Below are 72,089 nucleotides of genomic sequence, written 5' to 3'. Positions count from 1 at the left end.
CTCCAGGTAAGGCATTAAAACTTATGTAACAATGGCTCGCTGTTGTCACTTCATGCGGCTGGAGTGTTCAGCTTTTGAATGCTCAAAGATACGCAATTTCAGTCATAATGAAGTTCAGAGCAAAAAACAGGCAACAGACGAGCGAGAGGACAAGGACTATATGTATGTATACAAATAATGATGCATCATTTTGCGTGCAGGCAACCCTTGCTCTGGCCTTCACCTTGTTCCACTCTTGTCGGGGTGGTTTCCACGGCGGCGGAGGTGGTAGCCTCATTATTCTGACCGCGGGAGGTGGCCATGGAGGCGGCTTTGGCGGTGGCTTCGGTGGTGGCTTTGGTGGAGGCTTCGGCGGTGGCTTCGGTGGTGGACACGGAGACACTTATGTCTCGGGTCCTTCCTACGTAGTCAATACTATTCATTGCGTGAGCAAGATTGGCCATGGTGGACATGTTCTGGGCCAAGTTGGACCCTGGAAACCCTGGTGGTAGCACTGATTTGACTTGCCGAACGCCCAAAGCAACCACAAGCATCAAACTTCGACCATGTGTGTTCCTGCAGGTGTTCGTGGTCTTTTTTTCGCCGTGTATGGGGAGTGAAAGAACACCTAAGACTCATGCACACTTGAAGTTATAGGAAGCAGAAACTTCGTGCCATAATCGCATCTGCTCCTCTTGAATGTCGTCTGTTGCGTGTTGTGTATCTTTTCTGTTCTACCCATTCAGGTACTGCACGACAAATTAAACCGGCCGGCTGCCTCACAAAGCTGAAAAACAATTTACGAAGATATGCCATTTCCGCGCATGTTCCTTTCAGTACTCCCTTTCCACCATGACTTCTTTATATGACCTACCAATATACTACTCATATCTGTCAATCGTAGCGTTTCGCTGTTTCTTACCGTCCCTACATTAATTCATTACAGATTAAAAACGCATTTTTTTTCATACTTTTCCCAATCACGCGGGTTATCCTTTTTCCACCAAACTTCAAACTGAGCAGGCTTCATGTGTTTTAATTATTTAAAAGTGAAAATAAATTAAAGTTGATAATTACTTTGGAATGTACCTGAGTACACCAATAAGCACTTGATAGCGTTTCCATATTTCGAAGCTGAAGATTTCGTTGTACATCTAAGCTCATGCACTTGAGACCGGTCACAGAAAGCCATGTAGCAAAATACGACGTTAAAGTACCCTCTGCAGCGAGATATTAGCGCTGAATAAAGGTAGTCGGCCACGACTCTCGCTGACTTAGCTGTTTGCATTTTCTGGCTGTACCTCTCTTCTCGTTGTTTCAGGAGAGTTCGGTCCAACCTAGATTATGACTGTCTACGCCTACACTCTAAGAAGGAAGAAAGGGTAATTTTACTCTTTGTGCCGAATCCTCAGTTGTCATATATATAACTCTATTTAAAGTTTGATACACGTTAACTCTCTTTGGAGATTATTGCACTCTCTTCGAAGTGTAGTGGGAGGCGCGACTCCTCAAAGAGAGTTAACGCGTATCTTTAAAGAGAATTATTTATATCACAAATAAGCCTCACCAGGAAGAGTACTCTTTCTTTTTTTCTGAGGACATACAAGAATTGGACAGGCGAAGAATGGTGCGGCGTCTTTGCTTTTCACATCTACAAGAGAGTCAGTGTGCATTGTTTTCACCGTTTCGTGTGATGTGAAGTAGAAAAAGAAGCGGCAACATTGGGGTGAAAGAAGAATATGCAGAATAAACAAACATGAATAGCTTGCCATAGTGATTTATCTCATTTTTATTACATGTGAAAATAAAAAGAAAACTCATGGTCGCGCTTTTGGGCGTCCCGGCACAAATATAAATGTAGGAGACTGAAACGGCATAAAACACCGTTCAAATTCTGAAATTGCTGTTGCAGTTTCAAATCTGCAAACACAAAAAAGTTGGAGCCATTTCACCACGTGAAAGTAAATGACCAGCGGAGCTGGCAGGCGCACTCCCGTCTCTATTCCGTCGCTCTTCATAAACGCGCTGCTCCTCGGTGTTCTCACAATGGGCGGTCGACCCATACTTGCCACGCACGACCACGCCAACCCCGTGCCTAGACTCGAATGACTTGGCAAAATACGCACAAAAGGCGTACCACTACGTTGACGCTTTCTGTAACTCACGTGGTGTTACACTACCTCCGGTATCGGCAAACCAACGACGTCACATGCTGGCGTCATTATGTGACGTCATCGTTAATGGTAATTGTTGGACTTTCACGTCCCAAAACAACGATGTGATTATGAGAGACGCCGTATTGGTGGGCTCTGGAAATTTCGACCACCTGTGGTTCTTTAACGTGCAGATAAATCTAAGCACACTGGCCTCTAGCATTTTGCCACCATCTAAATGCAGCCGTCGTAGCCAGGATTTGATCGCGCGACTTTTCGGGCAGCAGTAAAGCACCATATCTATATATACTGTACCACCGTGGTGGGTTACGTAATCATTCGCTAGTATAAGGTCACGTGGATTTTCCGACTATTTACCAGTCTACTTTTTTCTTTAGAAGCGATGTGTTGATGAAATTGCACCATTTCCCGCTAACGGGGACCATGAGGCGATGCGAAGCCGGAGCACTTGCACGATCGCGTTCCGTTGGCGTTCTTTGGGTATGCTACCGACCTCGCGTCTTGCAACGCGAAGAGGAACGCTACGCGCGTCTTGTCTTCTCTCTAGCCTGGCCGTTAATTCTCACAGGGCGAGCGGGGAACGCGGTCGACAGGCACGCGAGAGGGCGGCAGCGTAGGAGAGGAGTGAGAGGGGGAGGGTACGCACATGCCCTGGTGCTCATCGCGGCGTTGCGCAGGAGAGAATTTCGGCATGTCTAGCCTGCGTTTCAAAGATTGGAGAGGGGAGAGGGGAAGTGGAGAGGAGGTGGGGAGAGGAGGAGTGGAGAGGGAAAGTGGTGAGGGGGAAATGGGAGAGGAGGAGTGGAGAGGGTATGCGCATGCGCAGTAAGGGTGGTCGCACCGCACACCACCACCACCACCACCACCACCACCACCACCACCACCACCACCGGATTGAACTCCGCTATAAGATGCTTCACATCTAAAAAACATGGGGAGCGTTGAACTACGGGTGCTCTCCATGGTTTATCTTTAATATTTTTATTGCGATAGCAATTATATGGACACTCGATGGGTTTTTGCCGACGCCGTCAAGTTCCGTATAAAGTCCAAATCGATAACGTCCGCCCGCGCATCGTATGTTCCACCCGCAGGTAAAAGAGTGCGAGCGGGGGTGACGAACGCCGCTGAAGCAAAGATAAAACGAGCCGGCCCATCTCCCATATGAGCTGGAACCGCGAATTCATGCTTATTCGGCGATTACTTGTAATGTATGTAATGATACGAATGGGACGTAGCGAACTGCGAGAAATATAGCTTTCCGCTTGATGATTTAGTGTCATGAACACTCCTGCGCTTGCCAACTGCGTTTAGCCACTATGGTCCTCAAAATGTAACCTCTGCTTGCTCATGAGTACGGCTGTACATATCTAAAGTGTGGTCACATGTGAGCCAACACGTGCAGACACAACCGGCGTTCGTAAAATGTATACCATCTGCAGATGGTGTCAATGAATGGAAGCATAACTTGTGTTGCCTGCGGTGCGAGCGACGTGCACGCAGTCTAATCAATATATCTTATTTTAATAAATGCCGACATTACTCGCTCGCGTAATGTTTAATTCCCAGAGCCTTGGGCTTGTGCTCGTCAACAGCGTTGGTGGACGCACGTTGGTTCCAAATGAATCCGCGAATAGCAGTGACCGCTCGTGGAATTCGTCTAGGGAGCCGAGTTGTATATCCTTGTTTCAGTTATGCCGTAGGGCATACTGCCTCCCCCCCCCCCCCCCGAAAAAAAAACAACAGCAACAACGCTTCAAAAGCGCTGGGCATGGTCCTACAGAGGCACGCGGTAACACTATATAGAAATCGCAAAGAGGCCGTCTTTACTACACACAGAAGAAGTTCATGACTGAATTACGCAGTAATATGTTACACCTTGTCACATTCACTTGATCTGAGAAGTGGTGGCACGGTGCAGACTGAAAGCTAAAGCTTGAGGCCCGTGCGCTCGTCGTGGCGACAGCTGCGGCGTACACACTGTTCCCATCAGTGCTTTTGCCATCAGCTAGTAAAGCAATGAAAAAAAAAACATGGTTGATCCATCCGTCATAGGAATCGGAATAACACGAAAGTAAAACGTGCCCTTATAGAAGTAAGTGAATGTTTACTGTACATTGATATAAGAGAGTTCGCACAATGTATATTGATGTCTGGCAGTTATGGCACCGTTTAACGTGGATGTACCCACTTTGATGCTTGGCGGTACATCTCCATGCCGACGACTAACGTCCATGTTCAATGATTAAACAAGCCCTTGTAGTAGATGTAGCAGTTAACGGTGAAAGCGTAATCAGAGAACGAGTTGTGATGACCAGAAGAGCGTCGCATATTGGACGCAGAACTTGGTCGCCATCCTGCGGCATGTTAAAATGTGATTGAACACCACGGCTGCACTAGAGGGAAACGCATAGCGCGTCGTGCCGCCGCGGTAGCCTGGCCGCAATTTTTCTCAGGGGGAGCATAAGCGGGGAACGCCGCGTTACAGCCAGGTGACGCAGGCGCGCGTCGCAGAGCTATTTTTGGTTTTTTTTTAGCGTGATGGTATGAGCGAGGCCGACGCTTTTACGACGCTTGGGTTAAGGTCGCCACCTCGCGGTGTTAAGGCCTTGTAAAAATTGCACTTCTGTTGAAAACGCGCCGAAATGGAACGAACGTGTAACGCGTTGCAGGTACTAATCGCGGAGGCCACAGTAACGATGAATTACTTTACTTTGCCGCTCCCAGAGGGCAACACTATCCCGCCGACCGGGAGAGTGGGAGATATAAAAGGCGCGTTTGTAAAGCCTCCGGAGTCTGTGACCGTGGCGCAGTGGATAGCGCGCCCGGCATCTGTTGTTGCGGATCGAGAGGTTGTGGGTTCGATGCCCGTTGACGGAACTTTCTTTCTTTGCCATCTGATCGTGTACAGTTTTTTGACGTCATTTCCGTGACGGAAGTACGTCACTGAAGTCTTGGTGGACCCCGGCGTAAAACACTTTGGTGTTAAAATTTGAAAGCAAAAAAATATCTCATGCCAGCATATCATTTGCTAAAGAAAATTAAATGGGGGAGGGAGTAAGACACCGGTACCCTGTTCCTCTTGGATCCAACCCTGGAATTTTGGTGGTTGTTGCAATTTCATTCGGAGCTACGTCTTGAGAGTTTCGTGCATGCTCGCGTGCAACTGCCAATCTTTCTAGCCGCTCCAGTGCACCATGCCTAAAAAGAAAAAGATAACTTGTTCCACGACGTTATGCAAAAGAAGTCGTGCAAAGAAAAGTCATCGATTCTTATTCAAACCTTCTACGTATCCAGTACGCCTGCAAGAGTAGGCGTGAAACATCAAGGGAGGTCCCTCATGTGTACATAAATTTCATTTGACTATTCGCTGATTCTTACTTTTAATTAATTATTTTTCTTATTGATATGCACCTGTCTTTTCCTTTCACTGTTTACTCACATTCTGTGCCAAAATATCTGTCTTTGCGTCTCTTTCACTGTTTATTGTATTTTTGTTCTTGATGTAACCACTGCAATTGTCTATAAATATTTCAATCGTTGTACTCAAACATAACTGCATGAAAAAATGTTATTAAACTAGATCGCAAACCCCGAATCTCCTACACCTCTGTTCTCTACGCGCTATATATGACGCCCGCATGTGCCGTTCAGAAGAAGCTAACCTGCCCGCATAGCCTGCAGGCTTTTTTTTCTTCGTTTACAGCTTATCAGAGCCATGTGGGGCGCACACGACGACCTTATACCGAAACTACAAAGCTTGTTTTCAACGAGAAACTCCACAGGGCGCAGGCGAACGCAGCGCGTGTGAGCCCGCCAGCGAGCTGCCGCGCTCTCTGCAAGCTGTATCGCAAACTATTTCCGCCGGCCAGGCGGAAATAGTTTGCGATAGACACTAGGCAACAGTGTTGCGGAATGGGCGCCTCCATTCCATTCCAATTCCATTGCGGGGAATTAGAACTTGCCGCAGTTCCATTCCTTTCAACTCCTCGGAATGAAAAAAACTTAGCCCGTTCGCACTCTGGGAATGGCCGGGCAGTTCAATTCCAATCCTGTAATTCCTCAACGTAGGAGAGGCATCTTGACAGTTTTATCGAGTTAAGAATGAGCGCCTCATAAAGCTGATGTCATCAGATGCATTAAGAACAGCAAAAGCACGCAAAACACGTTACCAAGGTCGAGGCATAGTAGCTTGGTGGCATATCTCGTGCTGTACAACCACCCTACTAAATCCCGTTGAGGCAGTTCTCCCGCTACCTATAGTATTTGCATGGTCAGCATGTTTGAACGAATGGTGATGTTTTAATATTGTTGAGGCTTTAATGTGTCAATACTAAAATGACGACATAGCGGATTTTTATGCTGACAAAAGTAGTGTTGCCGCCGCCGTAGTTGCGCACGATGGATACCAACGGCATAGTGCCGCGGTTACGCGAAGGACAGATACACACTTCGGAGCAACACAGTCTATATAAGGACATAATTGTAGTATGCGCATTGCTTATAAATGTACCGTGCTTGTAATCACCCAAGCCATTTTAAAAATGCTGCTTTATTGCTTAATTCGAGGCTCTGACTTACTATTGTTTGAAGCTTGAAACACAGCGCGTGAACGAAAACGTGCTCTATTCTTCGAAAAAAACGTAATTCCATTCGATTCCATTCGCTGCAAAATGCGCTTAATTCCATTCCCATTCCATTCCTCCAAGCGTTGTCCCCATTCCATTCCTATTCCATTCTGGGGTCGCGAAAATGTGGAATGATTTCGGAGTCATTCCAACTCCGGAGTTGCAACTCCGCAACACTGCTAGGCAAACGTTTCTAGCCACAAAAGTTCTGCCTTCGTGTGTGTTTCGTCGCGTCAACTTTTGTTCAACCGCACTGCCTCGCATTGCGCGTTGTATGTTGTGGTTACTGACTCGGTATTATACGCGGTACTGGGCAAATAGTCACCAGATGGCGGCCGTGTGACTCCAATATCTGCGACTTCTTTGTTCAATGTGATCGACGGACGCGATGCATAGTTTTGAAGAACACCTTCAAGTGTTTCCGCACACCAGTGAGTAGCAGCGCCGCAATCCTTTCTCGACGACGCGCTCTGTGGCCCTGTAAAATGCCTTGACGCTCGGGGACGACCGGACGACGCGATGGAGGGGCTTTAGCTAGGCCATTCCTCGCTTGGCGCATCGCTTGAAAATCGGCGGTCAGCCTGCAGTGTACGCCGCCGACGTGCTTTCTTGCCAGAGGTAAGTGACATTGAACATTACGCTTCGTACATTGTGAGTGCTATTGCAGCACGCGTTGTCGCCGAAGAAAATCGCATAACGCGTTGGTACTGTATGCGGTTGTAGTCGTGTGGATTGTTCTCGCGCATGACGTTTGTCAAGAACGTAGTCGGCAGTTTTATAAAGTTTTGGTAATTACCTCGCTTGCACGCACTGCTCTACGTTAATATTTGCTGAAAGGAGCCAACATTTTCGTCATGCACACCATTGTCAAGGGGTTTATGAATGTAGTCAACTTACTTAGAGTAACGCCATGAAACTGAAGCTTCAACATTAATTTGTTTCGCACGAGCTCTGAAGGAATAATCTTCAGTCACTGTATTGTGCGGTGAATCGTGAATCGGTACTGTGAGAGAAGTAATGTGTATCTAGGGATATTTTCTTTAGGCGTGTATTTTATGTGTCATTAAGTAACGTGACCATCAAAAGTGTTAAGGTTAGCATTCTTGTACAGTGCTTATCGTGTTTCAAGCAACAGCTAACGTAGATTTGCAAAAAATGCAATTTCTGCAGCATGACACTGCATGTTCAGTTGGTTTGCCCCATTTTTAACCTTTATGCGCATTGACCTAATTTGACAAGCCGTACTTTTAGCTGAATTTTCAGCTGCATTCAGCACTAATATGTGCGTCCGTGTAGTGAAGTCCCAACTCTCATCGCATAATAATAGCTTGTGAAGAGCAACGCTTGTCTTTATTTAGCCATTTATGAGAGCTCTTCTCCTCTCCTCAAAGGGCAAGGTGCTGCTGGCACACCTGCTTCGGCTTTTCTTTTTTTTTCTTTTGAATGCTTAACTTTTTCGCAACGTACTGCAGGTAGCAAGCAGCAGTGCCACGACAAACAGTGAAGTGCTGACCATGCAGTCCAGAAGGTGGCCGAGGCAAGCATGCCATAAGAGGTGCTTATTCAGGCAGAAGAAATGAACATCTGTAGCCAACGTAAAGGTGATGTACAAAGTTCCATTTAATGAAGAAGAATCTTGTTTTGAGCTAGTCATGTCGAAGGGGAAGAATGAGTGCTAGATAAATGAGATGGAAATGCAGAGTAACAACATGATGTATGCCAGCAACTAGCCTAAGTTTATTCATGCAAAAGGATTATTTCCAACTGGTTTATTCGGGGGAAGAGCACAATAGTTTCCACAAATGGGCATAACTGGTAGTCGTTGCACGTCCTGTTACTGTGTTCGTGCACTCATTATTATGTGCCACTTACTCCTGTAACTTTCCACCAAGGTGAAATTACTTAACATAAACAGCAGCGAGAAGGCACTTGCTAGACAGTTGAATTAAGATAGCGTTACCATAGTTTTTAGTTCCAGTAAACCAGCTAAGCTATGGAAGAGCGTACTCCATGTGTTTGTCACCATGGACAGTGCATTTTGCCTGTGAACTTGGCTTAGTTTTGCAAAGATAAATGTTCCCTTTCTGTAAAACGTGGTACTGGTAAGTGGCATTGTGCCAAAAATATTAAGGTTTATGACTCTTGCAGCGCGCATTGTTGTACAGGGATGTTACCTTTTTCATAAATGCAATACATGGTGCCTGAAGAATATAGCCGCCCACTTTAAAATTTATGACTTCATGATTGCATTATCTGGGACAGACTTTTCTGTATACTGTTTATTTCTGCAAAGCTTCAACCTATCACCTGCAATTTTTCAAAGCAAATTAACTGAATTTGCTGTGTACATTTCACAGCACATTTTCATCACTTATGCTAAACAACAGGCTTGATCGATGTGCGGAATCCTTGTCAATGAATTTTATTGATTACCTCAGACCACCTAATCTGCATCCCACAATTATTGGCCACTTTCTGTGCACGTGCTATGCATGCTAGAAATGAAAACAGTGAGTGCAGCTGGCAGCATCAATGAGTACAATGTCCATAGGCTAGTATGAGGTGCCAATTGTTGCCATTGCTGGAATTTACGTTATGTGTGCATGGTGCAGCTGATTGCATAAGTTAGCACTTTTCAGCTGCTCACGCAGTTCGAGCAGATGTCAATCATGTTTACTGTGGTATGGCACAGCCGCCAAGTTCGTGCGTGCGCATTATGCCTACCAGGAAACGTTACCTGAAGCAACATTTTGCTGTGATTCCAGCTTAGTGAAAACAAATGGGTCTGTATTGTCTGTCCATCGGCCATTACCATTACACAGGCTTGTTAAGTGCATTCAAGTAGCTTTAGCAATGCACTTGCAGCTACAGAGCCAATAGAGGCAGCCAATTTCAACAGCAGAGTTCCCTCTGCATATCCCACTTTCCATTAAGGGCATTGTTTTGTGATACCTTAAAGTAAAAACTTGCTCAATTACATACTTCTTAGTGTTTGGCATTACATGAATTATGATAATTCTTTATATCTCATGTGAAATTATGCCATTGTCTTTTTTTGATATTGTTACTTTGCATGCATACTTTACGACTGCACCCTCCCCAACCGAAGCTTTACTACTACTACATTCTGTCATTGGTGAGAACAATTATTCAACTAAAAATAGCCCAGTGATAGCTGTATCATGCCCTGTAATGTAGGAGAATGCTGCTGTCGCATTGATTAGTCTAGAGCTGAATTTAATGAGAAAAGGCACCAATGTAGGTCATATGTGGATGTTTGCAGACCATAATTGTGTTGCGCTCATTTTGTTATCGCAGGAAGCATCTTCAAAGAGCAGTGCTACAAGGATGTGAGCAGAAGTTCCCCTTCAACGAACGGGTCAAATTGATGGAAGCCACGTGCCTGCTGCTTCTGGCCTACACAAACATGCAGCAACCATAGTAAAGTTCTTGCAAAGGTGGGAGACATCCCTATGCTGGATGGGTTGAGCATGTTAATTGCCTGTTTTAATAGCTTATAGTGATATGTCTACATGTCTACTTCCTTGCAATGTATGTTTACATTCTCTTAAAGGGCCAGTCAGCAAGCCCTGACCTCTTTTTTTTACACTTCCCAAACAAGCTCGCTAATTCGTACAGAGGGCCGCAGCAATCACATTGTGCAAATATCACAGACACTCCACTTCTAAAACGAATAACCTCGCCTCCTCATCAGTGCTTGACCTGTCCTCTTTGTTAGCAAAGTGGCGTAATGTTGCTTATGAGCAACGTTAGGTAACACTGACTGTCGAATAGTCCTCTGCAATATGAAACGGCATTTTGGCTCTGCGATGATGCAGTATAGGCTGTGTGGCTGTCACGAGTGTTGTGAATTTATCTTGCCAGTGCTTTGAGCTGTGCTTCCTCGCCACACCGCTCTGGCAGAGTGGCACATCGAGGAAGCCCCTCTTCACGATGGTGAGGATGAGCGAGAAACTGAAACCAGCTGGAATGTTTGTTTTATCCCCTGTGGCTTCATTATTACACCACTTAATTAAAAAATTCTTGTGGCAACATGTTCACATTGTACAAGCGTGCGGTTGTCACAAATTTTAGACTCCGGGGTTGTTTAGTGGCCATTGAGCTTTAATTTATGAATGGCAAATTCACACGTAATGTTGCTTTCTTCCTTTATTTTTTGCAATGCTCATTTCTAAAATAGCATGTCAGCTTCTGTGAGTGGTAATTCATACATTTAGCATGCGAAAATTCCTGGTATATGCAATAGGTGCCATTATGGATTTTTCATGGCACCAGAGCCACCTTTTTGCCCTCTGGCAGCCACATGGAAGTTCATTGCTATGCTGCTTTGATCTTTTCAATCAACGCATTTCACAGTCTAGGGTGTTTGGTGTATTTGCATCTTAAGGTGTTTAATATCATACAAGTAATCGAATCTTTTCTGTCTTCTAGTGTTCACTTTTCAGCTATTTAACTGTGGTTTTCAGAGCAATATGTGGACAAGAACTTCGATTCTGCTAAGCTTTGGTTCGAAAAGAGAAGATGAACAGGAGTGCCTTAGGTTTATGCCCTGAGCACGAGCCCTTTGGGTTACCGAAATATCTGAACTGCATAATGTCTGTAGCTACTTGTTTAATTGCATGTCTTTCTTCAACCTACAGCTCTTTCCATAATCCTTAACATTAACCTGTATTACCAAGTGAACATCCCGCGCTGTAATACAATGGTTATAATGCTGAGCTGCTCATCTGAACTGTGCAGGTTCGATCCTTGGTGCAGTGGTTGCACTTTCGATGAAGGTGAAAATCCTAGAGGCTGATGTGCTTTTAAATTGACGTTCACATTACAGATGCTCTTTAATATTATTACATCAGCAAGTGAACAGAGTGGTAATTCTAGATTGTATATGTATTTTAGAATTACAGAGAGCTGAGCTAGTTGGTAATTATCCATGTTAAAAATGCAGGGCACACAAACATGGACACAAGAGAGAAGTCAAGACACCACTAACGCCAAGTGAAAAGGTGTACAGTGGCACAAAATTAAGTAGACACAAAAACATTTTCGTGCATGCCCAGGCAAGAGGAGATACCTATCCGTCCGGCACGTGCGATAGTCTAGGTGAGAGATAACTGCTCAAGCACTTGATTTCTTCTTTATGCTAGTTAATCGACGGTTGGCTTCCGCGTGCACTGCCATTATCGATATGCCAGACCTCGACCACTGGATGCATTTCTTCATTCATGCGCTTGTACAAAACTGTGCATTCATTGAATTTTGGCATGTACTTACGCTCTCGACAATGCAAAGATAGATTAGGTGATGAGCCTCCGGTTAGCGATCTCAGCATTTGAGGTGTCTTGACTCTCTTGTATCCATGTTTGCATGCCCCATCTTTTTAACATGTATTCATACAGTGTGTAAGAGAAATAGGTTATCTAGTGAAGTATTTGGAAATTAAGTTTAGGGTGGACACCAAAATAGCAGTGTAAATCAAATTTAAGCAATGAATGCATCGAGCTGCATTAGAAAACGATGTAATGGAGAAATATAGCCGCTTGCTGTTTGCTTATACTCGTCTCAGTTTTTTTCTCTTACATGTCTGACAATGACCAGGTGTCATGTTGGATGCTACTAATTGGTTATGAGCTATACATAGACGAAGCAGCGGCTGTTTGGTAGCTTCCTAAACTGCTACCTCATGGGGCGATAAAGTTAATTTGGGTTACGTGAGGCATCCTAGAAAAAGGGAACTTGTTTCTGATGTTTTTACTTTTCCTGGCAGACATTCTACACGAACTTGCCCAAAGGCGGAAGGAACGCACACACAGATGGACACAGAAATCATAGGGCTGCCACAGAGGCTGTGGATGAGCATTAACCTGTAAGTATGTGTCCTAAACGTTTTGCTGAAGCCTTCAATTTTGGCTGAACATCCTTATCGATGCTTTCTTTTCCCTGATTTGTAGTGCAATACTGTTACACCTCGTTGCTTTCACAGCTGCGTTGCACAGCAGAGCACTTTAGTCTGGTACAAGGCTCAAAAACTTTCACCTAGAAGACCAAATGGCGGCAGCCAATTGCTTCCACAATCATTGCAGTAGTGCAAGAAAAGAGCGCAAAAGACGAAGCACAAAGAAAGGAAGAGAAACAGTGCTGTACTCGTGTGCTCAGTCTTCTGCACTGCTTTGTTTTCACTAAGTCATACGAACCAAGCATCCACTTTAGCTTATGTAGTAGTCCAGCTCATACACTTGGTAGTGTTTTCCAACGGCAGGATTACCGGCTACCTGGCTTGTGAAGTCAATATAAAGTGTATGCCTATTGGTGTAGACTTGTGTGAATCCACCATTGAGATGGAAATGCAGCTGCGTTTTAATATTTTAGCCAGTATAGCTCCTGAATGGAATTTGGAACTGTGACAGCAACACTTCTAGAGGGGGCGAGTTACTAAATTATTGTAGACTTGTGTGGATCCACCATTGAGATGGAAATGCAGCTGTGTTTTAATATTTTAGCCAGTATAGCTCGTGAATAGAACTTGGAACTGTGACAGCAACACTTTTAGAGGGGGCGAGTTACTAAATTATTGAAGACGTGTGTGCATCCACCATTGAGATGGAAATGCAGCTTTGTTTTATTATTTTAGCCAGTATAGCTTGTGAATGGAATTTGGAACTGTGACAGCAACACTTTTAGAGGGGGCGAGTTACTAAATTATTGTAGACTTGTGTGCATCCACCATTGAGGTGGAAATGCAGCTGTGTTTTAATATTTTAGCCAGTATAGCTCGTGAATAGAATTTGGAGCTGTGACGGCAACACTTGTAGAGGGGGCCAGTTATTAAATTATTGTGTATTTCTCTATATTTGCATGCTATAAAAACATAGCTGGTTAAAATTAGTCCAGAATTTACGCTAAATCTTAACATATGACCCTCCGTGCAGTTTGAAGGCATCGAACCATATGAAATGCATTGTACCTTTGTGTGTGTGCCAAAGGTTAGGAGTCATTATACTAGAGATAGATAAAAATAGGTCAGAGGTTAAAGTAATTTTTCCCAATGAACTTGTTGGCAGTTATTCAGAGCAGGGTTTTGAAATAATTTAGCAATACAAGCAGATTAGTGCTTCGTTTTAGTGTCTGACAGTGCACACTGTTTCATTTTAGTACCTATTGGGTCATTTCATGCCAGTGTGCCAGGTCGTTTCTTGACCATTTTCAATATTTTGAAAAACTGGCGCTTTTATGTTTCAGTGTGGGAAGTAGTCATTCAAGCGTTTTAGGGGCGAAGCTCCTTAAGGCGGCACCCGTTCGTCCCTCGTCGTGCTCGTAGTAGTGAGTAACAAGTCTTACCCTTTGACCTCCAAGGTGGTGCCGGTGGGAGATTTCTCCTGTGCGTTGTTGAACAATAAAAAATTCGCAGCGTGCGCGTTAGCTAAAAGCCGACTTCTTCTGTCTCTCATTCCCATTAGCAGCCATTCTTTACCTCCAAGGTAGTGCCTGGTGAGATTTCTCCTGTGCGTGATTAAACAATAAAAATTTTGTTCAAAACGCCGTTGATTGATGAAATAAACCAACGAAAGACGCCAGATGTTTTGTAAAAACAAAACGAAAGAACGCCAGATGTTTCTAAAGCAAAACGAAAAAGACGCCAGCTGCTTAACGAAAGACGCAAGGTGTTTTCTAAAGCAATGGTTTTCTAAACAATGAAAATTCACAGCGTACATGTAAAATTAAAGTGAGCTGCAAGTCGTCATAACTCATCGAACCTTTAGTATAAACGCGCCCGATCTCACGTCGGTGATGATGTACTGGGCAGAATTCACGGAAGATTCACGGTTTACCGATGAACCTCCGCAGCTTCGCCCACTCATCATCATTCACTCCGTGGATATGCTGTGATTTTTTGGGGGGAAAGAATTTCGTGATGCAGCAAAGACCTTTCAAACTTTGCATGCAGAAATGAAGCTGTGTCAGGCAAATTAATTGACACATGATTATTGCTTCGAGCTATTAGTACAAAACATTTGTTTCTTTAACATAGTGAACAATCTTTCATGGCTATGATAGTCGAATTTATTTTCATTTCAATTTATGCTGTTTGTAGTCGTGAGGAAACATTGCAAAATGCAGCATTTTTAAGGATATTGTAAAAAAGACTGAATGTTTCATGTGAAATTTGTTCATAGTATGAGTTAAGTGCATTTACCAAGGGTTGAAAATGCTGCTGGCAAAAAGAAGCAGAAATGTCTTCAAAATTGACATTTGGAAGAAATAGCGTTTGAACCCATATTGCGAATTCTCTTTCACAGTGTGGCATTCTAAGCAAAAATATCGCCTACACATCATAGTGTGGTTTCCTCTTGCGATAATTTAGACAATTTTTTTAAGGTTTGTGGCGCAGCAATGGTACTGTTTAACGGTTGCGCTCTCCAGCGGCTCCTAGTGGGTCGCCCTCTTCTAAACACCGCTCGCGCTCTCCCTTGCCTGACGACAATGCCCCCTGCTCAGTATCTCACATAGCTGTTGCTTCAATCGACGTTTACACCATCCCTACCGAACAGCTCAAGGATCAATGGATCACCTCGCTGATCGACTTGCTCACTGATCCGTTGGCAACACCATCCACTCGCGCGTTGCGTCGTCAAGCCCACCATTTCGCCGTTCGTGGCGACCTACTGCACCGACGCAATTACAACGCCGACGGCCGCCAGTGGCTACTAGTGATACCCCGCAGTCTGCGTTCTGAAATATGCGAGGCCTTCCACTCTGACCCGCAATGCGCGCACTCTGGGGTACACAAAACTTACCACCGCATTCGACAACGATACTTCTGGCGAGGGATGTACCGCTACGTGCAGAAGTTCGTTCGATCCTGCCTCGATTGCCAACGCCGAAAACCTGCAATGCACGTGTCGCCAGCAGGTCTACAACCATTACCTTGCCCTAACCGTCCGTTTGGGCGCGTGGACATCGATTTGTATGGACCACTTCCTCTGATTTCGGCTGAAAACCGCTCAGCCATCGTCGCTGTTGACCATCTAACGCGATACGCCGAAACCGCCGCCCTCCCAGCGGCTACAGCGCGCGATGTTGCCTCCTTCCTACTACATCGATTCATACTGCGTCACGGTCCACCCCAAAAGCTTCTCAGCGATCGAGGCCGTGTCTTCTTGTCGGAAGTCGTGGAAGACATTCTCAAAGAGTGCCATGCTGTTCACCGCAAAACTACTGCTTACCACCCGCAGACGAATGGCCTAACTAACCGAACGCTTTAACCGCACGCTCGGCGACATGCTCTCAATGTACGTCGCCGCCGATCACACCAATTGGGATGACATTCTGCCCTTCGTCACCTACGCCTGTAACACCGCCCCTCAGAGCACTACTGGTTTTTCACCCTTCTTCTTACTGTACGGAAGGCACCCGTCGCACACCATCGACACGATACTTCCATACAAGCCGGATCCATCTGAGTGTGCGCCTATTTCTGACACAGCCAGGCTTGCCGAAGAGTGTCGCGAGCTTGCCAAGACATTTACGACGCAGGAACAAGAGCTGCAGAAGAGCATTCGCGATGGCACCACCACTTCTGAGCCCACGTTTCTCCATGGAGCGCTCGTATGGCTCTCGGTCCCTACCACTGCAAGTGGCCTCTCTTCAAAACTGCCTACCGGGTCGTCGAGCGCACATCCCCGGTCAACTAGCTGATCGAACCCATCGAACCAGCTTCGGACATGCGCCGTCGAGGGCGCGACATAGTCAACGTGGAGCGCCTCAAGGCCTACTATGACCCACTCATAGTGACGAGCTGTTAGGTCGCCGGACGGCTCCCTTTTCGTACCCGGGGTAATTGTGGCGAAGCATTTGAGATGAGTAATGGGTTGCGTTCTCTATGGCCTTCTAGTGGGTCGTCGTCCTCTCATAAACGCCGCTAGCGCTCGGAGCTTGTACTTTGGGCTTGACAGTCTCCATAGCGCATTGTCGCCGAGTGCCGTCCAATACACAGCTTAACAGGTGTAATATTATCTTCAAGCGAAAAATAAATTTTTCAAATGAAAAATAACAAGGCTGAGTGAAGTTTCTTGGAGCTTTGCCTTCACTACACAGCACATCACTGTTCTTGCATGGTATTTCAGACAGAAGTATTGCTTAAATATGCAACATTTGGACTTGCACTATATGAGCACAGGGGCAGCCGCGTGAATCCTGGGCCAATGTGCTGTGCAGAGAAGGTCAAGTAACGAGACTCTGTGCAGGATAGGGATTATTCCCTTCAGTAAATCTTTTTCTTGCTTAAAACAAGCAGTATATTTTTTTAATGGAATATAAATTGCCAGCAATGTATACCACACAATAATGTCTTGGCGACATTTCTGCTTGGAATGCTACATAGCAAAAGCTAAGCTGCAATATCGGTCAAAAAACTATTTTTTCTGACTCTGTTAAGTTTGGGTGCAACGTTTCTGTTTATTTTGTTTTCACAGCAGTTTTATGACAAGGTGGATATGTATTTACTTATTTGTTTTATTAAATAATTAATTTCTCTACTTATTTACTTATTACTTGACAATACTGCTGACACCAGTAAGCAGTATTGCAAAGTGGGCTGCAATGATAAGTTACACATAAAATTACCTTGCTAAGCAAAATCAGGAGCATAACATATACAAAACAAAAGATAAAACAAGAACATCTATACAACTGTCTTAAGGAACATGATAAGGGAACAGCACAAAATACAAAGGCAATGCACTTTAAACAATCGACTGTGGGTGTTACATACGAAAGAATTGGTCTTTCTCCTGATAAATATTGACATTAGAACTTCAGCATTTTGCAATGTTTCCTCATGGCTGAAAAATGTAACTTGAAATGCAAATTAGTGAACTATTTTAGCCATGAAACACTGCCACCTTCAGAGTAAAGAAAGGAATATTTTGGATTACAACGGGAACAAACAGCGCTGGATGCGGGACGAAGAAAGAACAATAGGCGAGGGTGCTGTTGCCCTCGCCCAGTGTTTTTTTCCGTCCGTGTCCAGCGCTCTTTGTTCCCGTCGTAATCATGTACTAACCAGCCTAACCAGCCCAGTTACGTGCTCTCCTCAAATATTTTGCTGTAGTTGCTCAAAGCAATAACTTTGTATAAGTTATCTTGCATGACACAGTTTCACAGCTGTAGATGGATGGATGCTATAGGTATTTCTTTTGAAGCGAAGCAGTGGCATGCAAGTGACCAAGCTCAATTTTTGAATTGGCTTAATGCCTTTCCTACCTGAATTAAATTTCTTTCTTTAAAAAGAACTTATAAATTGGTAGCTTATCTTTAGGCATTGTACATAAGGACCCTTGTTTTTGTGCAAGTTTGTTTTTGGCTGTTCTCCTTGCTCTTCCACTACCAATCCTCCATCTGTCTTTTACTGATTTCTCTTGCGGAGATGTTCATATTTATCAAGCTTTCTCTACACCTAGGGCTTCATTAGAGCTAGTTCCCAACACGCACATGGGTGGACATTTTTACATTTATTTAAAAGGTGGTCCGTCATTTCCATATCTCTCTCACAACCAGTACATGTGACGCCTACTTACTGGATCTCACTTTATGACTGCATATTCTAAGGCAAGATGACCTCGCTTCAAACATAGCACCAAATTATCATAATATGCTTCCCTCTTTACTTCGTCCTTATCCTTCCGATAGTTACTCAGAGCTGTTCTTTTTCAGTATTTGCTATCCATTAAATCATCTACACCCCTCTGACATTGCGCCTAACGCTTATCGTGCCAAAAGTTTAATATACGCTCTAAGCATCACGAAATTTCGTCCCGGAAATTATTACTCGACTACAGGTATGATATTTTTAGCAGCATGATCTTTTTCAACAGCAAAGGAGTTAGTTGAAAAACCACCTTGTATACTTAAAATGGGGATGACTAATTCATACCTTGTTTACTAAAGTTAACCTCTTTCAATTTCCTTATGCTTGTTTTTTGTGTTGTGCTTGCCTCAAGGTTTGTAGTCTTCATGGATCTGGTATATTAAAAGGGTTGAATAGCCGGTCACCTGCTTATGGAGCTGTAGCTTAAGTATTGCACCCACTATCAATGCAATAGTACCATTTGGTAGAGTTGAGGTTTGTAATGAGTGTAACGAGATGTACAGCTCATGAAAAAATTGTTGAACAACGAATGTTGTTGGAGCTAGTGATTCGACAAGAAGACTCGTCTTTATAGGGGCAGCGAATCGCATCAAGGTTGCTGCCGCAACTTAGACACATCATTTTGTTGAAACATTGGCTCCAACAACACGCTTTGTTCAATGGCTTGACATTCATTCAAGCCGCCATCTTCAGCTCAACTTCTGTCGCGTTAAGATGCACAGGAGATAGATCTGTCATGTTGTGTTCTGATAGAATTCAAGAGCTATTGACAGCAAGCCTTGCTTCTCAATTTAATGCTCATCCTTTACGTTTACGCTTTAATCTTTGTCATCTTCAGCCTTATTATATGTCCACTGCAGCAGTAGGCCTTGGCAGTGGCGTACAATTTGCCTCGTCTTGTGCGAGCTAATTCCGTTTTATACATGCGCAATTCTTCATTTCTTCACCCACGTAACTTGTAACCCCGTAATTAAGTAGTTACAAAAAATGTAACTGTTAAGACTTTTGCTGCAACATCAGGACAATAATTGAATAGAATTGGTTATGCATGTACACAAATACTCTCGCAGTTAGAATGTAGTGTGTTTAACCCTGAATTCTTGTGTACTATAGCAATAAGTCTTCGTGAAATCATGCTGCTTGTTCTTCATATCATCAGAACGAGTCCAGAAATATCTGCAAAGTACCGTTTCTGTTTTTTTTATTTCTGAAACAGTGATGCTAACTGAGACCATGTACATATGCACCATGGCAATATTTAAATAAGCATAAATTCTGAACATTGCTCTTGCTCTAGGTGTTTTTTTTTTTCACTTCCTTTTCAGACGTACAGAAAGGAGCGAAGTGGAGCTGTCCATGGGCCGTGCCCACAGTTTCATAAGCAGGCTTGCAGCACCTTTGACAACTATGTTCTTGAATACATCTGCCAAAGTGGCATTTCAAGAAGCATGTAGTAGTGTACTTCATTGTTTATTTCGCATAAAGCAGCAGGTATGCTTCACTCATCTGCAAGTTCATCTACAGTGCATATGCACATGGCATACTACCCCCCCATCTACCAGCTCGGGATGTGTAGCTTGATTGTAAAATGTTTTCTTTGACTTAACACAACAATTATTAACAAAATGACATCAAAGTTTTTCCACCTATGCAGGCGACATACTCAGTATAAGGTGGCAAAAATAAGCGGAGTTTGACCGGTCCACTAGTCGCACATTTCCCTGTAAACATCTCGTAGGGGGCCGCTGTTGTTGCAAGCCAATGCGCCGCAACGAATGAACCATGATTCCTGAATTTTTCTTTTCCTCGCACCTTTGTACACGAGGCAGAGTCGTCAAATTGATTAGGTCGAAGTTATGCCTTGCCATTTAGCAGCGTTCAACAAGCCCACTCTTAGAACAGGTTGCATGGGTGGTTTTCGCAACATCCTCTTTTTGTTCTTTAACCTTCGATGACCTTCTTCCACCCGTTTCGCCTATGCAAGTCGTGTCGCAATCTCCACATTGTACTTTGTAGATGACCTCGCTCTAATCTTCGGCGGTTTTTGTGTATACCTTGTCCTTAGGACATGTGTTCACAAAGCCCAAAGACCGCACACCTGCGGATGATTAGAGCAGAGTCATCTACAGAGTACGATGCGGGGATCACGACACCACTTATATCAGGGAAACGGGCAGGAAAAGGCCAAAGGCGTTCAAAAAACACAAATGGGGGATGTTGCTAAAACCACCCATGCAGCGCATTTTAAGACAGCTTGTTGAACACTGCTAGACGACAAGTTATAGCTTCGACCTAAACAATGCGACGATGCTGGCTCAGGAACGAAGGTGGGGGAAAAGAAAACTATTGGAATTATGGTTCATACGTCACGAAGCATCTGCTTGAAACAACAACCACAGACCCATACCGAACGTGTACGAGGACGTATGTGGCCAGTGAATTGGTCGACCTCCGCTCACTTGTTGCCAGTGTATACTGGGACTGCCACCTGCATAGGTGGCAAATCTTCTATGTGATTTTGTTCATAAAAGAAAGCATTTTCATTATCTACAAACAGATTTTATGGTGCAGCTGTGGTATAAAACCATTATTTTGCAATAAGACAAGTGTGCCTTATTATATTCGACAACACGAGCAGACCGTTCTGCAGTATCTTAACGTAGGAAGTACGTAAGAAGACTTTCTTTGAAGGAAATTGTTGTATTCTGGTCACGGAATAGTGTTCGCCTTCAAACGAAGTGACTGAGTGCTTTGTCGTATTTGTGCTAACGAAAGCACTTCGTAAGAAGACTCTTTTTTAGAAAAATCGTTTAATTAGGATCACGGAAAAGTGCTCGGCAACGCTGTACGTTCAGCTTTGTCCGTGAACAGGGGCCAAATTTTTTGCAGTGTAGTGGGCACTTCGCAACTGTACTTGCAGTGGGCATGCTAGGAGAGTTTGAAACGGTTAATTTTACGCACACAGACGATCCTTTCCTTGCGGCACTGAGAAACGAAGCGAGGCTAGCGATTGAGAAGGCGATGTGCACGGCGCCCGACTGCGCTATCGCGTTCTACTCTTGAACGCGAAGCTCAAGCGCTCCCCAAGTTGTTTTATTATTTTCGAAGCATTTTTACTATAAAGTATGTGCCTACAACAATATAGCGTATTAAGAGCAGTAAGAAAATACGCGGCTCTTTTCACGGTAAAAATTAAAATTTTGGAAGAATTTTGTGAAAATTTCCGCCAGGTAAAATACGTTTACTCTCTGTGCTTCAACATAAAATGCACTGCATAATAAATATTTGTTATTAAACATTTCTACAAGTGATGTTTTGTTTTGCTCCGTCTAAAAAACTATACCATCTGACTCTTTTAGGGGAGTGTGGTTTCACATATGGATCAGTGAACATTGCAAATGCATCTCGTGGAAAAACTTACTTTTTTAGTAAAAATACTTTGAGAAAATAGTGTGCGCAAAACATAAAATATCCACAGTTTTTTTTAAATAAAACCTGAGATGGTGACCGTTACACCTGGGCATAGGCGTATCTACCGGGGAGAGGGGGGGGGGGGGGGGCAAAGGGCGCTAGCGTAATCGCTGAGAAAAGTTAAGGGCGCGGAGCCCCCCCACCCCCTCCCCCTTTTCAACAGTGGTCACTCTTGGCTACGCACTAGGAAACCAACAACTAAGGCGAAGTTTTCTTTCAACACATTAATAACGTAATTATATAATAAAATGTGTCCTACGCTTCTGCTTGAAGATTGTCCCCCGTGTCTCATGAAACGCACTGTAGGCTCTCATGGTACAGGCCGCTATGCGCCGCTTTCGCGCATTGCGCTCCAGCACTGCAGGGGAGGCTAACGCTGAGAAGGGGCTCTATAACGTTGGAGCCCTCCGTCATGTTTTTATTCTGCTCCGCCTGGCCTGCACCTTACATCCTCGACAATGCAAATACGGGCAGGAACCCGTAAACGTTTTGTGGACCGATCAAGTATTCTTAATGTTTCAGGGAATTCATTTTCTTTATTCGAAAAGGAATAGCCTGAGCTGCTTTGAGTCAACGAATGTGCAGAAGTGGTTAATGTTTTGGTTGAGCCGAACTTGAAGAGCTGAAAAAGATTTCCGCTTTAGTCTACGATTGACCTGCTTCGCTTTGCTTCTCATATGGTAGCTTGCAGCAGTCGCGGCGGCTTGCAACAAGGCGATAAATAAGGTAGGTGACTAGAGCACAATGGGATTCCATCTTTCAAGCTTGCCCCTCAACTTGATCTACCGGACCAGGGAGATGGTAAGTGTACAGGGTTTTCTAGACTAAGAAGGCTGAAATGACAATCAGGATGGTTGGTCTTGATTCATCTTGAACTGCCTTGTACAGCGCAAAATACAACTTGGACAGCAAAGAAGCGCATATGCACAGCTCTGTCTGTCTCTTTCTCTGAGCAAGAATGAGTTCACAAAGTTCTATACAGGCACAAACTGCTCAACATCGTTATACTGCAACTGAAAATATTTATGATACTCATATGAGTCCATTTCGCCAACTGCTATAAGTAGCCGCTGTCAATGTGACCATCGGGCAGTCTTCTTGAATTACGTTCAGAATGAGACATGTACTCTCCGGTTATTCCAAAAAAGTTTAGGTTTTGTTCAGCATAGTAATGCGCTGTTAGGTGCGCACACGTCATTTTAACTCCGCAAGATTTCAAAGATTTGTGACGTCGCGTAACACGCAGGTGATCTTATGACACATCAAAAATTCTTGACAAATGGCGGACGATACAATGGCCAAAACTATGCCGTATTGAAAATAGAGTATTCTCTTATTTTTTTACGTAGTCGTGAGTAAGTCGTCATTACGCCATTGATCATTTTTGACTCATTTGTAGCACCGTGTTATGAGCAGGTGCTGTGCGCGCAACCCACAAAATTTTGACCAGTCAGAAAAAGCTGAAAACCAATGCGGAAAGAAAGAATGCGTAGTATTTCAAAGTTATATTCACCCACATTTCCTCAAAGATGACTCGCGCTTACACCGTTTGCATAGGTGTATCTACTTGGAGGGGCCAAGCAATGTCAAATAGAAATACTACAAATACAAGGAGTTATAAAGTATGTACTACGCCTCCAATACCACACGTTCTTACTTTTTAAAAGAGAATTTGTGGTTCACAAGTTAACAATAACAGTAATATAATAATAGTCATAGTAATAACGCGTTAGAAACGCTATTCCGACTAGGGGAGCAAACAGGGCAAAATTTCATATGCCCGAACTTGTATAGGGGCAAGAAAGTATAGCTCTAATTACGGAAAAGTAAAGGTGCAGTCATTCTTACCTACATTAAAAAACGCAATTATTAGTGAGCAACTTTTAGACAGTAACAACATTTCATTTAATGATAAAAATCTATGCTGTTGAGAAGGCCGCCATCGACATAATTGTTCTCATGCATAAAGTTGTTTGGTTAATACATCATAAGTCTTGCTTGATGACGTGCATAACATGCGAATGTATGGTTGTTCCAGTGTATGCTACGTATACGGTATAACTATCTGTAGTTCTTGTATAATGTTATGAAACACTGATAAGCAAATTCTCTCTCTGTGTTTCAGAATCAGAACCAGAAATGTTTTTATTTTCAACAAAATTGTTGGTGGTACTTCAGGCGAAAAGCTGCATTATACAGCTTGAACGTGCCGGAAGGCTCTCACATGGCAGCCGTAACACTAAAACTAGCATACACAGAAATGTTTAACATATATCCATATATAATACACTATTTCAAAGCAACTGCAACAGTGCAACATGTTAAAGAATAAAGACGCCCGTTGAACCTTCCGAGAGAGAATTATTTAACAGAGTCAGTATAATTTACCTGAACCGAGGCTAGACTCGGTTCAGGTAGAATATAGGTAGACATTAAAAAGAGACTAGGCTTCGGGATTACTGGGATTATAACGCGCAGAAGACGCCTTTTGTTGTACCGGAGGAGGGGGAAACTTTTCGCTTTGCAAAAGCATTGCACGTCAGTGAGCTTTTCGCTTTCCAAGCGACAAGCTTACTTGCGTGCAATGCTTTTTACAACAGTTGCATACACGTCAAATGACAAACTTTTTATGTCATTACTATGAATCGGCGCTGCAGGAAAGCTGCGCCGTCTGCAGTGTTATCTTATGATGGCTCATTCGGATACTCTGTGGAGCCCCAGCCTTCGCTTACACCGCCTAGATAAGTCATTATAATTTTTGTTAGCCCCAAACCTTTCCAAACAGAATAAAATGAGTGCTGGTAGCCTTCGCTGGCTCTTAAGCGCACATAATCGACAGCGGGACAGAACTCCGCCTCCTTTTCAACGAGCTATTCGTCCGCCTGCGTGCTTTTCAAAATGCTGTATGCAGTTAGACTGCGGTTTTGGACTGCGGCATACTGTTAAGTTAATAATTGCGATGGCTTATGGCAAACTGTTTTTGCGAGCGAAATGCTTTGTGAAGGCGGCCCCTGTACAGCAAGCATTCAACCAGCCGAGTGTATGAATATATCTCACAGTGCGTGTGTGGTTCCGTTTTAATTTTCTTCGTGACGTATTTTTCGTTTACCTTTACCATGCACTGAGTAATAAACATCCCCGTGCTTCTGAAACCGCAAACCACACAACCTTTTACGTCAACAATAGGTTCTAGTGCACTAAGAAACCATTATGTGACTTGACGTGCCCGTGTGCGATGTTTACGGAGCGCTTACGACTCTTGCTTTGGTACAAGACGCGCTAAACAGCTACAGGCCTTTGGACGGCCTTAAAACTTATCCTCACGGGAATTTACACCGCGTTCGAGCGATGAAGCTCTGATAATATTAAGAAAGATAAGAAAGCTGACACCACACGCAAAGAACCACGAATTATGCTGAAGGAAAACATCCAAGTGGTATCGCGGCGACCTGCGGATGTTTCTTTGACACAAGACGTGCCTTTCTATACTGAGACACTTACGCAGGCAGCGGTTCACCCCGTCTTGTTTTGATGTAGGGGCACCGCAAAGGGGCACAGGAGCGCGGAAAACGGCAGAGTTAGGTGACCAGCCAAGCAGAACCATTTCACTTTCTGATTAACAAGTAGCGCCGAGTGCAACTGTCAGGAAGGGAACGTCGGGGCGTGCGATGTGCAAGTTACACTAAGTTGAAAGCGAATATCCCGCGTCTCTAGTTTATTTATTTATTTATTCATTCATTTATCATTATTTTTTTTTTGCTACTAGGGGTGTTTTTTCTAAGACTTATTGCCCTGTGGTTCAGGAAAGCGCCTTTCCCACAAGTTTCTTTTTTTTTCTGTTCTTCTTTCTCATCGTCAGGTAAAACCTATATAAAGCCGAGGTCTCGGGGACGTTTCACAGCTCACGCCCGCCCAGAAGCCTTCAGACGACGGTGCTCCTACGCAACTCGCTCTCAGGATCATGAACTCATTGGTGAGCGCGCGTTTAACGAGGCATGCAGTTATATAGCGCATGGGTGTATGAAATGGTTGTTAGGAGATAACTGATATTAATTCGCGCTGGTCCACTAAATTGCACCTGAAATGCTCTTCCTGGCTAAAGTTGTCATTCATTTCCTTGGTATTTTTTATTCGGAAATCAGATAATTAGCGTAATAGCGTCGAAAAACGACAAAAGACAAGAGGGGATAACAGCGTGTTTGGTCGTTTTTCCGCGCTATTACGCTAAAGGCAACGCAGTACCAACTAGCCCGAACCGCTACCCTTCTAAACAATGTCGTGATTGATGAATAATGTGAGAAGCGGTGTGCTACTGCCTCAATGGCATACGGCTTTTCGTGGTTTTTCACACGTTATTTGTGTTCCCATTAAACGCAGCAGGAAGCTGCAGATAAAATTTCTCGTTACTGCCCTGTCCGCGACTGCATTAGACAAGTGAGTATGGGATCGTTGGGTCAACAAATACCTTTATTTAAGTCCAGGTGGTCTCTGAAAAACACATTATAACGCTCCACAGCTGTTTTAAACAGATGTACAGTGAGCTCGTGAAAGTTTTGTATCACTTACAGAGTTTTTACGGCGGAGTAAGCATGTGGGTTACCCACAAGACTCATTCACTACAGCAGCATTCGTGTCTTCCGCCGCCTTATTGTACCGCACATCACAAAAACACTATGATATGCACAAAAGCACAACTTGTGTTAAATTTAGTCTTTCACTAGTTAATCCTTCTGGTACATATACACATGCAATATTTATTTCGCCGCCATCAAAAGTCTTGCACTGTGTTCTTTGTTGTATGAATGTCATCCGTCGCAGGTGGTTGCAGCGTTTGTAATGTGCGGCCTCGTGGCCACAGCTCACTGCGGCGGCTTCGGTGGGGGCCACAGCGTGATTGTTGTCAAGGGAATCCAGACCGGAGGTGGTGGTGGCGCAGGATTCGGCCATGGAAGCGCAGCGTCGGCCACTACCGCGGGATCCTCACAGCCCCAGGTTGTTCAAGGACCAACTTATGTCGTCAAGACGCTGCACCAGGTAAGCACGTGACGCGGTTTGACACGCGAAAATGGTTGACTGTAAGATTTTAGTATGTTACCATCGCATGTTCTGCCTGTCAGCATTGACGAATCAGGAAAGGTGCAACAGTGGCAGGCAGCCGCACCCTTACCATGTGCATAATGAGATCAGTTAACAGGTATAAACGTGGATGACCAGACAAATCAGCTATGTTCAGTTGTAAAGTACCTCGATATACATATCTATTGACAGAACCTAGTGCCTACAGATGCGACAAACACAGGCGGCTAAAGAGGACAAGGGCAGACCTTCGTGTGGGTATAGTCAGAACGTGACGTCCGGATATCTTTCAGGCCTTCAGTTAGGCCTATCCCGAAACTATTGCGGAAAATGAATGCGGCAGGGGACGCCAATCTCGCAAACAGCTGAAAAAAAAAAAAGAGTTCGCACACTATTGCGAAACAAGAAAGTTCTACGTCACCTGCATAAACGAATACTGCTCACCACACGAAGAACCGGGTCGCAGATTTAGCGTGGGAACTTTAGCCTCCGGGAATGACTCGCGTTGCCAGCAACCATGGGTGGATCATTTGATCACCTAGTGGAATTATTGATTCAAAAATGCGAAATATTTTTCAGGTTAAGAAGATTTCTCACGGGGGAGCTGTCGTCGGAGGTGGTTCGACCGGAGGTTATTCTGGCGGATACGGTGGCGGCTTCGGACATGGCGGTGGATACTCCCACGGCTTCAGTGGCGGCTTATCTGGCGGCTACGGCAGCTTCGGAAAGGGCTATGGTGGTCTTGGTCACGGCGGGTGGTGGTTCGTATGGTTATATTCAGTGCATGCCTTCCGGATCCACCTGGAAATTTGCACTTTGTACTGACATAGTATCGGAGCGAATGCCAACAAACACCCATCGAAGACATTATTTTGCTATACTTAGCTTTATTTCTCAGCTCTACGCGTATATTCTTTTGGGCCTCTTCTGATTCGCTTGCAGTGAAGTCAATAGTTCGCCTTGCATGGTCTGTTTTATTACTACTCATTCACACTAGAAGTAATCGATCGGGTGTTAACGTAATTCAGAATCAGAACGATTATTTCAGAAGTATTTTTGCAACTTCCGATCAGCTGTCATTTGCATTCGTGCTAAAACTTGGTTTCTCTCCACAAACAAACCGCAAGGAGTCGTGAATTCAGCTACGTTTACCATCTCAGTTCAGTTTTGTCTCACTGAAACAGTGTTGAGAGTGGCACGATGATCGTTGCGTAAGGCAGAGAGAGAACAACTTTATTAAAAATAAACGAACTCCAGTCCGGGTCCACTAATAAAAAAAAATCACAGTTTCGCCGCAAGGGCGAAGCAATGAATGCGATAGCGAGAAACTAATGCTATACGAAGTGAGGCTCGCCAATGGATACTCTCAGTTTGAACAGCGCTCCTGTTACAAAGGTGGCCGAAGCAGCGAAGGAAACTAGCATGCTTCAAGTGTCGAGCTGTGACACTTGATAGTTCGCGCTCATCTTCTGTTTGTTCGTTTAGCGGCGTCGTTTAGCGGCGCTCCGTAACATGAGCGCGGACACCACGGGTAAAGCTTGAAACATCCCTCTTGCCCTCACCACGAGAAAACCGCGCGAGCAGACAGCGGAAGGCCATGGTTCTCCTTGCGCAAATATAAGAAGAAGCGAGCGAGCTCGCCGACGACTTTTAAATGCGCTCGTCGCGCTCCTAGCGCCATCTCGCTGGTAATGTAGAAACGCTTATGAGGGCCGGCCATCTCTGAGTCCGTCTAGCGGCAAAGGGTGTGTATATAACGCTCGCGCGTTAGCTATGCGGAGAACCTGCGTTCCGTGGCGTAGTGGCTAGCGCCACTCGCTGCGGAGCAAGAGGTCCCTGGTTCGATCCCGCGCTTCGGAAGAATTTTTCTGAATTATTTTTCTTTGGGGCTTTTATATATATATACATACTTATACATATACGGTGCATGACGGCGACGGCGACGGCAAAATCCAGCCGAGACTGTCCATATAATTGCTATCGCAATAAAAGGTGTGGAATTATCCACAGGGTGTGTACAGAATTCCTGGATCCTATTTTATTTTTGAGAGCATGCAACTTCTTTTCTCTTTACATCTTTCCTAGGCATGAACATGGTGTATACCTTTCTTTACAGGTGATTACCAGTCAACCATGCCATGTAGAAGCTAATACAACATCATCGTCCACACAACAGCATCATAGCGATAGTGATCGACTGGGAATATGTATTCTGCGAACGATGTAAATAAACGTCAACACACCCTGCACATCCGGTTTCATTAATATTAATGAAGGAGGTTGCATATTCCAAAGGTATATAGGGGCTTTTTCCACTTTATGTGCTAAGAAAGAGTGCTGGGTTGTACATCTTATATAGGATCTCGTTTCACCACCTGCGCAACGAGCATGGATTCCTGAGCGTGAGCATGCTTCGTATGAAGATTGGTCAGTTTGAAAGCAACCGATAAGAGGCGCTATATTCGGCAAATTAAGAATGCGGCTTGTAATAATAATATCTGGGCTTTAACGTCCCAATACACGATATGATTATGAGAGACGCCCTAGTGGAGGGCTCCGGAAATTTCGACCCCCTGGGGTTCTTTAACGTGCGCTTAAATCTAAGTACACGGGCCTCAAACATTTTCGCCTCCATCGAAAATGCAGCCGCCGCAGCCGGGATTCGATCCCGCGACCTTCGGGTGAGCAGTCGAGCGCCATAACCACTAGACCACCGTGGCGGGGCGAATGCGGCTTGTGTGTACGTTTTAGCCGCGTACGAGAAACGATTTCACCTGAGATCACGTATATGAAGTGTATCAATTGTGATCCAGTAGATACCACATGGGGGGTATTCTGTAATACAAATAGCGACTATATACGTTCAAGCCTATACTTTTACTTTGACGGTCAATGCTTTATCCGCTCAGCGTTGATTTGCGAATCGATATACATAATTACGTATGCTTCACGAATTCTGATGTAAAATATAGTAGAAAATAATCACCTTTTCATCAAGTCAGTGAACGCCTGAAGTCACAAAGAGAGAGCCAAAAGGAGGCTATGCATGCGAGAGACAGAAATAAAAAAACATAGGAGTGAATTAGTTAAGCAAATTCGGTCAATCTGCTTTGTACAGCAAAAAGCGCTAGTTGTTAATTTGAATGAGACAAAACCACGGCTCACTGATAACAAACGCAGCTTCACAGACGTGAGTTAAGAAAGGCAACAGCGCGTGCGTCCCAGCGTTAAAACAAAAATACAATTAGTAGTTGAGATCTCTGACGTGTATTTTCTCGGTGCTGTGTGTAGAATGCTTAAGCAAATATATGAGCTTACCTTATAGAATTTACATAAATTATTAGACGCTAAAACATGCATAAAAAGCCCTATTGAATCCCTATTGAATCATCTTAATTGCATATGGGTAGTCAAGTCAAACTGCCCTAATCTTAACAAAGGGCGATGAAATAAAGCAGAAAGATAGGGCGGTTCACAAGAAGAAAGAGTATTCGACCACGATGATATACAATGCATGACCGGCGGGAGGAGACATAAAGATCACAAGAAGGTGGAAACAAGAAACGCTTGATTCGCAGGCGTGTACCGACAAACCAAGCGAAAACCATTCAGTCTAAGGCCGATGTATTTTTGTCATTGAGGCTCTCACGAGTCACCTAGCTCCTACACATTTTAACTCGATAACGCTAAAGAGCTCGTTTCGCAGAAATGCCGGCGTCGGCGTCATTGATTGTGAGCGAAAAATTATAATCTTGTCCATGACCGAAAAATCGAGAAAGATGCAAATAAAATAAATAATAAAAAAATCTTCGCTTCTAGTGAGAATCCATCCTAGGCCGTCTGCGTGGCAAGCAGGCGTTCTACCACAGAGTCACGATATTGCTTGAACATGCTTGGGGGGAAAAACACTATATGATTATCACGTAGTGGAAGAAGTCTCCTCAACGCATATAATATTGCGTGGTAGAAGCGTCAAAACAAGTGAATTGAGGAAAGATTGGGTGTTTTAAACGCCCACCCATTACAAAGCGCTCGAACATATTTATTCATTATCAGCTGCAAAAGCATCAACAAAGTGAGCAGCTGCGTAGGTTCGCGTGTTGCCTTACGGACGCGTAGTGGGGCCTTCGCTGATTCGCAAAAAGAAGAATTATGGCATAGTGGGCACTTAACAACTTTACTTGCAGTAGGCATTCTAGGATAGTTTTAAACAGCCAATGTTACGAGCACAGTCGTTCGTTTACTTACGGCACGGTTGAGGCATGCACCGCGAACCGAAGCTAGGCTGGCACTTGAGAAGGCGAAGCGCACGGGGCCCGCTTACTCTATCGCGTTCTACTCTGGAAGGCCAAGCTCAAGCGTCCTCCAAGATTTTAGTTTTCTAATATGCTGCGTGTGGTGGAATCAAATGAAAGGTTATGAGATAACGAGCGCTCCATGTAGAGGAATATGCAGGCAAATTCTATGCCAGCAAACCTCTGTAAGTTTTAATAAACAGCAGGCTCGTCTCCCTCCCCCCCTCCTTACCTCAAAAAGCCAGTAGCGCCGGCTACCAGCAGTTCGAGCAGCAAGATCTCTTACGGAGACACTTTCGAAAACCTTGATAACACAAACGGCAGGCCCCTGGCCAGGATTTTTTTTTTCGGGGGGGGGGGGGGGGGGGCAGTTGCTGAAGGCCTTGACTGCTTGAGAAAAACACCTATTTTCATAAGTTGTTTTCGGTAAAACACCCCATCCATGGAAATTCCGGGAGGGGGGAGCAGCCTCCCCGCCCCCGGGCTACGGGACTGACACAGGGCATTTGACTTTGTCAAACAATGCGCGGCTATTTTTACCATTCGACTTAGGCGAAAGAAGGCACTGACATACAAGACGGGTCACTGAAAACGCACAGCGGACTTAATCTATTGTCAGCTCCATTTTTCTGTCACTTTCACTCCCACGCCGAAGACGTGTACGGTTGTTTAATTTCGTGTATCAAGCTTGCTTTCACACTATCAATTTCGTGCATCATGCTTGCGCGATATTCTGCTTGGTCCTTTGGTTGATTGAATTCTAATGTTGTCTTAATTCTATTAGCTACTATCTTCGTAAACAGCTTGGTGACAACGGACAGGAAGCTGATCGGCCTGTAATTTTTCAAGTCCTTGACGTCCCCTTTCTTATGGATTAAGATGATATTAGCATTCTTCCAAGATTCTGGTACCCTCACCGTTAAGGGACATTCCGTATACAGGGTACGTGGCCACTTTTTCTAACACTATCTGTCCACCGTCTTTCAACAGATCTGATGTTACCTGATCCTCAACCGCGGCTTTGCCTCTTTGCATTCCCTCTAAGGCTTTCTTTACTTCCCATGTCGTTACTGGTGGGATGTCCACTTCCTCTGGCCTACTACTACTTCGTGCATTATCGTCCTGGTTGTCCCGGCTACTGTACAGATCTCTGTAAAACTCCTCAGCTACTTTAAGGATCCATATTGTTAGTGACTTTGCCTTCCTTGTGCCTTAGTGCATACATCTGGTTTTTGCCTGTGCCCAGTTTTCTCTTCACCACTTTGATGCTGCGCCGGTCCTTTAGTGCATGTAAATTCTCTCCATGTTGTATCTTCTTAGGTCGGCTACTTTACGCCTGTTGATTAACTTCGGAAGCTCTACCAGGGGTGCTCTGCAGGATGACCCGAGTTTGACGAAACTCGGAATCTTTCTGTGCTCTGGTGACACCCCCTTTTGAACGAGCTAACAGTACGAAAAGGTCAAATCCATACCTCAACGCGCGCTGCATTCCATTGCTTACGATGGAACGCGGCGTCGCGTCAAGGGCGGTCGACGAAGTTGGGTGGTATCTTCAAAGCAGAGGCATCTTCTTTCATTTGTTTGTCGTTCCACTGAGTGCAGAAGTGCACCCATGCAAGAGAAGTGTCAGAAACTTTTACTAACGATAATTTTTAGAGGCATGAGCTACTTAAATTCTTTTTCAAGCGTTTAATGTCTGCGCTTAGTATCCTTTAGAATAATCTGTACAATGATCTCTGAGATTAGCTTAGGCCGAGCGCCTTACAACAGCGTGACCGGAGCTAATCGCCGAGGCCACGTGCGTAATCATCGCAGTCGCCCTGTAAGTACATTCTATAGCGCATTGCTAGGCCGGCGCGCGCCCTCTTCGTCCTCTTATTAATCGTCTGCTCGCTACCCCTGAGCAGGTGCGGCCGGCTGATTAGCTAACTGGCTGGGCGGTATACCTGGCTACTTAAGTCAGCACATGCTATGACCAAGCTAATTAATACAAGTCATGCTAGGACCGAGCTAATTAAGCCACGTCTTATAAAAGTATGCTAATGAAAGCCGTGTAAGGCTAAGACCCAGCTAAAGAGCATGCTAATTAACACGACGCTACATAGGGGCGCGCTAATTACAATCAAGCTATGTAGGCCTTTCCTCACTAAGGTAATGCTAATTAGAATCGTGCTAACTAAGTTTATGCTAATTAGTCTCGTACTAATTAAGACTTTGTTAGTCAAACCTGAGCATTAATGTCGTGCAAATTAATGTCGTCCAATTACCACATAAGGCCGAACTAATCAACATCATGGTAATTAAGACCTAGCAAATATAAACCATCAAAATTGAGACCGAACTGACGCGGTCTTCACTCCGAAGCCGACCGAGCAGACTGAGTACACGAGCCACAAAAAGCTGGAAGAAGCTAGGTGATCACAAGCTCCTCCAATGGCTCCAGCCTTGCACAAGCAAACTGACCAAATTATTTTATATGCATAGAAGCTGCTGCTTAGCGTCCACTGTATGAAACGTTTGACAGGCACACCGGCACTATGCCAGTCCCGAGTTGAACTGGGGAGTTTTCAGGATCAACGAGTTTGTACCCCAATTCGCGCGTCAGTCTGTTTGATTGACAGATGTCAGCGGCGAAGATCGAGCCCGCTCACGGCGTTAGCTCGTGCCGAGGAGCAGTGCTCACGTCGCAACGCGAGCGAGCGGCACGATTCATCTTTGAGCTTAATCGCGCGGACTATGCAGACACGCACGAAGAATTCCATGTTATATAATCACGTGGCTACGAGGTCTCGCATTCAAATTCACCGCGCTCGTGACGTACCACTCACAGCCATGAAGCAAATGCCCCTGGTGGCATTTGCGGCGAGAAATGGTACCATTTATTTGTGTCTAGAGACACTGTTTCTACCGATTCGTTACTGCAGAAAAGAGAGAGAGAGAGAGAGAATAAGAATAAAAGAAAGGCGGGGAGGTTCACCAAGGCTGAGCCCGGTAGGCTACCCTGCACTGGGGAAGGGGGAAGGGGAAAGAAAGTTAGAGAGGAGGAGAGAAAAGTCACTCTTTCAGCCGACGTATCAGTTCCGCGTTTGACATCACAAACGGCGAATCAGTCCGGTATCCTTGAGAAAACGCAACAGCGCTTCCGTTGCCTTTCGGAACTGTGATGGGCAGCCCCATGGTCCTAATATTTTCGCGACAGTGAAAGCGCTTCCGTCCATTTGATTTAGTGCAGTGCTGAGGTGAAGCCTCTCGGTTGCGTATGTCGGGCAGTAACACAGAAGGTGCTCAATAGTTTCCTCAACGGCATAGTCGTTGCACTCGGCGTTGAAGTGATGTGTGTAAGTGTGGCTCTGTGGTCCCTACACCAGGGGTAGGTTGGTGCGCTCACTACAAATACTCACAACGTGGTCTTGGGAGGCACGGCTTTCCGAGCTGGCACTAGGGAGCCAACTGGTGACCCTAGACCAGGCCCGGCGAGCCGCCGTGGCCAGTGGGGCTCTACAAGAGGGCTCCACCCGGGATTAGCCACGTACTCTAATTCTTCAATAAAGTTTATTCTCTCTCTCTCGGCGTTGAAATCTTCAGACGTGTAATGTACGTAGCAGTAACCTGTCCATTTATTTATCTGTAATATTCGAGAGAAGCGAAACGAGCTGCACGAGAGTGCTGCGTGTGCGCCCTTGTTGCCTTCGAGAGTTGAAATTTCCATGCTGCCGGTGGAACGAAAGAACTTGCCCGAAAGAGGACAAACGCCCACGAACACGCCTGTGGGAGGCGCGATGTTAAGTTGGCAAAAAGATAGCGCGACAATCACGCTTACGTCGCTGCACTGTTGAAATGTTGACTGAGTAGCGGCGCTGACGCGTTCGCACGCGGTGTTCCTTCGAAAACCGTCGCAAATGCCGCACGTGTGTTTGTGACGCCATGATCGTTCTTGCAGCCGTTTTATCAACGCTGCTATCGCGCGCTCCGCACTGTCTTCCTGTCATGACCGCCGTAGTGCGAGCTCGGAGAAATCTCGTGTTCCCGATAAGCTCGGGCCATCCTGCATAGCACCCCAGTTCTATTTTGTCTGTCGTTTTTGAGGCTTTCGTGCTTTCACGTTTCTTAATGAGGTTTTTCGTCTCTTGGGAGAGCTTGCCAGCATCATGTTTCATCACTGCACCTCCGACTTCCACTGCACACTCCGTAACGATGCTCGTCATATTATCATTCATTGCGTCAACGCTAAGGTCTGTTTCCTCGGTTATAGCCTATTATCTGTTCTGAAGCGAGACCATGAATTCCTGTACTTTCCCTCTCAGCGCTAGCACGTTAATTGGCTTCTTGCGTATCAGTTTCTGCCGTTCCTTCGTCAAGTCTAGGCGAATTCGTGACCTTACCATTCTATGGTCACTGTATCGTATCTTCCCAAACACTTCCACATCCTGCACGATGCCAGGGTGTGCGCACAGTATGAAGTTTATTTCATTCTTAGTTTCGTCATTAGGGCACCTCCACGTCCGCTTACGGTTCACCCGTATTCGATGGAAAGTATTCAAGATTCGTAAGTTATTGTGTTCAGCGAACTGTACTAATAACTCCCCTCTCTCATTTCTAGATCCAATGCCATATTCCTCCACTGCCTGTTCTCCAGCCTGCTTCTTGCCTACCTTGGAATTAAATATATTATACGAAGCAAGGCTATGCTAAGCTCTGCTAGCGTGCTTGGATGGCTGAGTGGTTAGGACGCTCTCCTTCGGATCGAGGGTACGCGGGTTCGAATCCCGCCTCCTGAAGTATTTTTCTTTATATCCTTCTCTCCACCTCTCTGTTTGTTTCTCTCTTTCTTTCTTTTTCTCTCTCTCTCTCTGTACTCGTTCTCAGAGTTGTTCTGGCCGCGCCGTAGCGGTGAGTACTTGGATCTGCCCAAATTCTGTGGCACATACCCGTTCATGATGATGATAGTTTTTGACAGGCTGCACATTACGGCTAGCTTAAGCTTCGTTATTAAAATACGAACAAGAACGACATTCGGAAGAAAGAAAACTGATTCTGGAGGTATTTCTTTCAACAATCTGATCGTCCCCTTGTACAATCAATCGCTTTTCAAAACAATGTAGATGCATTGTTAGAGCGAGTGACCATGCTTTAGGTGAATATACACGAAGGCTATTCGCGGTATCACGCAGCTGGAACGTCAATAGTATACAATAAATATGGATTCTCGTCGATTCTGTATTCATTCATCCTTTCCTGTATACATTTTTAAACGCACGATGATAGTAATATATGTTCGCGTCAATTATATTTCAGAGCATGACCTATACACCAGTATTCCGCGGACGTGCCGGAAAAGAGACGTCGCCAACAGCGGTATAAAATGGCGTTCTGTAATATGCACTTAATGATACAGAGAGAGCGAGATACACACACAAATACCGCAAGTGAGAAATCCAGGTACAAGTACGTGCAATGGATTCTATCAGCTTCAAAAAAGCGTACAGTTCGTTCTTAATACGCGATGACTACGAATTCTTAAAAGCGCCCCGCCACGGTGGTCTAGTGGTTATGGCGCTCGACTGCTGACCCGAAGGTCGCGGGATCGAATCCCGGCCGCGGCGGCTGCATTTTCGATGGAGGCGAAAATGTTTGAGGCCCGTGTACTTAGATTTAGGTGCACGTTAAAGAACCCCAGGTGGTCGAAATTTCCGGAGCCCTCCACTACGGCGTCTCTCATAATCATATCGTGGTTTTGGGACGTTAAACCCCAGATATTATTATAATTCTTAAAAAGCGGGCAAACAACATTACCTCAGAAAAATTAGAGATAACTGCGTTCGAAACATTGCGAAGGAATCCCTGCGCGACCGCGATAGCACAAATCTTGGAGCATTGAATTTTTTTTTTTAACTTAAGCGCACGTGCCCAATTTACTTTCAACTGGTCGCCTCGAAATTACCAAGCTGTTCCACTTGACCGAGAAGTCTGGGACTGGACCAGATGTTCCAGATAAAACTGAAGATTACCGCCTCAGGTGCACAGTAAACGGAGCATGAAGCTGAAAGGCGTCATACAAGATGAGACCGGAAGTAGCAAGAAGCCTTACACGCGTTTTCGCTTCATTAATGCAGCCGTTACCGCAACTTACGAATGCACGCAACGAGGAAGTGAAACGCAGAACGTTCGGACACGTAACTGGAAAAATGGTTCACAAGGCGCGAAATCATTTTCTTTTTCAGCATAAGCGCACAGCCGTACGGAGATCCATACCTCACTCAAACGATCTCCGCAATGGGCGGAGAGTCCAAGGCGTCAAACACGATCAGCAAAAGAGACGTCCGTCAGCAAAAACAACACGACCCTCGACGGGCATTCGGGTTTGCCCTCCTACACACACGAGCGTGCCGCGCAACAATGCACGCTCTCAGCCTGTGAACCAAATCTGCGATTCTATCGGAGGTAACGCTGGGTGCACAAACAATAAAATAAGGAAATACTACGCAGCGGTGGTAAGCACAATGGAATGAACGGAAGAGAATGTGAGTGAAAGCTAAATGACCGGCCTCAAGGGGCTCGCACGGAAGTTCGCGCACATACGTCAGCTCCCACTTTCTTATTGCTTGCGGGTGCACTATATAACAGGGGCTTGGGAAACCAAGCGCGACAGTTGAAACTCAAGCAGCAGGCACTGCGCGAATCGACAACCCGTTGTCTGCAGCAGCAAGCATGAACGCCTGGGTGAGTTGAAATGGCTACAGTTGTCACAGTTAACGCGTGTGATAGGTGGCAGTAGGTTTATTTGCATCTGCCAGTTTGGCGATTACCAACGCCGCAGATTGCGCGCTCAAGACGACATTCATGGGACCATTTAGCCTTTATGCAAGTTACGGCAAGCATGATCTTTGAGGCGTTTTCCGCTAGGTTCTTTTTTTTTTTCTCTCGATCCACTTGTTTTTAGTAGTGTCACCATCTGCTACTTGAACAAGATAGAAATTCAGGGTTAGATGGAGGGTTGAGGCGATGAGAAACGCTTGCAGAGGTAATGTCGCTGGAGCCAATGTTTCGACAAGTGCGCTTCACAAAGACAAGCTTTGACAAAGACAAGCCCACTTGGCGAAATGTTCGCTGCAGCGGCATCCTCTGTTCAAAGGTTTCTCATCGCACCTGCTGTCTGGTGTTCTTAAAGAGCACGCATCCACTCCTACGCCACTGCTTTTGAGGCACCTTTTTTTTCCCTTCGGCCAGTCATTGCGAATGCCTCGCCTGCACATCCTCTGATCTGATGGGAGCATAATCTTTCCTCCATGGCGGCGTGCTCCGTTTATAGGAAAAGCCAAGCGACGTTTCTTTTTTCTTTTTCTTTTCACTTTGTGCTGAATTCATCCACCCTACGGAAGCGGTTTCCTTCCTACTGCACACGATTATTTGCAGCCCTGGCAATATGGTCAGCTGGGGTTGTTCATCGCTTTAAATGGTTAATAGAACAATGAAGGCAGACGTAAAGCAGTGGTTAAGGCCCTCGACTTGAACACGCAGGATCGCTGCTACGATTCCGCACTTTTATGATTCCGGCCTGTATTCCCGCGAAGTTTTTATTTCAGGACTGTTAATACCAGCTAATCGCCATTCTTGACATCTTCTTAAAAACGTCATTTATCAAGGGACACCAGCATTTGCGAGTGAGTAATTTTGCGAATTCGGCCCCACGATACGCATTCGCAAATACTTTCGCTCGTGATTTCTTCCATACATTGGTCTGTCGTGTTCACTCGTGATATGTCCAGCATCGTTATTTAGTAAAATATTGTCTTACAAAAAAAAAAAAAAACGCCAGGCCTGCGCTGAAACCGCAGCACAGTCACAGCGAAAGCTGAAAGAGTGGCGTTTCTAGAGGCTGTTGTAAGCTCTCTTGGGACTACAAGTACACTAGAAACGTACCCACTACGCCATAAATCACAATTTTTGTGAAGTTGGGAAGCACCTACTAAGCCATTATTCTTCATTCTGCGGAGAAGCGAGGCACCAGCTATACGTCTGTAAGGCATTATGTGCACTTTGTTGACTCGACGACTGATGACGATGAAGAATTATGGCTCAGCCCTTTGTAATGGGTTGGAAGCTTTAAACGGCCGACCAGTTATGTAATTTGCATTGGGTGACGCCCGGTCGCTATTTCCCTCTCCCGTCATGCTGTATAACATACGCTGACGAGGGAGAGAGACGGGGGGGGGGGGGCGAAGAACTTTACTGACACCCCGAAGAAATGGATCATGAGCTTATGGGCTTCCTTGGCAACCAGTACAAGTGCACTTGCGAGGAACCCACTACGCTATAAGTCATTGTAATTTTACTGAGACCCCGACGTGGGAGTCGCCCGCTGCGCGCTGACGCGCGCCTTGCAGGACCCAAATAAAGTTTTTCAACCTACCAACCAACCAACCCGAGGAAATGGATCATGCGCTTATGGGCTTCCTTGGCAACCAATACAAGTGCACTTGCGAGGAACCCACTACGCTATACATCATTGTAACTGAGGGATATAATGATGTAATGATGTAATGTTACATGATTGTAACATCATTGTAATTTTTGAGAACTAGGGCAGCAGGCACTGTGCCATTTTCGTCGTTTTGCGGAGAGCCGTGGTACCTGCTAAACGCATGTAAGGCATTATGCGCACTTTGTTGATGCTGTGCCTGATGACGACGAAGAATTATGGCAGAGCCCTTTGTAATGGGTTGGAAGCATTCAACAACGTACTCGTTGCGCAATTCGCATTGTGTGACGCCTGGTTACAGAATTCGCGTTGTGCGACGCTTGGTGCTTATTTTACTGTTCTACCACGCTATATTGCATATGCTAATGCGGTTCCTTCCCGACATGAAGCCTGTATAGGACCTTTTTGCAAAGCAGTTTCAAGCACCGGCATAGCTCAGAGGTTGAATACTGGGCTCCCACGCAGAGGACCCAGGTTCGAACCTCGTTCTATCCTGGAGTTTTTTTCTTATTTCGTTTTTTTTTCTTATTTCGAGCGATACTGGTTACGGACACCGGCGGCGGCGGCGGACAACTACGGCGCCAAAAACGGCCGGTGAAATGATCTCATAACAGCTTTCGCTGTAAAAAAATGAAAGCAAGAAAATGTAGTAGATGTTTGCGTATACGCACCAGGTCCTTTATAAGAGTGTATGTTGTTGGACAGTGTCTTTGGCCATTGGCTAGATTGGTACTAATATACAGAGCAGCAGGATTGAAGGGAATATGCTTTATTCAAGCCCGTATTCATCTGAGCCAATATTCTGCGCCATTATCTGAAAAAACAAGCATAAACAAGCACACACACTGAAAACCGACCTTGGACCAAGCAACCGTTATGACCGCCTTTCGTTACATCATTGATGACGTGAAATGAAACACGCGCCGAGAATACGTGTACCAGAAGCGACATCTCTGAACACAGTGTTCATTTACAAATAATTCTTTATGTTGCTGCATTGCATCATTCATTTTACACGAAAATATTACAAATACGCTATTAAGGTCCACCTACAGGAAGCATTCGCGACAGGAAATGAGTTCAACAATCTCGATCAAAGCAAGAATAGTCCTGAAAATGCTGTTTAAAGGTTCTTTCACCAGATGGCAAGTTCGAGGGGTGCTGCTTTGGTTACGTGTCTATGTAAGAAGCGACAGGCACAGACATGACCAATTTATAATGGTTTCGAATGCACAAGCCAGCACCTGCACATTCATCTTTAACGAAATTAGTTAAACAAACACAAAAATGCGGGAGTTTGCACTAAGTCGCGCAAAGCTTATCACATCGAAGTACGGGCCCGACTCCCCTCGTACTCCCCGTCGACCGACACGTCTAGCTTCGAGATGCGCGGCTTCCTCCTCGGGAGTACGCATTTTCTTAGGACGCCCCATGACTGTCTCGGCACCGTTGGACGTACCCAAGCTATACAATGTAGAGCGGAGATTGCGCGCGATGTCTCCGTCGGTGGGCGTGGCTTAGCTACTGCGCATGCGCGGTTTGGTCAGGTGGTCGCTAGACGACGCGATGCTTGTTTCTTCTTTCTTCCTATCTCACTTTCTCTCTGTCTATTTCTCTTTTTCTGCATTTCTTTCTCTTTATTTCTCTCTCATTCTTTCTGTACTACGCTTTACTCTCTCCCCTCCTCCTTCCCTCCTTCTCACCATCACATCTCTTCTCCTTACATTCACTTCCCTTTCCCACCCCCTTGCTACACTATACTATACAAGGCTATGCAACGCTCTGCTAGCGTGCCTGGATAGCCGAGGGATCGGAAAGCACGCATCAGTAACATCTTTCACCAACTCCTTTAGGCTTGCGCTAAATAAATATGTTGTTGAACATCTTGTTTGCAGAAACAGTATGGCATCAAGAATTTTTTGAAACTCATAGAGTAAATAATATTTCACAAATGATGACACAATGAGAGACAGTAAATGAAGTGACAGACGGCATTGAATCACCACATAAAAACGCATGTGTCACCTCGCGAAAGTAAATAAAACGTGCGACTAATTGCGCCAGTTCTCACTAATGCATCAATTCTCACTTGAGTTTAAAAAATGTGCGTGTCTCCGAGAACAAACAGTTTCTTTGTTAAGAAGCACAGAGGTACTCTTCCTGTGAAGACATGGCAAATGACCAAATGATTCTTTGTTCCCTAGGACGTGAATTGCAGATTGTGCAAAAAGCCTGAGACTATTGATAATTGTTTTATTGATTGTTGTGATTGAGTGTTCTTTTGAGATGTTCAGCAGCGAACTCTGAAAAAAGACTTCGAAATCAACCCTGTGAACATTAGGTACCTTGATGTGACAAAGAACAGGACCTTACCATATAACCTAATTGTCCTTATTCGTCTACATAGCCTTTAGAGAGCAAGATTGATTGACAGAAATGTTGAACCTCTGCGATCAACAAAAAACATCTTCCAGGAACAGGAACAAGTGATTCAAATACGCGGGATATATGAACGTTCTAGTGACGCTCTATACGGGTTTCCTCTGTATGATATGTGGTTAAATATGCCTGATTATTATTTCTAATGTAAATCTCAATGCAACAGCTTCTTTCCCTGTAATAAAGAAAAAAAAAGTGCCTGGATAGCCAAGTGGTTAGGACGCTCGCCTGCAGATCGTTGGTTCGAATCCCGCCTCGTGAATAACTTTTCTTTTGTGCAAGAATTTATCTCTTACTGTTTCTTTATGTCTTTCTCTCTTTCTGTCTCTCTCTTTCTTTCTCTCTCTCTGTACTCGTTCCCTCATCCATCAGAGTTATTACCGCTAGGCGACGCTGGAGTGGTGAGTAGTGGTATTTGCCCAAATTCTGGGGTACATACCCGTTCATGGATGTTTTCATGCCATGCTTAACAGCTTCGCTGTTAAAAAGTACATAATAATCAGTCGCGCCGTACTGTGCACATGACCTGAGTGCCCAAGAAAACACACTCACCACCGTAATTTCTATAGCTACCACTGTTTTCTTATTAGTAAACATGCATAATAATTTGTTTTATTTACCATATTGTTGATCTGGCCTTATGGTACTTGCCGTCACAAGGTCATCGTATTAGGACTCTGCGCCTTCGTATCGACGGCAACGGCAGGGGGCTATGGCGGTGGCCATGGAGCGATCATCTTGGCCGGGCACGGTGGTGGTTATGGAGGAGGCGGACATGGCGGTTACAGCAAAGTGGTGCCCGGACCCTCATTCCTAGTGAGCACTGTGCACCATGTGCACAAGATCAGCCACGGTGGGGCCATTATTGGCGGCTACGACTTGGTTCCCCACGGTGGAGGACATGGAGGAGGCTATGGAGGTGGCTACGGCGGATACGGTGGACATGGATGGTAATAATGGGCGGGAATTGGTGCACATTCTATAAGTGGCGTAGCGGTACAATGCTGCTCCAGAAGATCGTAAGTTAGCGTATGTAGCTGTCTGCGACAATCGCGAGCCCATTATCATAACTAATATTATTTAACGAACGTGGCCGACTGTTTGAAAGAGTTACTTTCCATTATGATATTGGGTTATTCGGTGCCATCTTCAAGACGCTGTCAAGTGTGATTCCGACAGCTCCTTCAATCATGAACGGCAAGGCTGCACTCTGTTTCTCGGTTTGTTGATGGTAGTTCAAAATAATACAGACAAAAAGCTCAATACCCCCGCTACTGTAATACACAAAGCCCATACATACAGAGACACCAAGCGCCCCTTAACGACGTAGAGACAACTGCTGCGGTACATGTGATCGCGTAGGCGACGGACAAGCGTCACCTCCGGCCGATTGTCAGAAATCGTCGAGCCTTTCACTTAAACTTTTCATTTTTTCTCCCGTGCGTGCACCTGTCGTGCGACACGCACACTATAGTAACGTGACGCCACGACCCAATAGAAGTTACGGCGCTTGGTATTTAAGCGCCGCGCCACGGTGGTCTAGTGGTTATGGCGCTCGAATGCTGACCCGAAGGTCGCGGGATCGAATCCCGGCCGCGGCGGCTACATTTTCGATGGAGGCGAAAATGTTTGAGGCCCGTGTACTTAGATTTAGCTGTACGTTAAAGAGCCCCAGGTGGTCGAAATTTCCGGAGCCCTCCACTACGGCGTCTCTCATAATCATATCATGGTTTTGGGACGTTAAACCCCAGATATTATTATTATTATTATTAGCATTTAAGTGAAGTGTACAAGAATGCTCACTGTAGTTTTAATGCTCAAACAAAGATGTTCACGAAAGGAATGATAAGGGCACAGTGGCATGCCGCTAAAAGGCGTCAGTTGTCTCGATATGGTAAAAGCACGAGCAGGTGGATGTTGAAGTACTTTGATAGTTTAAAAAAGTGCCAGCTCTGATACTTTCCCACAAAAAGTTGTCCCTAATGTTGGGTGCACTTCCTTTTGTTAACGTTGTTCTCTCAGTATTTTAAGGTCAAGTGGCTGCATGTATGAGCCACATGTAATTGGACGTAGTAAGAAAGTATCTTCAGAATAGCGCTTAAAAAGAACACGCGCCAATTATGAGAGATGACTCGTGCTTGCGAACGAGATAATTCACAAACGGAAAGAAATGTACCCGTACATCAGCGACAAGGTCTACCCTAAAGTAGCTGAATACTGTTCTACAACACTCGAGATACTATTCAAAAGCAAAGTCGACGAGTGGGCTAGTTGGTACGGCTCCATTTTAGAGTGAAATAGTGCAAACGACATAGACGAAGTTAGAAGGGCACAAGACGAGCTTACTCGCAACTAAAGGGTGTATTTGAAGAAAACATATAAGGACTACGCAGTCGCCACAACATCTCAATCTTGCCAACTTGAAAAAAGGCAAGAAAAAACAATAAGCTGACTAAAGAAACTTACAATCTCGCAACAGTTAAAAATTTTGCAATATCATCGCTAAGGAAAATTAGTTTCTTGGAGGCCGGGTAGTTGTATTTTTAGTTGTTGCGTCTTCGTAGGCATGTTCTGATCATGTGTTGTCATTCTTATGTACTGCCTTTTTGCACTTTTGCAATATATTAAATTTGTGTAGCCAACAATTTTGTTTTTTCTTGCCTTTCTGTAAGTGGGCAAGATTGCTGTGTTGTAACGACTGCGCAGTTGGTTTCAGTTCGCCTTCCTTTTAAAAAAGCGCTTGTTGTGCCCTAACTTCTTCTCTGTTGCTTAAGTCTAAAATATTGTTAAGAATGACGCCTTCGTTGTTTAGTACGTTGATAGTGAACATCTTGAAAAGGCGGCACATGCACCGACATATTCTTGCATCTATTGCTGGTGTGTATTAACACTTTATTGTTAAATCCGGCTTATCTGTTGAGAAAGCCTACTTGTCTGGCATTCTTCCTTCTTCATATTTAATTCAAAATTATTGGCACTGCCGAGTTAAGATACCTTTAATTTACAAATGTTTTTACACGAAACGTTCACTATTATCGGTTCTTGCTCTTTTTTATTTTTCAGGTGATACAGCTCGCCAGGATTATCTGTGCTGTCATTACACATTCGCCAACCATACACAAGATGATGCACAAATATCAGCGCACTTCAAAACATTTCCCTTGCTAAAACAAGGCTGTACATAGACAATAAATAAAGCTAAAGTTTTGTTGGTTATAAAACCTTTCATGGCAAAGTACAATCGCCAAAAGGTGGTCGTTTTCTTGAGGGTCTATGTGCAAATCGAAATGTCATAACATAAAAAGATGGCACTGTGCCTTCTATGCCAAAGATGGTCTTTGCCTTCTGGTCACTTAATCTCTCCAGCCAATGCTGGCTGGATTATGAAGCGTTCTGGTTCTGCCATCGATCCGCATCAGTAGTTTAAAATATAAAGCCCACTACGATTGACGCAATGAGTGCCAAATCCATCATCAAAAACTTCTGGCAACAAAAGAGTTCTGCCAATGAATTTCCTAATGAATTAATGAACTTGTGTGGCAGTGGATGTCATAGTAAATCGCTAGCCCAGCGAAATTTGTTGTGGACATGTGAATGCGCAAGATGATGGGCAAGACGATGCAGATACATACTTTACGGACACGGGCTTATACAGCGGAGAAGAGAAGGCTACTATACCACTTACGCGGCCTAGCGACAAACGAGGGGAGACCAATCGCAGCAGAATCCGTGCGCACAAGATCAAGCACCATGGAAAAAGCTGTGGCCATGTGTTGCCCTGGCTATCCCGGATGTTGAAGCCAGGAGCCAGTTGTCTGGCACAGACTTGCAAGCCACCTGTTGACTTCCTTCGGGAGTTCCAACGGCCGGGATGCTTTGCATACTGGGAACATGCCTCAAAATAGGCCACAGTATAACCTGTTGTCCGGCGCACATCGCAGTGGAAGGCAACGATCAGGCGGACCTCCTGGCTCGAGGCATGATAGGCCGAGCCACGATACATACCGCTCCGACGGGCGCCTCTTCGACACCCGGTGGCACACTGAAAGACATCTTATACAGGAGTATTACTTAACCAAGTCAAAGGAGTTGCACGACTTGCATTACTGCGAAAAGGCTACCACTGAAATGCTGCGCTGACAGTCCGTGCAGTGAAGGCGAGGCAAAGGGAAACAGCACACAACCTTGCGGTTATTCACTTCGAAAATTTATTGCGATAGCAATGATATGGACACTTTCAGTTGGATGTTGCCATTACCGTTGCCGTCGCCGTAATGTTCTGTATCAAGTCCAAATCGATAATAGCGCCTCGTCCATCGTATGTTCTACGCGCGAGTAAAAGCGCGGGAGCGCTGCGGACGAACGTGGCTGAAGCCGAGATGAAACGAGCCGGCCTTCTCCGTCGCACGAAGGGTGCATGCGATAACATTGCCCAGCGTGCGAGGCCTGTCGTCGATGGCTCCTCAAGCAGAGAGGACACACCTCGTCCGTCTATCGTCGGGTGAAGGAGCATGAATGAGTGCCGGTGGGGGAAGCCGGGTTGCGTTGCACGAGCAGCAACTGCTAGCTTTGATCATAAGGGTTCGGTCGCGAGTGCTGGCCCGCGCTACCTCGATAGACATCAGTAGACGGCTCGTACGCCCTTGTAAAAGCCGTCTAAGGTCATATTCGTCGACATCACGAAGAATAAATGGGCATGAGCAGGGCATGTAGCGCGTAGGCAAGATAACCGCTGGTCATTGACAGTAACAGACAATCAGGCTAATGATGATGATGATATTGATAACATCCTTGTACGCGCAGTGCTCTCACCTTTAGTTCCCGTTGAGACGGCAGTCAGCTTCGGCCGTATTCGCTTACACGAGCGTTTTCTAGAGTTACGCGAGATCGGATCCAAAAGAGTTAGGTGCTAGCCTTACTTCGCGCAACATTTCGATTTCTTGCTATATAATTCGTTGCTTCGCCCTTGCGGCGAAACTTTGATTTTTTTCTCGCTTAAACAAGAAATACTCTTTTCAAAGTTTTTTATATAGTACTAACAAAGCATCTACAGAATCATGTAAAAGCCATATTTTTATTTCACTGCTACATTGCGATAATGAAGCTGCAATATGGGTTTAAATGATATATTTCCCAAGTTCGTCACAATTTTGTGACAACGTTTTTGTTTCACTGATTCCTGCAGAAGTTTTAGCCTTTACTATATGAATTTATAAACCCCACAATGTGAATATATTCCTCGCGAAAACATCTGTGCTTTTTCAAAAAAAAGTCAAGGTTTTTAGCCGAGTGTCGGAACGAAATGTTTTTCGCTTCGGTTTCAGCTTCGTTCCACCGCAAAAAGTTCCGTAACGGTTCGTAACGTTTTTTATGCAAAAATTTGAAGTTAAGGTAATCATAAAAACATTATTTTCGTGATCTAGTTACTTGCCCTCCTAGGTTCTTAAAAAAGTGGGACAGAGGTAAAACACGTTCTTCCCACGTTCTTCAGATGAGCGGAAGTAACTGTACTACGAATTCTTACCAACTAGCACAAACCAGTATGACCTTCAGAGTCACAGTATTTGTTTTCTCAAAAGTGAATTACAATTTTTTTAGCGGGCACAATGCTTTGTGTCAAGGGAGCGCGCACGATCTCAGAAGCAGCACGTCAGTGAGTGTACTCTCTGATGTGCGAGAGCGCTGTTCTCATAAAAAAAGTTACACCATCTCCCGCTAAAGGGGACCATCAGGCGATGCGAAGCCGGAGCACTTGCACGATCGTGTTCCGCTGGCGTTCGTTGGGCATGCTACCGAACTCGCATCGTGGAACGCGAAGAGGAACACTACGCGCGTCGTGTTTTCCCTCTAGCCTGACCGTTAATTCTCACAGGGCGAGCGGGGAACGCGATCGACAGGCGCGCGAGAGGGGGGCAGCGTAGGAGAGGAGGGAGAGGGAGAGGGGGCGCGCATGCGCTGGCGCTCATCGCGGCGTTGCGCAGGAGAGAATTTCGGCATGTCGAGCCCGCATTTCAGAGGAGTCAACCGAAGCAAGCGCTGCAGTGAACGCGCGCAGCGCTCTACCACTTGAAAGAGAGGAGACTAGAGGAGGAGAGTAGCGCATGCGCAGCAACAGCAGAAGCGAGAACGCAGGAGAAGCGCAAGCAGGTGCTGGGAGAGAAGTGGAGAGAGTAACGCGCAGCTGTTGGAGAGAGGGAAGGAGGAGAGTTGCGCATACGTAATGTGAGTGCGGACGCCCAGGCCAACGCCGCGGGACATACCCCCGAGCAAAAGATGCTTCGCATCTAAAAAATCGCCAGGCCTGCGCGGAACACGTAGCACAGTCACAGCGAAAGCTGGCTGGAAGATCGGCCTTTCTAGAGCCCGTTGTAGACTCTCTTGGGGTAACTAATACAAGTACACATGCATGGTACGCACTACGCCATAAATCATCGTAACCTTTCTGAAGTAGCGAAGCATCCACTATGCCATTTTTCATCATTCTTCGGAGAATCGTGGTACCCGCTACACATCTGTAAGGCATTATGTGCACTGTGCTGTGGCTGATGACGATGAAGAATTACGGCTGAGTCCTTTGTAATGAGTTGGAAGCATTCAACGACCGACTCGTTGCGCAATTTGCATTGAGTGACGCCAGGTTGTTATTTTATTCTTCTTGCACGCTATATTACATATGTTAACACGAATCCTTGCCCGACATGACGCCTGTATAGAGTATTTTTGCGAAGGAGACACAAGCACCAGCGTGGCACTGATGTGGAATATTCGTGTGCCACGCAGAGGGCGCGCATTAAAATTCCATCCGATCCTAGAAATTTGTTTCCCATTTCATTTTTTTCTTATTTAACGCGATACGGACACCGTCGGCGGCGGACAAATATGGCGCCAAAAGCGGCTCTTGTGATTTGATAACAGCTTTCGCTGTAACAAACTTCAGCTCCGACAATTCGCTCTCCACGCTGGCCTGCGTGACAGGGGCGCAGAAGTCCACTTGCTTTATATAAACATCTCTGGTTGCCACTGTTCTCAATTTTCGCACAATTTCCACATATGTTTGCTTAGAGAATTCCTGCATGAGGTACGCGCTAATACTATACCCTGAGACATGCATAATTGCTCTTGTTGCATGACCTCAATTGTTCCGGATTGCGAAGTTTTCTCGCGAACCGAAAAAACGATTAAAAAAATTTCGGTTTCACTCCGGAACGAAATAATAGATGAAGTTTCGGTTACGTTTTCGTTCCGGTCAAAAATATCGTTTTTTTTTTCGTTCTTCGTTTTCGGTTTTCGTTCCGTTCCGACACAATGGTTACGACAGAGTAAAAAAAAAGCCAAATGTACTACAAATTGTTTATTTTCCCATATACATCTTAAAAGATCATGAATGTCGCTGCTAGCTTTAACGTTGCAGCCACAGTCGTTAACAATGCAAATTTATACTTACTCATTACTGTATAAACCACTGAAATTTATTTTTGGTTAATTAACGAAATTTTGCACCGTACTCTACTCTTGCCTTATGACGAGGAGAAAAAAATCACAACAAATGGTTTAATATTGCTATCGAATGGCCTCGAGCATTAAAAAAAAGTGTACCAGTCCAAAAAATGCTTCACAATAAAATACAACTGAATAAATAAGGCTGTGACGAACTTACCGCATCTATAAAGAAAGAACCAGGCGTAAAGTGTACATTGACATTATATATATCACAGCATATCCACGGGTGAATGATGAAGAGCTTGGGCGAAGCTCCTGAAGCTATCATGGTTACACCGTGAAATCTTCAGTGGTTTCGCCCAGCAGTAATCAAAAATCAAAGACATAAATATATATATATATATATATATATATATATATATATATATATATATATATATGTTTATTTATGGTGCCATTTCCAAGCTAACCAACTTACCAGTTGTCAGTTTGTTGCTCACGCCCCACCATGGTGGTCTCGTGGTTATGGTGTTCGACTGCTGACCTGAAGGTCACGGGCTCGACTTCCGGCTGCGGCGGCTACATTTTCGATGGACGCGAATATGTTTGAGGCCCGTGTACTTAGATTTAAGTTCACTTTGAAGAACCCCAGGTGGTCGTAGTTTCCAGAGCCCTCTACTGCGGTGTCCCTCATAATCATATCGTGTTTTTGGGACGTTAAACCCCAGATATTATTATTCTGTTGCGCAACGGGCACATTTAAAGATGTATATTGATGCTCTTTCTTGTATGCTCCCGAAACATTCGCCATTACATCTGAAGCTCCCCTCGTGCATGTGTGTCGTTCTCCATGCGCAACCCTGTTCTCGAAATGCCTTACCTTGGGCATGTGAGGTACTCTAAGTAAATAAGTAAAATTTCCAAGTTTATGTTCATAATTTATGTCATAGCAATTTTGATTTATTAATTGAATATCCAGAAGAGTATCCGTGGCTATATCATATCCGCGTAGTTAATGGACGGAGCTTTGAATTATCGCAGGTTCATCGATCCGTTTCTATTCTATTAAAATTTGTATATCTCTCCACGCACTTTTGTTGCAACAGCTTGCCTGCCGTCGGCTTTTTATAGACCACAAAAAAAGAGGGCTTATAAATGCGAGAAACGCTTCTACGAATAGGCGTGCCATCTGTAGGCACGCTCTCAAAATGGGAACGAAAAATGATTCTCGACGTTGCCGAGTGATGGCAGCAGAATATAAGATGCGCTTGTGGATACGAGAGCGAAATCGTTACCGACGCCTCTCCTGTATACATGACGTTTTCGTGGATCGCAGCTGAATAATAAAAAAAAAAGATCGAATTGACCTTTGATCGCTTTTTCTTGGCCGCATTTAACCCTCTTATTTTTTTTTACATTCCATAGTGGTTTGGGAATTTACACATTCTCAAAAACTCATTACATATCTCTTCATCTCCTGCACGTGTATTCCACATATAGTGTCTCAAGGAGGATTCTTACACCATCGAAAAAAAAACTAAGAGAAATAAATGGAAAGAATATGTTTCGTAATTTCTTCTATATTGACGGAACATGTATAGGAAACGAGAAAGAGGGCGCAATATTGTGTAATATCGTGTAAAAATGTAGTCTTGACTCAGCAGAACAGCTTGATCTTGTTGGTCGATGGCGGCATCAAAACAGCGCAAGAACACGGCGAGGACAGAATAAGCGAGGCATACGGGCGCTGTCTTGCCACTAGTTGACAACGGGGCGCAGAAAAGGCTACAAAATATTATTTCACAAATGCCTAAGCATCTCAATGCGGTCACCTTCAATGTGTTCCCTCCGCTAGATATTCTTCGAACACAATGAACTAGCTCCGCTTCTTTTTACGTTGCCGGGCGAACTTTTGGAGGACTTCTTCTGTTAACCGCTTCAGCGGCAACTTAAATAGTCGTAATACGTTTGTAACGGTTCTAACATGCCCGAAGTCGAATGCCTCCCGGCACCATTTTGCATTTGAGTTAAGGAAAGAAAAAAAAAATATTGCAGTGGCTTAGCTCGGCTATGCCAGGATAACGTAGCGTCAGCAAAGGTTCAGCTGATTATTCTTAGTTTTCCTGATTATCTACGATTAGCTTGATTATCATGCTTACTGCTGCTACAATGACAGACACACGGTATACGTATTATGTGGCACATGTATATTTATTTTGCCAGGCAACTATTTCGGGATCCGATGAGTTAAGCTTCTCTGCTCTTCTGCGCCGTGGAGCAGCATTTGCGCTCTCCTTCTCCATGGCTATACCACACTGTAAAACGCCAGTCAGAGGCGCTATCAAGCGGCTCCAGCGCAGTGTCAGAGGGCGACTGCACAGCGAAGGCGAATAGCTGAGCGCGCGCCGGCACCAGTACGTCTGCCACGGCTACGACGTCACTCCACTGGAAAGCGCAGACCGGCGGCGGAGTGCACGGGAGGTGCCGGCTCCCGTGCACCAGCTGTGTGACATCGCTGACCCTCGCGCATGCGCAGCACGGCTCTTGAGGAGGCGCGCGAAACTGGCTCGACTAGGCCAGTGTAGCTAACGCTACAAAAATCAGTTGCCTAAAGACAAATTGAGTGAGCAGGAATAGTTCTTTGGTCACTGATGAAATAACGAGCAAAAATGTTACGCGCTGTCTATAGGGTAGCGTTATGAAATATTCATTGTTATGCAAATTTTTTAGCACGGGCCGCAGAAGATTGTAGAGGCGATTAACGACTTCCTACCAGAAAGCTGCAGTCACGTTTATTTTTTTCCAGCGGCTACAAATTCGTGGTGCCAAATTTCTTGTTAAACAATCAACACGACTGCTAGGTCGGGTGCACTTTTACGATAATGATAGCGCACCCTCCAGTTTTTCTCTCATTGTTCGGTCTCCGTGTTTTACGCTCTTTATTTGTAGCCGAGCCGAGGCAACCACCCGTGCATCCGGAAGTGAATCAGACAGTCTCCAGGCATAATCCGTAGTTTTATTCCTGTCTCGGAAATATATAGGAAAAGGAGCGGAGAAACAGAAGAAAAGGTGGCACACTGCGCATGGGCGGTTGCCGCATGCAGCTTCGGCTGACGTAACATTGATAGCATTAATAATTAAGCATGGACTACGAAATTGTTCCAAGAATTAACAAGATTAAATCTGATTATTTTTATGTCCTCTTCGGCGTTTTTTCACCCTTGAATTATCTTTCGTTGCCCACTTGATGCTCCGCCAATTGTTCTTTGTTTCGCATCGATAAAACGATGTTTCGGTGTTGGTGACGACCTTTTCTATGAATTTCTTGCTGGAAACTGGAATTTTCAAATCAATACATCATTTTCTTGGCAACATTGATGACACGTAACTTTTTTGAAAACCATCATCGTGTAAGTCTTTTTTTCATTTCGAAGTATTCAGATAATATTTTTTTGAGCGGAAAACTTTCCCAAATCAAGTGCGTGCTTTTTTGAATATTACTTAATATTTGGAAAATTAATTCTGCCTTGATTGAGCACATTGATGTCATCTTCGCGCAATTTGAAGCTTGCGTCCTGATCTTTCACTATTTATGTGGTTTTCACCGCTTTCCCAAAACCAGTGGTCGCACATGAACACTAATTGTTTCTTTACGGCAGTCCTTCCTGAATCAACATTAGTAGCATTTCAAGAACTTCTGCGCTATTCCTTGCCAATTTCAGTAAGAAAACTGACATTGATGCTGCGTTCCGTTTGTTGGTCGAGGTTCATTTCGACCACTAAAAGCTGTATCAATAAAAAATTGTCTTCGTTGTCGTCATCATCACAGTCCGCGCCAGTTTAATTAAATTTACTAAATTTCGGCGTCCTCTGAAAGCGATTTGCACTTGCGCATGTCTCGCGTGAATGGTTTTCAAGTTATATGCCTGGAAGTTCACCACACCACTTCTCTTTCGTTGGGCAGTGCGCTCTCGGTAACATGGTACACTCTAAGAAAAAAAAAAGAATACTTTGATTCCGTTCGGAGAGTCTTGATGTGTCACGTATATGACTCTCTTTAAAGAAGCACGTCTACTCTCTTTGGAGAGCATTGTACTTTCTTCTGAGAGCAGTGCGACCCACAAGAGAGTTAACGGGCCTCTTTAAAGAGAGTCATATACGTGGCAAGTCAGAGCTCTCCGAAAGGAGTCACACACGCTCTTTTTTTTCTTAGAGGGCACCACCAGTGACATTATTAAATTAGTTATTCCGTAATAAACGTTAGGAGTCCTGCCCTTATCGGAAAAACGGCGGCAAGCGAAGCTTGGCGTGCGCGTGCGTGATCCACGTTCTTTCTTTCTTTCTTTCTTTCTTTCTTTCTTTCTTTCTTTCTTTCTTTCTTTCTTTCTTTCTTTCTTCCTTTCTTTCTTTCTTTCTTTCTTTCTTTCTTTCTTTCTTTCTTTCTTTCTTTCTTTCTCATTGCGCAATGCTCCCACCTAAGTTTGTTGTTCCCCCACGCCCGCAATTAGACCTTCACTCATGCGCTTAGCAGCACATGAGTGAAGCACTTCTGTAGCTACATGCAACAACGACGGTCCTGTGTGTATCAATGAAACGCAACAATGAAATGCGGCAACGTGAAAAGAGAAGTGACCTCAATAAAAGATCAGATTTCCATGCCAGATACGGCTGATCGACAAGCCCACGGTCAAGAGAGCATCAGTTACTGCAAAACGGCGCATACATGTACGCATGGGACGGGCGCACCTTCGATGGCCCATTTGTGTACACCAGCATGTCTGTACACACGCCAGCGTCTGGTTTTTCGCGAATTATGCCGTCGCCGCCACTGAAACCCAACTCATAGAAGCGTCGCTTAATAAGCTGAAGAAACACAACCGACACAACTAGCTGAACTACCTATAAGCTTGGAATCTTTTTCACGCACGGAAAACACATCAAGGCCGTTTCAGAAGGGGGCATTTTTAGCGCCGGAAGTGCAACTTACGTCGAATACAAGTATAATCGCAACCAGCAATAGTCGAAGCAATCGCTGTGATTTTCGGTCAGCAACAAGAAAAAAAATGAAGGGCGAGACAGACAGACAGCCATAGGACTTTATTTGAGTCCTGAGAAACGCTATACTCTTCGAGCGACGCCGCAGGCTCTCTGGACAGCCCGTAGTTGTGGTAAAAACTCTCAACTTCGTAAGGCCCAATCCTGTTCTGTGAGCCGACTTAGGCCCCGTAACGATGGGCACCGCAGGAGCATATGTTCAATGTTACTGACCTCCCCGCAGTTAGGGCAGGTAGACTCGAAGGCCCCCGAAGAGACGAAGCTGAGGCAAGATAGACTAGGATAAGACCTAGTCTGTAGCATTCTAAACGTGATGGCCTGAGGTCCAGACAACTTGTTGTTGCCGAAAAATAGTTATTAATATTATCTGGGGTTTGACGTCCCAAAAGCACGATATGATTATGAGAGACGCCGTAGTGGAGGGCTCCGGAAATTTCGATCACCTGGGGTTCTCTAACGTGCACCTAAATCGAAGTACGCGGGCCTCAAACATATTCTTCAAAGAAAATTTGTGGTAACACCGTTTGCATAGGCGTATTTCGTTGGGGGAGCCGGAGGGCCTTTCAAGCAATATAGAAAACAGGGCAATACAACGAAGAGAAGACAGGCCAAACAGGTTCCGTTTGGTCTTTCCTGTCTTCGTAGTATTGTGCTGTTTTCTACTATGAGGTTCGCACGCTTTAAGCAAAGTTGCAAACACAAATACGACGATTATAATGAATGTACTGTGCCGCGAATACCACATAATCTTACTTAAAAACACTTTTGGTTGACAAGTTCTTAATAATAGTAATATAACATTAATAATAACAACAATGTGCTAGAAACATTATTTCGACTAGGAGCAAACAAGACATAGAATGAGGTACGCAAACCTGAATATCTGCAAGAAAATGTACCATTATAATTACGGAAAAGAAAGGTGCAGCCACTGCTACCTACATTGAAAAACGCAATTAGTGAGCCACTTCTAGTCGTTAACGAAATTTCATTGAATGATACAGATCTATATAACTGTGGAGGCCGCCATCAACATATTTGTATTTGTGCATAAGTTTGTGTGGGTAATGTGTAAAAATTATTGCTTGCAATACTATTACATGCATACCACGTATATTTATGGTTGTCCTACTATGTGCTACGTGGAGCTGACTGTACTTTTTCTATAATGTTATCACACACTGCTAACCAAATTCTATATTCCCTGTATTTTAAAAATCACACTAATTGAGTGCGAATGAACTTATCCCCCCTCTCTCTCTCTCTCTATATATATATATATATATATATATATATACATATATATATATAAATATATATATATATATATATATATATATATATATATATATATATATATATATATATATATATATACGGAGGGAAACAACGAGAAGGCTCAACCAGAATCACAGTATGTACCTTACATTGTGACCATAATCGTAGGCGTGCGCACAGGGGGGGCAGGGGGGCCGCAAAATCTGCCTCATACGTTGACTTAGTAGGGTGGGGGGGCCCTGCGACGAACCTTTGCCCCCCCTAATGGGGAACCCTGCGCACGCCTATGACCATAATCGAAGCCAGCAGGGAACGTGAGTCGTGGCTTCACGTACCACTGCCAAGTGCGGTCTTTATTATTGCGAGAGCAATTATATGGACAGTCTCGACGGGTTTTTGCCGTCGCCGTCGCCGTCCCCGTCATGTCCCTCCCGTATGAAGTCCAAATCGATCAAATCCCCCCGCGCATCCTATGTTCTACCGCGGTTAAAAGCGTGCTGGGCATGTTCGACGAACGCGGCCGAAGCAGAGATCAAACGAGCCGTCCCGCTTCCGTCGCTCGAAGGTTGCATGCGATAACATCACCCCGTTCGGGAGGCTTGCCATTGAAGCAGACGGGTAACGCACCACCCATCTTTAACGAGCATGGAAAAAAGACGCGAAGACGCGAGGGGGGGGGGGGGGGGGACTTTGAACTTTGAATCTAAGGGCGCGGTCGCGATCTCGACAGCCATCACAGCGGGCGGCTCGTATACCCAGCGGCCGGCTCGTACAGCGGCGGCTCGTATAACGCGAAGTGACTATGCGGAGAGCATCTCTCCCTGAAGCGGCCGTATTCTCTTACACCAGCCTTTTTGTAGTTACGTGAGATCGGATACAAAACCGTTAGCTGCCAGCTGGCAGCTAACACTTCGTATAACACTACAATTTGTTGCTATCGCATTCATTGCTTTGCCCTTGCGGTCAAGCTCTAACTTTTTTTTTCTTCCCTTGCTCTCACGCGCTCTCCGGTTTTGTTCACGGCCCAAAGGAGGGCGCTACAGGGTCTTGGGATAACGCCAGTGGAAGAGTCCGAGAATGGCTCGCGTTCTGCACATGCGCCCTGGCAGCTCGAAACTTTCTTGGATTCCCTAGCTCCTTGGGTCCTTAATTCTAAAACTATCTAATGTTTCGCCGGAGTTGGGATGTTGTTATCGCATTTATTTCTTCGCCCTTGCGGCGAAACTGTGACATTTTTTTTTTTGGTGCGCTACGTTGAATATAATGTGATTTTTTTTTTCACGAATGACTTTGGGTGCTGGCAATGAGCGACAGTGCGTGTCTGGCTATTCACACGCGCTGCGAGTTGTAAATAACATAGGACGCCTCTCATGAGGAGGCATGGGCTCTGGATGCCACAGTGATTTTCTTGTGTTCTCCACACACGGTACGACGAAATATCAGTTGTTTTTAAAACTGTTTATTCACGACCAGTATCACTGAAATATTTCAATCTTATTTACCTAATGCATCTCCTTCCTGCACACAAAGCAATGCAACTTCAATACGTTGTCTACTTTGCGTCTATACTGCACCTACTTGCATCTTCACTTCAAAACATAGTTTTACCTGTCGCGCTTTTGTGCAATACAGTTATCTTACGCTGGTCGCAACGTACATATGATACTGGGTATATGTCACAAATAACTACAATTCCACTCCGCCAAGCTCACTACGGATTCAGAATTACCAAATGTTTACTCAGCAGAGTTCACTCAGTCTCCAACTGAAGTTCTACTCAACCGCGTTCACTGTTCATCCGACCAACTAAAGCCTACACAGCCGAGATGCTGGAACTAAAAACAACCAAAATTCTCATCAGGTGTGTGCAATATTTTTCATACAAAATGAATTCGACTGATACGCGATTAATTATTCCCAGACCAGGGTTCTCCCGACTTCCCCGTCCACCGCTCTCCGATTCACTCGTTCTCAGCCTAACCGATATTCTCCTTAACAGAATCACGAATTCTCAGACTAAACAAAATTTTGCCAAGTTGGATTCACTCGTCTTAATAGTCGCTAAAGTTCTACACAAGCTGTTGCGGTTATTCAACCAACCGTTGCTCTACTTACCCGAGTTCGATGATCACTAATTCTCAGAGCAACCAAACATTTACTAAGCGGGGTTCACTCGTCTTCAGAAGTGCAAAAGTTGTACCCAATTGAGCTCGAGAATTACCTAATCACACGGTTGGTGCAAAAAAAAAAAATAAAGGAAAAGATAAGGCAGGACAGGGACTTGCATTTGCCATAGCAAGTAACCATACTATACAGAGCTGGTGCAGCAGGACAATCGGCCACTGTAGCTTTGCACGTCTCGCAGCTAATGCCAAATAATTAATGCTCATTGACTATCTGACAGTCCATCACTAGGGAATTTCAGACAGTAATTTTTTCATTGCTAAATGCAGTTAAACAATCAGAACATGATGCAAGCATATAAAACCAACAGGTCATTCTGTGTCGACACTACTGTCTACAACGGGCCTTTAGTGGCTGCACACATATTGCACACTTAACACCAAAATTACATAAATGGCTGCGGCAGTACAGATTACGAAAACGCTTACGTCGTACAAGTGCAGTTGCGATAAGATGGTACACGCACATATTGATAAAAAGATTCACATGAGTGCCGAACAGGTGTACTTTTGTTGGCAAGCAGTCTTGTTATCTGAACAAGGGTGTCACTGCAGGCTAGTCGGTATTTCATTGCAGGTATGGGTGTAGCGCCGCGCACAAATATAGTAAGAAAGAAGATGACAGGAAAGAGGCGCACTCGCAACAAAGCTTTATTTTGTGTCGATTGCAAATATAAAGCCACGAAAACACCACGTGTTACCGATAGCACTGCCACATAGTAAAACCAGATAAAGAGAGAGAGAGATGAAAAAAGGAAGGCCAGGAGGTTAACCAGATATTAGCATCTGGTTTGCTACCCAGCACTGGGGGGGAGAAATAGGGGCAAGAAAGGGGGTCTAGAGAGAGAGAGAGGGAGAGGGGGAAAAAGAGGAGAAAGAAAAACGCACGTACACACACAGGATAAAAAACAACAACACACACAGGAAGGGCGATTCTAGTTACAATCGTTCAGAAAAGGCCGGTCGATCGCAAGAAGCGCAGTAGCGCTTGCATGGCCCTCTTATTCGACGTTTCGTCTTGTCGATGGCGTAGAATTCTCTCCTCTGACAAAGGTCGGTCATCCAACTTTATGAGCGCGTTGCAAAGGGATAGTCGTTGTGCACTGTACTGTGGGCAGTCGCAAAAATATGCTCGCCAACCCACCACGTCACAGTGGAATGAGCCGCAGCTCAAGCATGCTCGATTGCACTCATTTGACCCTACCTTAAATCTTCAAGTCCCATCGAGGCTTCGCCGAGTAGACGCGACCCTTTTGTGTAGACTGTGGTTGGGCGCCGAGTTTACCAACGCCTACGCATTCCGAATTGGGATGGCCGACACCGCAGCCTGTGACCACTTTGGCAACGCAGAAATAAAACCAGTTAAAACCGCCTACCGCACTAAGTTTTGTTATCGGTATTTGGAATTTTGATGTGTATTTCTGAAGTTTCGTTACGTGTATATAAAACCTAACTTTTTCTGAACTGGTAAACAGCTTCATTGCATTTTTCATGACGTAAGCTCATTTAACAATTTTACATAATTCATGAATGCTCAACATTTTTCCATAGAATAATATGTAGTGTGCTATTAATATTCAAACAGCAATTTCAAAACATGGTGTGGAATCGATCTCCTCAATAGTTTGGGGCATTGAGTTAATGCGAGATATTCAAGGCAGGCATACAACTTTGTTAATACATAAAGTCCTTTCGGGAATACCAGATTATTAATGAACCTTGAAGCTCGAATTCGCTTCGCACTTTTTTTTTAAAATCCGTGGATCAATATAGTTCAAAAGGGCTCGTAGCCTGCTCTAACATGCATCTTTCGATGCTTGCATTAGTTTCAGTTAAAGGATCCACACTGAGGACCACGCAGCGAGCAATGGAATTGAAAGTGATAGCTGTAACCTTAAGGGACAAGGTGATAGCAGAGTGGGTCAGGGAACAGACGGGTGTTAAGGGCATGTTAGTTGAAATCAAGAAGAAGAAATGGACATGGGCAAGGTATGTAGCGCGTAGGCAAGGTAACTGCTGGTCATTAAGAGTAACTGACTGGATTCCAAGAGAAGGCAAACGCGCGAGGGGGAGACAGTAATTTAGGTGGGCAGATGATATTAAGAAGTTTGCTGGTATAGCGTCGCCGCAGCAAGCACAGGACCGGGTTTATTAGTGGAACATAGAAGAGGCCTTTGCCCTGCGGTGGACGTAGTCCTGCTGCTGCTGCTGCTGCTGATGATGATGATGATGATGATGATGACGATGAAAGGATCCACTGCCACGACTTCAGTTGCGCAAAATTGAGGTATTCAGCTTGACTGTAAGATGATGTGCGAAAGCATGCGCATATCACCGACGTCGGCCGATAGTACGATCGCTTCAACCCCGTCGCGCTCTCTCCTGCGTTCCGATACGCGCTCGGATGAAGCGAGCGAACGAGCGTGCGCTCTACACACTCTCGAACTTAGCCGCGACGCCGTCAGAAGGCGCAGTGATGCAGTTTCGCACGCGCCCCCTCGGCCTCTATAGAATTTCTCTCGCGACTGTTCGATGACGCATGGATAAGAGCCGGCATTTCACCGAAGAGGCAGATTATCGACGATTGTGCTCGCCGCTATCATTGCACTGAGAGTGTTACTTGCTGTGCCGGGCACAAGTTCGCTCAAGAAAGAGTTCAATCTTCAGTTGATGCCTTGGACGCTGAAGTTGTCACCGTCACAACAACCTTACAATACTAACACAAGAATGCAAGCGCTTTGTTTTGTTATGAAACGAACAAATATATTTTTGATAATCTATATCATGCCTTTTTTCCACACTACAACGTATTAGCGTTGGCTACTTGGACTGCTCGGTACAGATTGATGATTTAACGACAGTGCGAGACACAGCACGAAAAGGTGGATGACACCTGTGTCTCCAAGCAAATTCTATGATGCTGCGTACAGACCTACACAAGTGACTGCAGCTCCACGAAAATTTGTTGTTGGCTCTTACGCGTTTCGAAATGTGCTTAGAGAACTTGAACACACATTCAAAACATGCGTGCCTCGATGATCGAAGCAGGCTAGCACTAAAATAACGTTAAGAAAATAATCTTTAGTACACATTCAGTATAGCACACAGGTAATTTACGGCTTTCTTTAGACGCTGACTTTTTTCTGGTACTTGTTGCTGCGTCGGACACAATTGGGAACAACATACGTATATAATTTCTTGTGAAGCAGGCACAGAGCAGGCCTAACACGAAGGTCATGTCGCCGGCACATGACTTTGCAGCTTATGCGTGGACATCTGTTAACGTCCGACATGCGGCCTCGCGCTAAAATTCAGGAGTCGCAGTTGCGCACTTCAAAATAAACTTGCGGTTCAAAGTGTCTTTAAATTACAAACCAAGCATGTTTTTCCCCTTGTGTTGTACAAAGCTCAAAAGAACGACGGAGGGGGGATATCTTGGGCACTAAAGGTGCAGACGCTCCTGCGGCCTATGAGAAAGCACGGCCCAGAGCCACAAGGAAGATAGGAGGGCAATAAAAGAATGGATTACACGGCATCTTATGCATTTATCTAAGACAACTCGAAGGTGAAAGCCATCTTCTTTTCTTTCTTCTCAGTAGACAAGAAAGGAACAAGAGGCCGGTGCATTCACCACGCGAAATAATTCACGATAAACAACATATTTCCGATCTATTAACGCTACAACGACGACTGACGCCATTTTCAACGCGTCGTCTGCATGCTTTCAAGCCACACCGCGGCGGCACCAGCACGCGAGAAGGTGCAAGAGTTCTCTGCACCACGGCGGCACCAGTACGGCACAGCGCTGCGATCGAGAACCGCGCTGCAGCGCACCTACGAATCGAAGAGTGCGGTGCCGTGTACCATAAACCACTGCAGGAGGTGCAGGTTCACTGAATAGACCTTTGATGTCTCAACCCCTTTACTGGTAAACAAAACGTAGTAGGGTACGCATTTGGGCTGGTTAGTTCATGATCACGAGGAAAAAAAAGCGCTAAAAAGACGGGACAAGAAAGCACACCGACCACGGCGTTGACTAACAGCGCCGTGTCTGTGTGTTTTCTCGTCCCGTGTTTCTAGCGCTGTTTTTGCACTCTTAAAGAAAATGCCACTTTAAATACATATTGCTGTCTTGTGCAACATTATGTCGAAGAAAATAATAAATGAAGAAAATCCTAACGAGTGACGCCTTAGTGCTAATTTTGGAGACACGCTGCCTGAGAGAAGCAATTTCCTTTCGCTCATTTTATCAGATCACTGCGCAAAATAAATTAGCTCCTATAACGTTGCGCCATTACAAAACAACATGCGCTTTTTATCGCGATGGCTTACTTCGTCACAAGGCTGCTTTATCCTCCATTCCGTTGCACTCGTAGATGTGGCACGTGAAAGGGCGCTGCCCCGCCCCCCTTTTCACTTATTCGCGCTGAAAGCGCGCTGGCGTTATGTCCCAATGCACGCGCATCAGACCAGCGACGCTCCCACCCCACCCCTTCGGTCGATTTTCCCTAACTTGCCTCGTGCCAGATTTTCTTGCGTCTCCGACTCGGCTGTCGTGTTTTGCATGCGCAGACGTCTCGGCAAACAAGCCCCACAGAGCTCATCCGCGTACTGCTCTCTCACTAACACTCGTTTCCACGCTGCGGACGCGCCCAAATGCAGGCCATAGAGTCCAGTCTGTGCCTCCACAGCCCGGCCAGCGCAGCACATGTCGCTATAGGAACTGCACCTCGGCCCCGCCTAGTCCGGCTGCATAGAATCGTTGAGGCCGGACGACTGCTGGCGCGGAAGCTGTCCTGTAGGAGTTACTCAGACTGCCTTCACGTTTTCCACGACACTTTTCCCGCTTTCGTCGCACGGAACGTACATTGAGGCCAAGAGAAATACGTGCTTACCCATGACGACATTACTATCTATGAGGGTTCGTTTTTGGTTGTTCTGCCACACCTCTGTTCTTTTGCCGAGTTTAAATGGCCCCGCGTGTTCGGACTCTCTAATTATTATCGCTCAGAGAAAATCATCGCCGCTGCTTCCTCCCGGCCTCTTGTGATTTTTTTTTTCCTCCACGTACGGAGGTTGTGCCATATAGGTAGTCAGAAAGCTTCCTACTCCATTCGGGTAATTTGGGCTCTGTTGGAAACAATTGCGAGCAAGTGCACTTCACATGCACGACAAAGAGAGAGCAATTACGAAGAGCGGAACACGACGTCGAAATGGTAGGAAAAGCGAAGGCTTATTCACACAGCAGAATATTCAATAAAACAAGCCATAATTTCAAAACGACGACGCGTATACAATAATTATTTTGTAAATGGTATCCATAGCAAGAAAAACACTAAAGAGAGTTATGTCGTTTTTGTGGTAGCTAAACACAATAACTGTTTTGTCATTATACCCCAGATCTTTGAACAAAAACTGCTCGGTTATACATGTCGAAAGAAAAGTGACAATTATTGAGCATTCCACGTAACATTCTCGAGAGCTTTCTATTGTTCCAAGTTTATATCATCAGAGTTCCATTTATATGAGCAAGTGTACCTTTTATTTAAACTTGTTCGTGCTGCTGGGAACATAAGTGCATAGAAGCTTACGACGCGCCAGAGCAACGCAGCGGAAAGTGCATGTTTCGAATAATTATCTAAGTATAGTCTACCATAACATGCAAATCATAAGGTGATGAGCGCTGACAAACAATCCTGTAGGATATTTCAGAGCTCCTGTGAGACTCCTTGACAGAACGCCGCAGTCTCCGAGGATGGGGCGTTATCTCCGACTCCAGAGGTATAATTGCTGTTTGTATAATTGTACGCAAGGAGGTCGTCCACATAACTTCAACATCAGCACCCTTACAGGCACTTCGCCGAGCGATGTCCTCATTGCAATTCGCCGGTGGATGTAGTTCTGGATTCTGTAGGAATACTTTCATTTCCGCGCAATGGGGGAGTGTCCAAGTTTAAGCGTAACAAAATCTTTACGGCATGTACGCAGAGTCTTGTGTATTCCTTACTACTGATCTGCGGCCAGTAAGTGCATTGGCAAGTCAGGAAGGCGCATCAAAAGGTGGAGTATGGCAACGCAACCGCAGTGTTGCCATCTCGCTGTGTCGGCATAAAGGTCTTGTATTATCCACGCTAGGGCAATTGTACCCCTTTGTATTTTCAGTATAAAATACTGTACAAGCAAATATCAGGAACATTCCATATATTACGCCAAGTTTATCAGCAGCTCTCTCTCAGTCTTAAAAATTCCGGACGCATATTCACAGAAACGTCTTACGCTAGAATTGTTCGTCAGAAAAAATTTCGACCATTGGCCAAAAGCACAGGGCAGTCACGAACGACGAAACTAAAAACCTTCGTGAGTTTTGTCCCATTTATTTTGACCGCAGATGCGAGACTACTCAGAGGAGTCCAAAGCAAAACAAGGTCTCAGACAGAAGTAGGCTTGAATTGAATAACAGTGGTAGAGCAAGCAACATTGCTGACACCAACATTTACACAAGGAGACTTGTCTTCAGAGCAGCAACTGCATTCTGTCCATATGTAGAAACACTGGCTTCAGTGTCATTGTTTTGAACGCCATTATTAATGTTAATCACTGAATGGAATGTTGTTAGTGGGCTTAATTCTGGTTCCTTTTTTGGGGGGGAGGGGGGGAGGATTTTAGTATGTTGATCTTACCTCTGTTTTTCCTTCAAAAGCGAAATTCATCATTAAATGCATGAAGTTTGTAGCCGCATTTGTCCTTGTTTATTGCTATGTGTTAGTATTCATATACTAGTTGTAATATATATATATATATATATATATATATATATATATATATATATATATATATATATATATATATATATATATATATATGAGAACAAACAGACAGCAATGCCAAGGAAAGTATAGGGGGTGTTATTTGTAGTAATAAGAATATAAATGTGAAGAAAGTAAAGTGGACGAAAAGATAACTTGCCGCCGGCAGGGACCGAACCTGCGACCTTCGAATAACCTGTCCGATGCTCTACCACTGAGCTGCGGCGGCCATGGCTGCGACTGGCGCTGACTGACACTCCTAAGTTTCAATCCACATATATACCCTATAAAGTGGACGGGGAGATGACCGCCGCCGTAGCTTAGTGGTAGAGCATCGGACGCGTTATTCGAAGGTCGCAGGTTCGGTCCCTGCCGGCGGCAAGTTATCTTTTCGTCCACTTTACTTTCTTCACATTTATATTCTTATTACTACAAATAACACCCCCTATACTTTCCTTGGCATTGCTGTCTCTTATTTCTCATTAATATTGTGTCTAACAAAGAAAAACGAGCCCTTGAAAAGTAATCTTCTTATCTTCTTTCCTTCATATATATATATATATATATATATATATATATATATATATATATATATATATATATATATATATATAGGCAGGCATGGTGGCGAAAGTGGCCGTAGCGTTGAAAACAGTGAAGTGGACCCTCCGTGAGTAACAGTAACAACGGAAGTGTTGTTACTGTTACTCACGGAGGATCCACTTCAGTATATATATATATATGTGTGTGTGTGTGTGTGTGTGTGTGTGTGTGTGTGTGTCAAAATAGATAAAAATATTACAGCATATCCACGGGTGAATGATGAAGAGCTTGGGCGAAGCTCCTGAAGCAATCATGGTCTCGGGATCCGCTTCTCGTTGAGCCCATTTCGCAGCGGCGTCCTTGGCGCGCACCGTTTCGGGATCCGCCTCGCTGCCGCCAAGCGAGCGCCCGCCCCTGCTCATCGTTCATGCTCCACCAACGCACAAATACAGGTGTTTTGTGTTCACGTATTCCTCTTGTGCGTATACGTTTTTGTACATTCAAACCTTCTGGGAAAAAAATGTGCTGCGTGTGTTTTGATGTTTTAGTATTCAGATATGAATTGATCTAAGATACTAAGGTTTTGAGAATAATGCAGAACTCCGAATTTCGGAGAATTGGGGATTTACGAGGAATAAACACCGATAAACGCCAAATTTCCGCCAAAAATATAAACTCCAAAAAACACCCGCCGATTTTCAAGAAAAATAAACACCGAAAACTCGGAGCCCTAGTCATAGCGCTGTGATCTGTTCCTGTAAAGCTTACTTCACCGCATGCACCAACCATTTTTTTGTCCATCTGCCTGTCCCTGCTTTGGCTGTCGAAATTGTCGAGTACAGCTGTTGTCCCTGAAAATGCGCCTACTTTTCAAGAGGTATATAATATCAAGAAAAATATTTCCACGCACCAATATCCGCAATTACGCCGAGAAATGGGCGTGGCAATATCGCAGGGTATTGCTTCGATGCATTTATCGGTCAAGGTATTCCACAAATTTACAAAAACACGTGATGACTGGAAGCTAAAATCACCTCTCTTAAAAACCAGAAAAATAGGAAATTATCCGGTATTTTGATTGGTAGGTCCTTTCTATCTGAAGACGAGGAAAATTCAGAAGCTATCATAAAAAACTGATCGAAATTCAACGCCATTGTTACACTAACTCCACCCTTCGAAAGCACGGTAAAAGAATGTTCCTCGAGATTACGACGTCTTAGGTAAGACATGAGTGACTTTGCGTTGTGCTAATTGCAACGGGCGATGTGGGAGAAAATTCTTCTGCAGACGGAAAAGTGGGGCGTATGTGTCCCGCTGTCGCACAAAGGGAATACGGAATTGCCCTGCTATTTGACTTAAGCATATTCGTTTTTCTTTTTTAGCTCACTGTAAGTTTCTTTATTGTTATAAATGAGCAGGTAAGCAGAGCTAGAGGTGGATATAGTGTGAATAGCAAGTGATATACCAGGACATTTTGTGTCACTAGGATACGTCTGAGACGTCTCTGGGCGGCGGAAGTCCTCTCGGAGAAGAAATGGTAAAAGATTGCACGTTGGTCAACATGTTGCTAATGCACGGTTTACGCCAGCAGATAAGTAGAATATGAAAAATAATTGCAGTTTCATGTCCTCAATATATTGTGAGCGCTGACTCTGTGGTTATCGTCTTCACAAGATGCGTCCCATAAAATGTCGCTACCAGCGTCGTTGCTGCAGCTCCACACCTGTCGGGTGACTCGGCATTACGTAAACAGTAATGCGCTTACGGGCAAGGTAAGACTGCACAGCTGCATTTGCGCCATCGTGCGGAGACTTCGTGACGTTCTTGCAAGTAGATGGCAACCCGCTAGCTGGTCGCCAAGTAGAGCAGCTAGCGACACTCATCAATTACAAAAGTGTCAAGCAAAACGACTGACAGCACAGCGTACAAAGAACTGTCGCGTTAAAAAACCAGACAAATCCCAATAAGTTGTTTTGGAATGAAACTAGTATGCTTTGAGCAAGAAAGAAAGAATTTTCAGGATACAAACATATATTTTATTAAAATTAAACAAACAATATTTCTTAACATAAAAAAAAATTCTATGTAGATAGGTAAGGCTTAATATTCAACACAAGCGGCGCTTTTGGGTAGGATACGGACACTTCGCATAGTATATGAAAGCTTCTTTATAGGGAAGTATTGCATAATAACAGTATATTACTTTGGTAGAGGTTGATATAAGCTCTGTGGTCCAATTTTACGCTGGAACGGAAGCCTGGACGAACCACTGCTTTCAAGCCACAGGGCTGCAGTGTTGTGCGTACACCGACGCTACTGGCACATAAGAATGAACAGTTAGACGCTGAGCAGCAAGCAGGAGTAAGACAGTTCATTATGCAATAAATTCTAGCCACGACAAGCTAGTTAGGGTTCCTCTCATTCACATTCTTAGCGAGTTGGCGTCTTTTGTACAACATATCCATTATGTATCTGTATTTTGGTAATTGCATATGGTCTTTATTCTTTTCCGCTTCTTGGTCGGTCCATTTCGGAAATCCCGTATGTTGCTAAAAATAAAAAAATAGACCACGACGGGCGATTATAGCAGTTCGAAAACTTCATTGTGCAGCCACATGTTCATCCGCAAGAACATATATGAATTCGTATTCCTCGATACAGCATGTGACTGCAAAACAGTTGCAATTTTCTGGCGCTAATATTTTCCTGTTATTGAGTTTGAAGTGAGTTTCAGTACTTCATCGAGACGTTCATTCACGTATCTCACACTTGACATTATTTAGCAACGGGTCCGAGGGGCCTGATGTATTCTAGAAATTCTTCGCACACGCGCTGTTGCAATGAGCGTGGGTTTCGCGTAATTAGTAGCAGCTGAGCAATATATAGTCAGAAGAAGAAGGAGAAAAGAAGGCCTTTTTTTTTTTTGCTTTACGGATGCACGAGCTTCCTGAACAGAGATGGAACAATAAGCGAAGCATGACACGCACGCACAATGGCATAGGACGTCGTAGACACGCTTGAATTTGTTAGCGGGCGTTTCATGGTTGTCTGGGTTTCTTGAATGACGGCCACGCCTCTCGAGCTAGGTTACAAACAAAAAGTAGCATAACCATAGGAAGTCGCAAGGTTTTCAATGGGGAACGTAGCTACCGATTATAGCCCGTTCATTTTTCCTGCTTGGTCCCTACGAAAATAGTCCCTCTGTCCGTCCGTCTAGTTTCACTCTTCCTGACTCGCCAATGTGAATAGGTATAATGGCAAGGAAGTGCTTATCGAAACCACCAACTAAACTAGCTTGTTGGTGTGTTAAGAAGTGGGAAAGGGGATATGTCTTTCTTAGCAAAAGAAATACCACTCATAGCTACACTCGACTCATAACACAAACCTAACATAAACTACGCGTACTCTGTGTGCGTGTTAGGACAAAAACATGAGCTCGTGTGCTGGACGAAGAAGATTGTGGCGGCGAGGACAGGTATAAGTCCGAAAAAAAAAAATAGGGGAGAGAGGCGGTTAAATCAAAGTGAGGAAGCAACGTTCTTAAAATTTTCAATGTTTTTTTTTTGCCGACGACTCGAATCGCAGAGGAGAGTCGAGGGGTAATAAATAAAGGCCGTTCTCGGCGTTGTCGCCAGCCGGCAAAAGGTGACGGAACACGAGGCGAAGGAAATAAAGCAAACAACGCGTTAATCTTACAAATTGACGACGCGCGCAGGAGCGCGCTCGACGAAGGGAAAAAAAAAAAAGATATCGCAGAGTGACACATAAAATGTAAACAAGGAATCTAGAACGGCGTCTAGCGCAAGCAGACGGGGACGTTTTCCCCCAAGGTTCTCCGCACTCGAAGACGACATAGTAAGTCTGGCTGGCCTTCGAAAGTAAATAAACATACATGCACGAATCACTGCTACCGAGAATTCAAAGAAAAAGACTCGAGTCGTCTTTTCGAAGACAAGTGCGAAAAAAGTAAATAATCATAAAGACAAGTGGATAAAGAAGAGAGCGAGAGGGGAAGTACTCAAACCAACGGTGGCCAAAGAAGAAGTAAGCGTTCGGGTTCCTCCAGAAAAAGGAGAGCGCGCTCCACTTTTGCCGGCGGAGGCTTTTGCGTCGGGCTACTTGTTACGTCTTGCCGTCTGAAGAGAGGGCGCTGGGTGGGAGGGGGCGGGAGAAAACCGAGTGAGGGGACAATTAAGCTTTAGTGTGGAAGGAGAAATACGGGCGGGCCGTCTCGTAGAATGTCGGCCGTGACCGTGGTTATAAGAGGGAGGCACCAAACAGGCTTCGCCGTCACTCTGGCGGGCGTCGGCGGCACCGGGTGCGAAAGCGGCCGACATGAAATTGGTAAGCTCGTTGCGGAGCCACCGTGAACCCTCCGCTGGGTGCCTTCCCTCTGAGATCGGTGCTTTACCGGGCCGCGTGGGTTTGCGGCAACTCGGCTGTAGCGAGCAGCTGGCTACAGTTTCACCGTGTATTACTACGTGCGCTGAGTGCTCAGCAGGCGACGTTAACAGCGCTGACGGCTTCATCGTTCGTGGCGCGCTTCAAGCCGGTGCGCTCAGTTTCTCATCGTGCCACATTGAGAACACGAAGAAACTGACGCTCTCGGCACCGCTGCGATGTAGAGGATATTCATATCAAATGGCCGTGACAGCACCAAGAAAGCTTCTCGTCTGCGACAACCCTCAACAGACGACCTTGTCTCGGAGACAAGAAAGACAAGCTCGTTTGCCCACATAAAGACTGAAGGACACGTCGCGAATGCGTAGACAGTTTAAATAGTATGCTATACACAGCCTACATATTTGATGATTTAACAGTCAAAGCTCTTTTGTAGAGTCGTAGCCTCCAGGTGAGAAAATTATCCCGAAACGTTAAGAACTCAGCGCTCCTTTCACACAAGACTTCTCAGCTTCGCGAAAACAATAGCTCTCTTTTAACGCATAAATGCAACGCAAAGAAGGGAGAAGCGAGTGAGGCGAAGAAATGACCACAACGAGCACGCCATGAAGCTAGACTGAGGAGAAAAAATACACATCCTTTCACTGGCTGTCAGATGGCAATGCGAGCGCAACTTAATGATTCGCAGGTTTGTGCCTGAAATGTAAACATCGTTCTAACACTGTTCAGATTTAATAGTTATACGTGTCGGCCTCGCATACAAGGGTAAATATGTTGCTAGTCTTGCCGAAGAAACATGCTCTGCTGTTAACCCCTAAAGTATATTCTTGAAATCGCTGCAGCTGACCGCAGCAATTTCAAGTGTGATTTCAAATAATAGCTGTTTGAATTTTTTTTACAGAAATGCCCTACATTATTTTCGTCCGAGTGCAACTATATTTTAGTAAGATGATAGTATAAAACAAAATTGATTACCTTGAAGACACAGTGGTGAATTTTAAGAACGCTGAAACGGATTGAACATGTTCAATGATAGGTTGTGTTGCGTAAGCTATAACTGATTCGCATTGCTCATGTTCTTTGCGTTTATGTTTCCGTTTATTCCTTCCGTGCTTCATCGCACTTAATCCTGTTTGGACGTTCGTGACGTATTTACGGCAGTGATGGAAAATGGATGCTATTGTGAATGTGGTAGCACTTACTTCCTTTGAATAAAATGTTAATTATTCACTGATTACAACGAAATACTTAGAAAAGCAGTTAAATACTATGGTTTGGCTGCACTACCAACCTGCTCAGACTATTCGGTCATTTAGAATTTAGGCACGAGGGAACAAATCTTGCAGATTTTCTAAATTGCGTCATGGGAGGCGTCCAAGGTTCTCGTTATTTTTGAAATACGATGAAATTAACAACGCACTGCTAACAAACACCTGCCAGACAATGTGTGACCACGGGTCCTAGAAAAGGTTATGCTGTGCATTCGTAGAAAGGCTATGAACTCAAGTACAAACTTTAATTATGACACTCAAAAAGCATCAGCTTTACTGTTAAATTTGTGTTCGCTTGGCTAAATTACTTTTCATTGTTTTAAACATGTAATCATGTAAGACAAGTCCAGCATAAAAGGTTTACTGTCCCAGCTCTTACAACTTGCATGTTGAGTTCGTTGCAAAACACGTACCTGCACAGGCATTCAGCCATTCCGGAGAACAACGACAGGTTAAATTACGTAATATCGCTGCAGGGTCATCACGTGACGTCGTCAGCCGATGCTGAGGATTAGTTTCCGGCAAAAGCCCCCATTTGTTGATGTCGTGTTTAAAACCATGCCAATAACGTTTGGTTAGCAGGCAGTATGATTATATCAAATGATGGAGTTCTTGCGTGCCGAAATCCCGATATAATTTTGAGGCATGCCGTAATGAGGAATTTAATTTTGAACACCTTTCTTTGTTTCAACATGAGCCTTAATCTAAGAACGTGAACCTTGACTTGCATTGCTCCCTCATTGTTATGAGGATTAAGCAACCATTGCTCAAAATAACGGCTAGGGAACGTGGATGGTAGGCTCTCATGGCACACAAGGTGGAGGCAGATCAGAAAGCCGATACTGTGTGGGAAGTTTTTACCATCTTTGACGCACTCCTCAATTGCTCCACATTGTCGCAACAATT

The 72,089-nt window shown here is 44.8% G+C and overlaps 4 protein-coding genes and 1 non-coding gene across 5 annotated transcripts in view; 4 read left to right on the top strand and 1 right to left on the bottom strand.

The window, feature by feature from the left end:
• The window catches only part of LOC119380620 (uncharacterized), a 3,316-nt gene extending 2,825 nt beyond the window's left edge, over nucleotides 1-491 (top strand). Inside the window, exon 2 of the mRNA XM_037648995.1 lies at nucleotides 201-491. Coding sequence (XP_037504923.1) covers nucleotides 201-491 — 291 coding nt within the window. The remainder of the gene's footprint in view (nucleotides 1-200) is intronic.
• A 25,302-nt stretch (nucleotides 492-25,793) lies between these two features.
• On the top strand, nucleotides 25,794-29,240 carry LOC119387369 (holotricin-3). Its single transcript, XM_037654741.2, has 4 exons — nucleotides 25,794-25,890; nucleotides 26,736-26,951; nucleotides 27,573-27,754; nucleotides 29,110-29,240. The coding sequence occupies exons 1-4, from the start codon at nucleotides 25,879-25,881 to the stop codon at nucleotides 29,111-29,113; spliced, it is 414 nt and encodes a 137-aa protein (XP_037510669.1). The 5' UTR covers nucleotides 25,794-25,878; the 3' UTR covers nucleotides 29,114-29,240.
• Nucleotides 29,241-37,942: 8,702 nt separating this feature from the next.
• Nucleotides 37,943-45,428, top strand: LOC119387361 (uncharacterized). Its single transcript, XM_037654729.2, has 3 exons — nucleotides 37,943-38,008; nucleotides 42,867-43,156; nucleotides 45,270-45,428. The coding sequence occupies exons 1-3, from the start codon at nucleotides 37,997-37,999 to the stop codon at nucleotides 45,271-45,273; spliced, it is 306 nt and encodes a 101-aa protein (XP_037510657.1). The 5' UTR covers nucleotides 37,943-37,996; the 3' UTR covers nucleotides 45,274-45,428.
• Nucleotides 45,429-65,125: 19,697 nt separating this feature from the next.
• Nucleotides 65,126-65,197, bottom strand: Trnat-ggu (transfer RNA threonine (anticodon GGU)). Its single transcript has one exon. It is a non-coding gene; the product is annotated as a tRNA-Thr (tRNA).
• Nucleotides 65,198-69,713: 4,516 nt separating this feature from the next.
• Nucleotides 69,714-72,089, top strand: part of LOC119387348 (uncharacterized) — a 3,397-nt gene continuing 1,021 nt past the window's right edge. Inside the window, exon 1 of the mRNA XM_037654706.2 lies at nucleotides 69,714-69,855. Within this exon, the coding sequence (XP_037510634.1) occupies nucleotides 69,847-69,855 (9 nt within the window). The 5' untranslated portion in view covers nucleotides 69,714-69,846. The remainder of the gene's footprint in view (nucleotides 69,856-72,089) is intronic.

Source organism: Rhipicephalus sanguineus, chromosome 1 (assembly GCF_013339695.2).
Source record: "Rhipicephalus sanguineus isolate Rsan-2018 chromosome 1, BIME_Rsan_1.4, whole genome shotgun sequence".
Lineage (NCBI taxonomy): Eukaryota > Metazoa > Arthropoda > Arachnida > Ixodida > Ixodidae > Rhipicephalus > Rhipicephalus sanguineus.
Note: the sequence above shows the minus strand (reverse complement) of the source record. Positions and strands in the feature narration are given on the sequence as shown.

Excerpts from the sequence above, each read along its gene's own strand:
- LOC119387369 (XM_037654741.2), top strand. Across the intron at positions 26,952-27,572 it reads TCGTCAAGACGCTGCACCAG|GTTAAGAAGATTTCTCACGG; the intron begins GTAAGCACGTGA and ends AATATTTTTCAG.